This window comes from Dipteris shenzhenensis, chromosome 21 (assembly GCF_047967505.1).
Source record: "Dipteris shenzhenensis isolate YYH24624 ecotype China chromosome 21, Dip_SZ_1.0, whole genome shotgun sequence".
In the NCBI taxonomy this organism is placed as follows: domain Eukaryota; kingdom Viridiplantae; phylum Streptophyta; class Polypodiopsida; order Gleicheniales; family Dipteridaceae; genus Dipteris; species Dipteris shenzhenensis.
The window spans coordinates 33,469,146-33,541,234 of NC_141616.1; the positions used below are offsets into that span (position 1 = coordinate 33,469,146).

The following is a 72,089-nucleotide window of genomic DNA, read 5'->3' on the forward strand; positions in this document are numbered from 1 at the left end:
AGAGTGTGTGTGTGTGTGGGAGAGGCGCGCTATCAGGACAGTGCACGAGAGAGAGAGAGAGAGAGAGAGAGAGAGGAGAGAGTGGGGGGGAAGGGAGAGAGAGAGAGAGAGCAAAGAGAGGAAAGAGAGAGGGGTGCGAAACAAGGGGGGGGGGAGAGAGAGAGAGAGAGAGAGAGAGAGAGAGAGGGATGAAGCAAGAGAGAGAGAGAGAGAGAGAGAAGAGAGGAGAGTGTAGGAGAGGCATGCTGCCACCGCAACACGAGAGAGAGAGAGAGAGGAGAGAGTGGGGGGAGAGAGAGATAGAGAGTAGAGAGAAAGAGAGGGACGAGAGAGAGAGAGAGAGAGAGAGAGAGAGAGAGAGGAGAGAGTGGGAGAGAGAGAGAGAAGAGAAAGAGAGGTGAGAGAGGGAGAGAGAGAGAGAGAGAGAGAGGAGAGTGTGGGAGAGGTGCACTGTCACGGCAGCATTAGAGAGAGAGAGAGAGAGAGAGGAGAGAGAGAGAGAGAGAGAGAGTGGGAGAGAGACATGCGCTACCGCGGCAGCGACAGCATGAGAGAGAGGAGAGAGTCGAAGAGAGAGAGAGAGCAGATAGAGGAGAGAAAGAGAGGGGGGCGAGAGAGAGAGAGAGAGAGAGAGAGAGAGAGAGAGAGAGAGAGAGTGAGAGTGAGAGTGCTCTCAACGGAAGCAAGAACGGAAGAGGGAGAGAGACAGAGACAGAGAGCCACACAAGTTTTGGTGCGTGCAGAACCACCCTAATCTTCTTTTTCATTCATTTATATATGTGTTTGAGTATTGTACATAACCGGGGTGAAGGCACAGTGACCTATCCTAAACCATGACCTACAAGACTGGGAGCCAGAATGGTATCCCCTTTTTTAGGGATTGGAAAGCATGGAAAATGATGATATGATGCCATGTCTCCCCTCCCACCTAACCCACTATTTTGCCTCTATCCTTATCCTTCTACTCTCAATCTTTATCCTTTGTCTTCTCCTCAATCTATCTTCATCCTTATCCTTCTACTATAAATCTTTATCCTTTGTCTTCTCCTCAATCTATCTTCATCCTTTCTTGCTTGTTAAATTTCTTTAGTGCGAATGTCGATTACCTAATATTTCTACATTATACAAGTTCAAGTTTTTATTGAGCACAAAAGCTTCTAATGCTATGTGAAGAAATTTAATGGATAACAATATCTTGAATACGTCTATTACATATAATGGTTTTTAAATTAATTTTCTTATTAGATTTAACCTTTGCCATGTGCTTTGTAAGAATATATAAATTTTAGTTAAATGTAAACAATAAATCAATCAAAAGAGTAATCTGTTGTCAACATCACCCAGTAAAAGTCATGAAAAAATACCTGAGGACTTCATGAATTATGGAATTTGATCTAAATCAAATGTGTTGAGCATACCTAATTTTGAATTTTCAAGTGAAAAATCCTGACAAATTGACCCAAGAAGCCCCAATCCCATAGTCTAAATAACATGAGCAAAAATTGACTGACATGATTGCCTAATCACAAGTGAGCATACCAACAAGGACAACTCAAGCTAGAACAAAGAGCATACAACTTTAATCATGACTCTACAAAAGGCACGGCAATCAACAACAAGAAACAAAACACAATGGCACGATTGGCTGACTACAAGAGGTAAACAACCCAAAAGACATGTTAATGACAAAAAAGGCAACTAGATGCAAACAACATGTCAACAATTGAAAACACAAACTATGCACATGACCTTGACCCACAAGCAATTGAAGACCCGACGATGACTGCATACTTCGACACAACATCAACACACATAATACAATAGTAGTTTAAGGCTCTATGGATTCCCCAAGCAAGAATTATGAGGTAGAAACAGAGAAATCTATTGAATGAGTATATCATGGCCTACAAGTGAGGAACAAACTTGAATGGATACCTAACTAAAGTGATAAAATATGAAGCAGTCTCATCCAAAAAACATGTGATTATTCAAATGGTTCAATGTAAACATAAGACCAAAATAGCCAAGTCATATTCTAGAAGCCACGTGTTGTGAATCATTACTAATACTACAAATCACTTTGCCACCAAGAAGAAGGTAAGGAGAAGACCAAGATATGAAGATATTAGAATAAAAAGAGAAAGAAAGAGGATGAAAATGGCCTCCAATTAATTTAGGAGTGTCTAAGCTTTTGTAAAACAATCCAAAAAGGGGAAATCTATCATTAAATACACCACATATGTGCCATTGGCTTGCACAAATCTTTGTGGTGATACTCAAAGCAATACCCTTTCTTCTTGTCTAGTGGACAAAAAGACCGTTGGGAGGCTCATATCGAGCTAATGTAGATTATTGTGTTATGTAGTTATGTATTACAATTGTATTCAGTTATCTATTCATAGCTCAATGTTAGTTGTGATGTGCAAAGAGATTTCTCTCGAGGTTGGCTATATTACACAAAAGCGTACGTGATGCATAGGATGGGGCTTGAATAGAACATCTCTCACCTACTTTCTCTCTTCGATTAAGAGGCCTCTACAATGGGCATTTTGTCTGCCACGTATACAGCCTCAAATCACATTGTGTTCTTTCATAGACTACGAAAACAAAACGTATATGGAGATTAAAACTATAAATATGATAAGATCTTTAACTTCTAAAATCCAAGTACTTCTGACATGCAATTGCCAACAAATTGTATATACAAGACTTCAACCATGTATCTTATACTATTTTTTAATCTAACAGAGATGTTTCATAGAAGCAAAAAAAGATTTCAACCTTCCACAAACATATGTTTAAAAGCGTTTCTCTAGAATGTTCCTTGTGACATTGCCTAGATTGTGTATAACATTTATAGGATTGCTAGCGTTTGTACCTAGCTTGCATGCTCAAGCTTTTGTCGCTAGAAAGGTATTATACTATGCAATTGCTGCGTGTGTCTAAGGAAGCAGATATTGGAGAACGTGGAATTTGTCAGCACCCTCAGCGTAGCTAGAACAACGACTTGCAATGTCTTAATATGAGCCTTCAAAGACTTCCACAAAGAGCAATATATACCTAGATGAATCTAGGAACATTACCAAACTCATCCTCTAAAAACACAACATAGTGCAGTTTCAGTCTCATGATAGTCACTCACAAGGTTGAAAACCATAAACTCCATCATGCATAGCAGGGACTAGCTACTATGACATCCCCACTCACGTCATCAGTGCCCAACAGTGGGTGTAGACCATAGTATAAAAATACGCTTTCACACATACAAATCCACACACCCACACATACTTGAGCATCCATTTATACAAAGTCTTCGTACTGAGTTTCTGTCAGCACTCCGGAGGTGAAGGGCAGACTCAGCCATGATGAAGGCTAGCACTAAAGGAGAAGGCTAATCAAAAGGTAGTCCAAAATCTCTTCATTCAAGCTACAACTACTTTGTGAAGTCTAAACGTTTTCATTTGAGTCTCTCCCCAACGTGCATCTAGCTAATAGGGCAACGCACCATTTAAGATAGAAAGAATTATCACAATACCAGCAGACCGCAACTTGGACGAAAACTTCACAAGGTAAAATTCGCATGTCTGCTAATACGGCATAAGCATATACCTAGATGAATCCAGGAACATTCCCAAACTCATCCTCTAAAAACACAACATAGTGCAGATTCAATCTCTTGAGAGTCACTCACAAGGTTGAAAACCATAAACTCCATCATGCATAGCAGCGACTAGCTACTATGACATCCCCATTGACGTCATCAGCGCCCAACAGTGGGTGTAGACCATAGTATAAAAATATGCTCTCACACATAGAAATCCACACACCCACATATACTTGAGCATCCATTTATACAAAGTCTTCGTACTGAGTTTCTGTCAACACTCCGGAGGTGAAGGGCAAACTCAGCCATGACAAAGGCTAGCACTAAAGGAGAAGGCTAATCAAAAGGTAGTCCAAAATCTCTTCATTCAAGCTACAACTGCTTGTGAAGTCTGAACGTTTTCATTTTAGTCTCTCCCCAATGAGCATCTAAATCTAAATCTAGCTGATAGGGCAACGCACCATTTAAGATAGAAAGAATTATCACAATACCAGCAGACCGCAACTTGGACGAAAACTTCACAAGGTAAAATTCGCATGTCTGCTAATACGGCATAAGCATATACCTAGATGAATCCAGGAACATTCCCAAACTCATCCTCTAAAAACACAACATAGTGCAGATTCAATCTCTTGAGAGTCACTCACAAGGTTGAAAACCATAAACTCCATCATGCATAGCAGCGACTAGCTACTATGACATCCCCATTGACGTCATCAGCGCCCAACAGTGGGTGTAGACCATAGTATAAAAATATGCTCTCACACATACAAATCCACACACCCACATATACTTGAGCATCCATTTATACAAAGTCTTCGTACTGAGTTTCTGTCAACACTCCGGAGGTGAAGGGCAAACTCAGCCATGACAAAGGCTAGCACTAAAGGAGAAGGCTAATCAAAAGGTAGTCCAAAATCTCTTCATTCAAGCTACAACTGCTTGTGAAGTCTGAACGTTTTCATTTTAGTCTCTCCCCAATGAGCATCTAAATCTAAATCTAGCTGATAGGGCAACGCACCATTTAAGATAGAATTATCACAATACCAGCAGGCCGCAACTTGGACGAAAACTTCACAAGGTGAAATTTGCATGTCCACTAATATGGCAGAAGCACATACCTAGATGAATCCAGGAACATTCCCAAACTCATCCTCTAAAAACACAACATTGAAGTATCATTGTTTTATATACATATTTATCTAACTATTGAGAACAATATCACAGATCTAATAATGATATGTGTGATCAACTTGTAAGCTCCTCAAAACTTTCATTAAGAAAAGCATTAACGACATATTGAATTATGCCCTGGAAATAGAGCATTCTGTGCTGTCAATGGCTCCTACAAAGTTTGCTTTAAAAATATTTGACCATTGGAAGTCAAGGCAGTTAGTCAAACCTGGCCATTTTTTATTACAGGAATTCCTATGGAAATGTATTGCTTGATGTTATTTGGGCTTCATGCAGAATATTCAAAGCAAAGGCAGTGGCGAATGGATTTGGTGCTGCCAGCCTATGTTGGAGCTGGCTCATCTGATTGCTCTGCACAACAAATACAACCATCTATCACATCAGACAAACTTATAACACTTCAAACGACATAACTACATAAAATTGTGCATACGTTTGTACACTGAGAGTCTCATTCATCCCAAAAATTATTCCTCATCCCTGCAAGACAAAGTAACCATCTGGAATTGTTCGAGTTCCTTCATACAAGAGCAGAATAAGAAACATGGTTTCCACTATGAGACAGGTGCTAGAACTCTGTATGAAGGTGTAGTTAGGGAATTGTGAAAAGAGTATAGCATTTAGTGAAAGGAAAGGAAAAGGTGAAGGAAGACAAAGATCTTAGAACAGAGAAAAGAAGTGAGGTAGAGATGGGAGGCTTAGAACCTGAGGAAAGAAGACTAAGTTAGAGTGTACAACCATCGCAGGGTATGAGGCAGAGTAGAAAAATCGTAAAGGAAATGGGTTTGAGAAGGATGATTATGAAAAGGGCGTGTGAAAACACAATGCCAATCCAAGAACCAATTCGAAACTCTTTTAACGTATTCTAAATGGACATAATAACAGAATTTAGTGATACAGGAGTTTTGGCTTGGTGCAGGACCCAGATTTTGTTTTTTGTGCAGCCGAAACTCTCAAACTTGATCAGATGCTAAAAACATGACACTGATACTACTGTTGATTAGGCTGCATCCTTTTCATTTATCAAATGCCGATGTTGATTCAAGAATAGTGTTGTAACACAGTTTAGAACAAAAGCACACACATTTAAAAAGGATACGTGTGCCAACTGAGAAAAGGGATCCACATCTGCTAGTGAATCTTGTTTGCATTATTTCCATACCTTTCCCTTCCTTTGTTAATACACACAGGAAGCCAGAGATACACTTGCAACTTGAATAATTGGGTTTTCTCAATATCAAGTCATGAATGTTGCCAGAACAAGGAAAGAATAGTGAGTATACACTTGTAGCCTTCGAAGGTTTAATCCAACCAATAACACTCGACCAGTCAACACAACATTAACTTTATTTGACGAGGACAGATTTACATTTCAAAGCAGGGTAGCAATATTAGAATATGTAAAGCACCCTGGCTTGACTATAACCCACTGGACCAATTGCACCTCCAGACTGTCCTTATTTTCCACCGCATAAGCACAAATTTAAAGCGGTCTTAAGCAATCAATCATCTGCCCATCTGACACCATGCTTAGCACCAAGATAATAAGCTCCTACAGGTCCTCTACCTCCAAATTGATATAGCTCTGGTGCAGCTTTGTGCTTTTCGATTTCTGCAAGTAGAGGATCCAATAGGTCCCATGTTGCCTCCAGTTCGTCACTTCGGATGAACAGATGATTATCCCCATCAATAACATCCAAGATCAAATGCTCATAGGAGTCTGGAATGTCAACATCATGCCTGCAATGGCACATGCTCATGTTACCAAAAGAAAAGGTACATAGAGAGTGACTTTCTTTTTGTATTTTCTTGCTTTATATATATATATATAGAGATATAGATATAGATAGAGAGAGAGAGAGAGACCTGTCTCTGTAGAGCAGATTTAGTTCAGATGAATCCAACTGTAAGCCCAAGCCTGGAATCTTGTTGTTGATCTTTAAAATAATAGATTCATCAGGCTGTATTTGAAGGACGAGCTCGTTGGTAGCCTGATCGACATTATAACCAAAGCGCTCCCGATATAAGTTGCCTGGAACATGCCGGAATTGGATACGGATCTCCACTCTGGTAAAGATACGAGCCTTTATTGTCAATTACATGAGAACGAGAACATTAATCTCTTTAGGAGGGATGGCATCTTTAGAAAGCATGTGGCTTCGGATTTAAAAGACAAGAATTAATGGAAAATTGATTCTTTTACCATACAAAGACTAATTGTAAGAATTTCCATAAATATGACACAAAATTTACAGTTTCTGCAAATCTGGAGGGGTTTTGTACACCTTGTAAACACTTGCTTGCTTTGTAATTTCTAAAGAAAATGTTTAAAGTCCTTACCCTGACAAACTTTAATACTCTGTTCTTGTGTTCTGAATAATTTGTGCCTCGCTTTCTGCAGTGGCAACTCTCGATTTCCCTGGCCACAACTGTCATAGCATGTACTCACTAGAGTGGATCATACTCTTGACTTCATTTTTTGTCTCCACATATTGGAAATTTCTTCATCCTTGTGCTTGGATTGCATGTTTCATTTGCCTGCTTTTGCTAGGTCAATATAACTCATACAAAACCATGCAAATGAGGCTGTCATAACCAGTCTAGAGAGTGGAAATGCCATGAGGGCTTTGTTGATGAGTATGTACAAAAACAATCTCACTCTAGTCTCAAGTATAGCTCCAGGTTGCTTTGTGAGACGTCGTTTCTCATCAACGAGAACTGCTACCATGTCATCTGAGCCACCAGCCTTACTGCATGACACATTCAGGGATCTAAATGGTCGGAGACCCTAGGCAAGACCTAGATGTTTGCTTTCCACTAACTTTCAGTGATTTGATATTACTCTTCTCCAAAAAGAAAGAAAAAAGGAGTGGAAAACCATTCATATGTAACTTCTGCAGCATCATACAGAACAAGATTCTTCTAGCAGAAGAAGATGACGAGAATGAAGCTGAGCCTTCTACCACAAATGGAGAAAAAGATTTGTCTGCTGCATACTATAAGCTACCTCTTTAGGAGGAGATAGACACTGATTGGGATTTTCAATATGTGACTTAGTATTCCCCCAAAATGATTGTCTGCTTGTAGAGCAAGGGGGTGTTTTCTATCATATCCAATGATTGCATTCTTGGGACAAAATCACCATGGCTATTGAAGGTTTTCTCAAAACACTCCACCTTCACTCCGAAGGGGGGGATTGTTGGGATACGGAGTCATGAGTGTGCGTGTGTCTCCATTATGTGTATACTATGGTTTGACCATCCTTGTGTTGTATGTATGAGAGTGATCTTGTGTTTTTCCATTTGGTGAGTATAAAGGTCAAGGTAGGTGAGACGAGTGACATTATCAATTATGTATCTATGTGTGGAAGATGAAGATAAGGTTTAAACAGCCTATAAAAGAGGCATTGTGATCGATCTCAAATAACTCAATCATCAACGTTTCTCTCAATTCTCATGTCTACTTCTCCTTCGAGTGATCTTCTTTGCTGACCTCAATCCCCTCACCATGTTCTTCTATATATCCTACGATTAAAAATTAAACTAGCGTGTGAGTTTTGCATGTGAAAAATGTAAAAGAAAAAGAGCATGCACATGACAATCTTAATTTTGTTTGTGGTTCATTGCATAGACTAAAAGTGATGCTTCCAGAGAAGAAGCTCTATCAAACCTGTGTTTGATTAGCCCGATGCCCGCCTTGATTAAGAATGGCACACCATCCCATCGTGAGTTGTCGATGTACAATATTGCCGCAACAAATGTTGGGGTTATACTGTCTGGAGACACATCCGGTTCATCCAAGTAACCTGGAACTTTACATTTTCCATCTTTTGAAATACTTGTTTTGTACTGTCCAAGAACAACATCCTGGATTGTTGGCCTCCTCATTGATCTGAGAACTTTCACCTATTGTGCGCAATGCAAATATATGGAGGTAAGACACATGGAAACAACCAAACTCTAATAGTATCATATTTTCAATAGCATCAATATGGTGCCACAATGCTTGACACAAATATTTTAATAAAGAGAAAGGAGATGCAAAAGAGCACTATTATTTTGTCAAGAACAAAAGCAACATTCAGGAAATTCGGCTCATGATTGTAGTTGCAGCATTTAATTCAGCTGTTCTAATTTGGATGCGATCCTTTCTAGAAAGAGAACATAAAGGACTTACCGCGTAATCATTATTGGTAATGACTATACAATGTAAATATTATGGGGTGTAATATTGTATCATATTCAAAAGAGATTGAATTGGAGCGACTCGCAACAGCAATTGGGTACATGTGTATGGTTGGGGGAGGGGGGAGAAAGAAAGAAAGAAAGAAAGAAAGAAAGTCTATTAAAGTCTTCGGAAGACCAATGGGTCTATGAGACTGTGAAAATCCTGGTACAAGAACAAGCTGTGAGGGTGGAGCTACTGAACGAGCATCCACACCAATACAGAATGCAAAAAAAGTGCAAAATGGTAGTACTAAGTACAACATAGTCATGTCAGTGGTCGACTACATATCAATCTCATCATCATCATCATCATCAGGACATTAGGGTGGATGAGGCAATGGAGGCATGAAATTGGCGATAGAGTGTTGTCGGCTGCTCACGGGTGCAGCCCTGTGACATCTCCTGGTCATAGTTATATGCCTAACAAGGGCTACACTAACCCCTGTCGGCCGCCGACTCTGTACAGAGAGGGCATATCCCCAAGTGTAATCTGCGCATCCACGCAGCTAGCAAGTCACTGGCTCTGGGTCACAATCATGTCGAGGCCTCGTCTCGTGGGGGTCCATGTGATCTGGTAAGAAGAACTCCGTGATAGAGCTCTGAGATGGATCTGCCAAGGAAGAAGTCTGATCATGTCTGCGTGATCGAAGTATCCTCTCGCGGTGCCTGACTACCTCATGAATGAAGCCCGCCAAGCATCTCTGGTCTGGAAAGGAGAGGAATCGGGACAAAACCCTAGAGCTATCTCTGAAGGGGCAGTAGAAATGCCCTCGAATCTCATAGTAAACAGGACACCTGAAGATGAAGTGCTCCTCCATCTCAACCTCCTGCATGTCACATAATGTGCATATGTGCCTCTCCCTTTGTAGGCACTCTGATCTGCCTCTCTCGATACGAAGCCTATGTGAAGAGACCCGAAACTGCCCAATAGAGATCCTCTGTGAGTGGGGTAAATGAATCTGTGTGTATCCTGGTGGGATGGAGCGGGGGATAGGGAGATAGGGATAGGAATCCAATATTATTTGGATCGCAAAAGAAGATATAGACTTTAACTTATAAAGAGATTAGTGCCTTAGTGACCTTAATGTTTCCACCTTCTTATATATTGGCTTGCACAAAGTGGTTAATATAAAGTAGCACTATGTAACGATCCCTATGCCAATAGAAATCTATCTTCTTATGTGTCAAATCATAGCCACGGTTCTAGTTTGTACTCATGAGAGTCAACCTCTTCTCATTCATTGGGTAGCTTCACTAGTTAGTTTAGTTAGCAGCTAGAAGTTAGTAGTTAGTCTCTCTTGGATGTTCAGTGTAACTAGACCTTCATTATTCCATGGATACCATTTTTTTCTCTCTCAGTACTTATTATGTATTTATGCACACATGGGGGTGTTTCCTCTCTAATAGCCTAGCTACCATCCCCATGTAAACACTGCATTCTCACAACAATCCCAAGCGAGCACTTCAAATCCTCTATTCCGAATGACTAGTCCATACACCATGGGCAATTGTCTCTTTGTGATCATCAGTTGTGCAAGGGTAGCACGTACCATCGACGGTCCAATGGGGAAGTCACCATGCAAAACAAAACCAAAAGTAGACCTCCCATGGCTCGAGGCTGGTTCACAACCAGTGCCTTGTGCAACTACTACAAACAATGTCTCTAATGTGAGGGGTCCAAGAGGAGGCATTCAATTACAAAAATTGCCAATGCAAGTGCTATACGAGAAGAAAGCTATCTCAAGGAATGGTCCTCTCCAACAACATAGATTTTTTTTAAAGTGTGACAAAGCAGACTTGGAGAACAAAACACCACTAATGGTTGCAATATTTCATTCACGATTCCCCTCTTTTTTTTCTCAAATAGATAATCTTACAACTTGATTATGTACTCTCTTCTCTCTCAACACATATTAGCTTCAAATGAGCATAACTCTCTCTCTATATCTCAAAGCGATGAGATTTTTGACGAGAATTGAAGCTATATGAACAGCTTGAAGGTTGTTGAGGATGACTCAAGAAAAGGCTTGTGCCTTGCTAAATGCATAGGCTCTAATACCGTGTTCAAGGATCAAGGAATGAGAGAGAAGAGTGCATAAGTTATGCCTAATTGTACATGATGACCAGCCATAGCAATCGATACTTTGTTAGGAGCTGTAGCAAGAGAAGCATATGCTTTCAATTTCGGATATTGGGCGATGGTGCCATCTCCTCTTGGGAGAGATCTCGAGGTTTGGTCCCAAGCTGTAGGCAAGACCGGAGAGGTGTGCATTTTAGTAGTCCAGACCAAGCCCCAGAGGTGTGGGTGAGCTCATAGGAGGATGGCTGTATTAGATAGGCTTCAAGCTAGAAACTCCAAGATTGGGATCTTGAACATGTATGCCCCTACATGTCATTAGCAATGTGCACCTTTTTGGAAATGGCTTACTGAGAGCCTCTTGGATGCGGACCAACCTAGAGTTTGAGGAGGCCACATGGGGGAAGCATCCTCCTTGGCAATGCCTTTGACTAAGCGTAGTACTTGGGAGCAATTTATTTTCATGGTTAGCAGCCTTGACCCCTAATGAGAGGTAGAGTTCTCTAGACACCCGAGTAGGCTTCGCTCCTTCTTTAGCCAATGGCGTCATGATGGACATATCACTCATCATTTAGAGTAGCTCCGTTAAGAGGACTTCTTAGAAAGGAGTGTGCATCCATGATGTTTGCTGCAAGAGGAGGAGGTGATCCCCTACTAGGTTGGGTACTATTCAGAGTAGTAGTACTGAGCTATGGACATGGGTATTTTAGTCACTCATGCTCTTTAGAGGAGTAGTTTTGAGCTAGAAACACAAGTACTTTAGTGATGACAATCTCCAGGCGTAGGAGATAGCACTTTGAAATGGGATCTAACCTCCATAAAGAGTCTTAGAGAGAATGACCCTAGCTCGCAGTGGCTTCCACATAGATACGAGAGCACTCGGCTTGACCTCCAAGCCACGGAGATCTAGGGCAGAGTTCTCTTATCACTCCTTTAAGGCGCAATGCGTTCAACAAAGGGATAGGATGACCAGGTAGTTCTTTCAGGCCACTAGTCCACACTAGGCAGGGACCTAGATACAATGATTACAAGATGAGGGAGGCAATGTTCACTCAAGTCCCCAAGAGATGCTAAGATACTAGGGAGGTCATATTCACTCACATACCCAAGAGATACTAGAGATGACCGCCTCTTTTTACTCCCAGCTCTTCCTAATGCAGGAGTCCTCTCAGGTTCTTGCACGATGATGTTAGGTTTAGCCCCTAGTATGGCTTTGTGGACAAGTACTAGTTAGTTCTCCTATTGGTTCATTTTTAACTAGGTCAACTCTATAGTCTAGAGTTTAGGATAGCCTTCATAGGCTGGTACTTTTACTTATCTTGTACTCTTTCTGACCTTGAGTATTGTTGTAATACATTTCTTCAATTCGACTTGCTTGCTGTACTACTTCCTTGCTGTTGCACCTCAGCTCCTATCATCCTACACTAGTATCCGAGCCTAGGTTGTGACCCTGTGTTACGCTCTAGCTGAGGTAGCATGGCCTCGGAAGAATCAATCAACATTTCCCTTAAAGGATCTATCTCTATAATATATGTGTTTGCGCTTCATGTAAATGATTGGGAGGGATTTAATGTCAAGGTCCTAGGTGAGGGCTGATAGCACCAGACTAGGTAGATCTAAGGCCAAGGGCCTAATGCAAAGGTTGTGCCTAGGGGCAAAGAATTTAATGCATTCCAAGAGAGGGGTGAAATGTTGCATTAGGAAGGCCCTATATGGATGACATGTGGCATCTAGATCTATCTAGGGAATTGGGGCTTGTTGAGGCTAGAGAGAGAAGAGAAGGAAATTATTCACGTTGATGTTTGAATGAAGATCTCTGTCTGCTTGTCAGCCTCAGCAAGAATTGGCTGGGAGGTGATTCATGGTGCTGCTCCCGTGATATGAAGTAGAGAACTAGGAAAGAGTGCATTACAATTGGTATCAGAGCCACGTTACGAAGTGGAGGGAGATGGCTTCGTGCGTTTTGTCAAACGCATTGTAGAGTTACAACGTAGTGGAAAGGCGTGGAGCGTTGGTGGCGAGTCGCCCAACGGTGACCTTCACGTGAGGATAGAGTGGGATGGTCGAAGGACCTGAGCTCCAATCGACCGGCTGACCATGTGATGTTGCAACGTGATGACGTTGACGAAGGCTTCTGAATTGTGATTGGAGCTTAGGGGTCCCGTAAGGCGCTGACGGACAGCAGGCCTGGAGCCTAGGGGGAACGGCTCGTAATCTGTGACGTCCACGAACTAGGAAAGGGGGGCTATTGGCGCTCCCGCAACTACCCCGAAATCAGAGAGGGGTGTGCCCGTGACGGTGCCTGATCATCGCAGTGCGCTAGTCGTCCAATGGTGGCCTACGCAAACGGGTCATAGAACGTAGGAGTGGGACATACGCAAGCGTTTGTGCTATTGCTGGAGCGGAGGGTTCTTGTAAGGTAACTTGACAAAATGAGGTAGATGAAGAGCGCAGGAGGGTCCTGCTACTTGTGACCTCCATGCGACGGACTCATTCAACGAATTACAGACATGTGGTTTGGACGATGCGTGGTCGACGAACGACGTGCTCCAGTCAGAGCCATGCATGGTCACATAAATAGTTCGTAGGCAGAGGCGTGTTGATTGTTACATGGAACTAGGTGAAAGTGTTTGTCGTAGACAGTAGGTTTGGAGCGCAGCTGTGACAGAAGTAAAAGGAACCAAAAGGGAGCGTGGCTGTTCGTGGATGACCAGGGAGCTCTCTTCGACCTCCATTAGTTCATGTTGTTTTTTTTTCTCCTTGATTTAGTCGGGTGATGCTCTATTTTCATAGACAAGATCTCGTGAATGATGAGCCTGCACGAGGCTTTAATGTTGTAACAGGGATAGATTATGCCTGTGCATATGCCTGTGTGCTTCAGTCAGAGTCAGTTTGCAGGAATTTCCCTAGTATAGGGAAAAGCGCCATCTGAGATATATGCCTATGTTGAATGCCTGATCAGTGTGAATGTGGGATTGCAGGTGAAGGGTCTCAAGGGGGAAGAAGAGCAAGAGGGAGAGAGAGAGAGAGAGAGAAGACTCAAGGTGTGCGGGTGTGAAGTGATGAGCCACACCACAAACTCATTTGTTTTATTAGGATTAGGTTTACACTATGACTGTCTTAAGACAGTCATAGGTGTCCTATCTTTAATGAAGGGTTGGCAATGTGCCTTTACCCCAACAGCAGAAATTCCCTAGTATAGGGAATTGTGTCAAACTGTTAGTGCACTGGATTGTGTCAGCTGGTAAATACAGTTTGCTAGTAGTGTTTATTTATTATTTATTAAAAAAAAAAAAAAACCCAAATCAAAACAAAACAAAACAAACCAAAACACCCATTGAACAGAATGGAAGCAGAAGAAGTAGCTTCCAGGAGGGACCTTGGTGAATCAGGAGTCCGGCCGACCCAGCAGGGATCGCGCCCAGTAGCTCATACTTTAGCTGGCAAGATTGCATTGCTGGAGGATGCCTTGCAACAGTTGTTAGCGCAACAATTACAGGCCAATGCAGGGCAGTCCAAGAACTTAGGAGAGCGATACATAGTATGTCTGCCAGACCTTCTCGAGAGGAGAAGGGAAAGGCTCCAATGGAACCGGAGTCTAGTGTCCATACGGTCGAGCCAAGGAAGGCTAAAGTTCCAAATATTGCCAATTACAGACCAGAAAAGTATTCTCGTCGGATGAACGACCGTAGCTCCAATGTCATTGAGACCTGTTTACACAAATGGGACAAGGCGTTCGCCATTTGTGAAATCAAAAATGACATCAAGAAGATCCGCGAGGCCACCCACATGTTTAGTGAGGTAGCGGATCGGTGGTGGATTAAACAACAAAAAGATGGTATAGCATCCACTACCTAGGAGGGTTTTAAAAGAGAGTTCAGGAAACACTTCTTACCTCCTGACGAAGCATCCCGAGCTTGGAATCAATATAGAAATCTTCGTCAGAGAAATTTATCAGTGGCAGAATACACTGATAAGTTTCGAGAGAGTGGAATGAAGGTTGACGAACCCCTGCCTCAATCAATCCAAGTGAAAGATTTCATATTTGGATTGAATGATCAAATAAAAATGGAAGTTCGGGCTAAGTACGCGAACACATTAGATGATGCAATAGCTATAGCCCTGAACTATGAGGATGCCAAGGGCAGCAAGCCAAGTGGGTTTGCACAGGTCGGAACTCAATATGGGTATCCGAAGAAATCTGGGTTTAAGAAGAAGTGGGCTAGTAGAGGGAGTGGTTCGCAGCCGAGTGGTCAAGCCAAGCAGGCGAGACCAGCTGAAACTCCTAAACCAAGTACCACCATTGGAGTGAAGAGGAAAATAACCCAAATGGCAGCCCGGGCTTGGTCTAAGTCTCCCTTAAACCCAGAACAAAGGGAAAAAGCGAGGAGAGAAGGCTTATGTTTTGGTTGCCTTCAGCCTCATCAGTGGAAGGATTGTCCACGTAACAAAGATCATCAGATGGCTGAGATGGTGATCTCAGAGTGCGACGTGGAGATGGAGGGAAGTCCCAGAGCGGAAGAGATGCAGATTCAGCTAGCAGGATCTTCTCAGAGGTTAGTACCTTGTTTGTTATGTGTGTCTGTTGCTAAGCTAGTGACGAGTGCACCTGATAACATCCTATCTAAGCCCGCAGCAACGGGGTATACAGCCTTTAATGATACGGAGTTAATTAAATTGAAAGGGCAAGTGGCCAATCATGATGTCATTGTGTTGTTTGACTCGGCGTCAACTCACAATGTGATTAACTCCAAGCTCGTGAAGAGGCTGAAATTAAAGACAAGTCCATCTGACTATGCGTATACAGTCAGGATGGCAGATGGAAGTTCAACTAAAGTATGGGACCAAAGGGTTACCCAGTTGGAGCTTCGGATTCAGGACTATGCTGAGAAGCTTGATTTTGAGATGACCAAGCTTGCTCATGCAGAAATAGCCCTGGGTATGGCGTGGCATTCCAGGAAGAATCCAGCCATTGATTGGAAAAAGCATGTATATCAATTCAAGATGAATGATGTGCTTTATGTCTTGCGAGGTGAAAAAGATATCCCTCAGGGACCATTGGTTTCCGTGATGGAATCCGAAAAGCTCAAGTAGAGTTTTTATTCCTTTGCACAACATCGGTAGAGCCGGTTGATAATTCTTCGGCTAGCACTGATATTACGCAAAGTGGTGAGATGGCCAAGCTGGCTAATCTTATAACAGAGGAGTTCTCGGAATGTTTTAGGGATGAACTACCTTATGGGTTACCTCCAGAGCGGAAAGTTCAACATAAGATTGAACTGATCCCGAGGGCAGATCCTGTAAATAGACCTCCCTATAGAATGAGTTTTACTGAAGAGGCGGAGGTGCGTAGACAACTGAAAGAATACCTCAAGTTGGGGCAGATTCAACCAAGTTTCTCACCTTTTGCTTCGCCAGTGATTTTTAAGAAGAAAAAGGATGATACGTTTCGCCTCTGTATAGATTACAGAGCATTGAATAATATCACTGTTAAGCACAGATATCCGATGGCTCGGATTGATGATTTGCTAGATCCGTGATTTTCAGTAAGATAGATCTTAAGTGTGGCTACCATCAAATCCGGATTAGAGCCGGATTAGAGCCGAGGATGTGCATAAAACTGCTTTCAGAAGCAGATTTGGTCATTATGAGTTTTTGGTAATGCCCTTCGGACTTACCAATGCTCCAGCGACATTCGTCATGCTTATGAACGATTTACTACGCCCGTATATCGAAAAGTTCGTAGTACATTTTATTGATGATATCCTGATATTCAGTAAAAGTATTACTGAGCATCGTGAACACTTAAGAGTAGTGTTCAGTACTTTGAGGAAAGCCAGTCTTTATGTAAATAAAAAGAAAACTATACTGTGTATGGTTAGGCTTGAATATTTAGGATTCATAATTACTCCACAGGGGGTAGAAATGGATCCGAAGAAAGTGGCTGCGATACTAACTTGGCCAATCCCTCAGAGTTTGACCACGTGTTGCGATCATTTTTGGGATTTGTCCAGTTTTATAGAAGGCAGATCAAAGGATATTCCGGAATAGTATCGCCATTGACTGATCTGACCTCAGATAAAGTACCTTTTATAAAGGAACAGAATCAACAAGAAAGTTTTAACACCATAAAACAAGCGGTGGTCACAGGACCGGTGTTAAAAATAGTTGATCCCCAGAAACCGTTGTTCCTAGAAACCGATGCAAGTGGCATTGCGGTAGGAGCAGTTCTCCTTCAAGAGGGAAGGCCAGTAGCCTTTGAAAGCAAGAAGCTTTCTCCCTCTCAAAGGAATTGGCCAACTCATGAATTCGAGTTGTATGCTGTTATCCATGCTCTGAAAACATGGAGGCATTATTTGTATGGTTCAGAGTTTTATGTGGATGTGGATCATGATACTCTGAAACATTTTTGTAAATAGCCTGACTTGAGGCGCCGCCAAGCTAGGTGGGCAGAGCTCATGCAGGAGTTTAATCTAACGATTCGGTACTGAAGAGGAAAAGACAATAAGGTTGATGATGTGTTGTCTCGCATTATGCACAACTTGAGTTACACGGTATTAGAGAGTGCTCTAATGACCGAGATTAGAGAAACTCAAAAAGTGGACGAGTTTGTCCAGAGCTTATGGCCTAAGGCTCATGTGTTAAAACCCGGGGAAAATGAAAAGGATGACCTGGCGTCCAGAAAAGGCCAAACTTATGCAAGATATGCCATAAGGGATGGTATGCTGAAAAGGAATGGCAAGGTAGTAGTACCTAGTCAGAATGATCTCAGGCAGAGAGTCATTCGACAGTGCCATGATAGCCCATGTGCGGGATAGCTAGGGGTAGAAAAGACATATGATCTCGTGAAGCGAGATTTCTTTTGGCCAAAGATGAAAAAGCATATTCATGAATATGTGACACGGTGTTTCTCGTGTCAAGTAAGCAAGGCCGAGCGGGTGAAGCCACCCAGACTTTTACAGCCCTTGGAAATACCACTAAGTAAGTGGGAGAGCATTTCCATGGACTTTATTGTAGGACTGCCTACGACACAAGAAGGGTATGATTCTATCCTTATGGCGGTTGATCGTCTAACCAAGATGGCTCACTTCATTCCGACTAGAGAGCCTGTTAGTGCCCCACAAGTGGCGGATTTGTTTATTAGACATATATTTCGTCTGCATGGATTGCCTAGATCCATAGTGTCAGACAGGGATGTCAGATTTACCGGTCATTTTTGGACAGTGGTATTTGAGACACTAAGGACTGAGTTGGGAATGAGTAGTGGGGATCATCTTGAGGTGGATGGTCAAACGGAGAGAGTCAACCAAACTTTAGAGGATATGTTGAGAGCATATGTGTCATTGAGGCAACATACGTGGGACAAGTGGTTGCCATTGTTGGAGTTTGCCTACAATGATAGAAAACATTCCTCTACCGGGTTCAGTCCGTTTGAGCTGAACTATGGTTATAGACCAGCCAATACAACTATACTTGGAGTACCTCAGAAAGTGCCTAGTGCCGCGAACTTTGTAGTTCAGATGCGGGAGATGCTAGCATTTGCGAGAGCTAATATCCGCCAGGCTATGGATAGAGCCAAGGTGTATGCGGATGAAAACCGGTCTATAAGAGTATTTAAGGAGGGAGAAAAAGTTATTCTCAGAGTTCCTTCGCACTCGAAGTCGTTGACTTCAGGAGAGCGTGCTAAGTTATCACCTCAATACTGTGGGCCGTGGTTAATTCTAAAGAGAATAGGTAGTGTAGCCTATAAATTAGAATTGCCACAAGGGTGTAAGGTGCACCCGGTTTTTCATGTTTCGCGCTTATAGAAATTTTTACATACAGGTGACTCACTAATCGAAGGTGTGGTTTTGTCTCAGGAGATAGAGGATATTGCAAGGCGCAAACCAACAAGGATCCTGGACGGAGGAACAATGCAAATACGAAATCGGAAGATACCCACGGTGTTGGTTGCAAGGCATGGTCAGCCTCTATCCGAAGCTACCTGGGAATCCGTATATCAGATGCGGAGAGTGTTCCCAGATTTTATCATCGAGGACGCTGATGTCTGAAGAGGGAAGGATTGTTACGCTCTAGCTGAGGTAGCATGACCTCGGAAGAATCAGTCGACATTTCCCTTAAAGGATCTATCTCTGTAATATATGTGTTTGCGCTTCATGTAAATGATCGGGAGGGATTTAATGTCAAGGTCCTAGGTGAGGGCTGATAGCACCAGACTAGGTAGATCTAAGGCCAAGGGCCTAATGCAAAGGTTGTGCCTAGGGGCAAAGAATTTAATGCATTCCAAGAGAGGGGTGAAATGTTGCATTAGGAAGGCCCTATATGGATGACATGTGGCATCTAGATCTATCTAGGGAATTGGGCTTGTTGAGGCTAGAGAGAGAAGAGAAGGAAATTATTCACGTTGATGTTTGAATGAAGATCTCTGTCTGCTTGTCAGCCTCAGCAAGAATTGGCTGGGAGGTGATTCATGGTGCTGCTCCCGTGATATGAAGTAGAGAACTAGGAAAGAGTGCATTACACCCTGCCTATGCCCCCACTACTTCTATTGCCCCTTCTTGCCTTTCCACAAGTCGTTGTCTCTCAAAGGTTGCCAACTGCTGTGCAGCTAGCCCGTTCTTCTGCTATTACTCGTTGACTAGGTTGATGCCACTCTTGTGGACATTTTCTACTACTGCTGGTCAACAGCTCGCAGTCATTTTCTGTCTGCTGCTCAGGTTGACAGCTGGCCAAGAAGCCTCAAATCTGCTCACAGTTCCGTTTGCCTCCTGCTGGTCCTCGTTTTCTGCTAGAGCTACTTCCCTTTGCTAAAATCCACCAGCATAGCTCTCCTTCTACAGCAAAGGATCTGAGTGCATCTCTGCAAGCTGTTATGTCCTTGCTGTAGCTCTTACTGTCAGCTTCTCCAGCCTGGTCGACACCCTCTTGCTGCCAGTTTATCACTAGTCAAGTCTTCTTTAGAGTGCTCAGACTCAGACCAGGTTGTTGCCTTCAGTTAGGGCTTCTGCACATCATTTCAATTCAGCTGCAGAAGTTCAGTCAGCAGTCCGTATAAGAGTCACTTAGTCGGGAGCATTCAATTGGTCAGCAGTATGTACGAGCAGTCACCTAGTCAGGAGCTGCAGTTGATTTTCTGCAAGAAAAGGCTTGCATTTGCTGCACTTGCTGTGTAGGTTTTCTTTGACGAGTTTGGGCCTGCTTTGTTCCATTTATTGGCACGTTTGACCTTTGCAAATTGGGGCTTTTGCTCCCTCTATTTTGCAGTAAGCCCACATACCTTGGGGTAGTTTGTGTAGGCAGCACATTTCTTTTGGCATTCAATTACGTGCAGGATATCGACCTTGAGTGGTCAGAATCAGACATTTGCACTTGGCTTTAGTGCAATCATTTGATTCAATCTGATTGCTTTGGGTTCTTCACATTTGCGCCTTAGCAGCAATGGCAAACCACCTCTTTGGCATGTTTGCTCTGAAGACAATGGCAGATAAGTTTCCCTCCTTGCATGAGATATGCAATGAAGCAAGGTTGCATATTTGTGGAAGCAGTTGGATGCCTTGGATGAAAGGGAAAGCGTGGATGCTATCTGAAGACTGTCAAAGACTTTAAAGAGAAATTGGCCAACATTGATGAAGTTGTGCTAAATAGTCAGATTGTGTCCACGACACTTAGACATTGACTCATATCAATGATTTTCAACCATGTTGAGGTTGGTGGCCATGGGCTTTCACAACCATTACAGCTTTGAATCAGCTAGTCAATTTATTGTTGCAATAAGAGCAAAGCCATGCTAATTGGAATGCCTCTATCTTGGTGATCAGGCATTTGCTACCAATCATAAGGGTAATGCAAAAATAGCAAGCCATGTGGGAAACCCAAACATAGCTGTGGTAACACTTTGGATGCCAACAAGAATACAAATAAGAAAAAGATACGATGCATGACATTTTTGAATGTTGAAAGCGCATAGAAGAAGAAGAAGCAAGAGTCTGGCCTTGCAGTTATTGATGCTTCATTTTTAAATGAGAAGAATTAGCCAATGTTTGCTTATCACGTCAGCCAAAGCTGCTCATCATGATTGGGATTTTGTTGTTACATGCCAGTACAATCCTTCTATTCATGATTCATTCACAGCTGTTTCTGATTCATGATGGCCTTCATCCTATGCAATATGGTTTTTTTCCTCGATGGCATATTACAGATAATATTGCTAATGCATACTTGATGTTTTCTTATAAGCACATTACTCCTTGCAATAAGTTTTTCCTTTCTTTGCATGATGCACCGAACGAGGGCACTGCCCAACAATAGATTTTCTATCTACAGCAAGAAGTACGAGAACTAAGGTTACAAATGGCGGGTTGGGCCAGGGGGTTAAACACGTCTCCTAGGTGTTGGACACATTTTGTGAGAGGTTATTCATAAGGTTGCATATCCCCTTGGATAGGGAGTGTGTTGGATTCTTGTGAGAATATTGATTGACATAGAATAATGTTGGTACATGCAACAATGTTGATAATGTTGGTCTACGATAGTGGGTTAGAGTGAAGGTGTTTACATCTCAATGGGGCAGGGCATGACCTCAGAGGTGCTTGATCAAGGTGAGCTCATTGCGGGACATGCGGGGTATAGAACCATAGCATAGTTTTGGGATGCAGGATATCCCTCGGTAGGATGGATGGGCCAGTTGGATGGTTGAGAGTGCAATAGAGAGCTCCAATCTCTAGCACTATAGCTTAGGCAAGCCCGAGAGAGAGAGAGAGAGAGTTTATTAAAGCCTTCAAAAGACCGAAGGGGCTATGACACTAGAAAAGTAGATACAATGAGCTAAATGGGTGGAGCCACTAAGTTGGCATCTGCACCCAAGACAAATACTAATACTAATACTATATGGACACCATGGGAAGCAAGATAGATATGAAATGTGGTATAAATGTGACGGTCCTCTATCTGATATATGATGAACCAGATCCACTGGGCGACTAAGAATGGATAGGGGTCTCAATCAAGAGAGGCTCTGATGGGAATCAGTGCTGCAAAGGGATAAATCCTATTATAGATTGCTGATGTCGATCAACTTGCATCGTCCACTGCCCGCCTCCTCCGATGCCTACAGAATCTAGAGTATGACCAGGAGATCATTTGGGCTGTCATGGCACTTTACGAGAGAGTCTCAGGCAGAGTCCGGGCAGGGTCGGGGTGGACAAAAGAGATCATGAGCACTATTGGGGTCAAACCAGGGTGTCCTTTATCACCAACCTTGTTGGGCCTCTACATTGACGAGCTTGAGACAGTTATGCAGACATTGGGGGGGGATGGGTGCTCTCTAGCTGGCACATTAATCCATATATTGCTATATGCAAATGACATGGCACTTCTGTCTTGATCAGCAAAGGGACTCCAGAGACACCTTGATGCACTACAGTCCTTTTGTGAGTCCCATGATTTTAAGGTCACTCTTGGTAAAACCAAGGTCATGATCTTCACTACATCTCGAGCCGTTATGCACCGAGAGCAGTTCACGTTTGACGGGCCGCCCGTTAAGATTGTTTCATCATATACATACCTTGGGGTTATCTTCTCTGGACCTATCTTCACTATGAGACCCGTGATGCAAGCCCGCCTGAGCAGGGGATACGCTTCATTGGTCAAATTAGGGAGGTAGTGCTTCCGCTCACACTTTCAGGATCCGTGGACCAGGGATTGCTATTTGACTCCTTGGTCTGTCCAACGGGGATGTGTGGCAGCCCTTGTTGGGGGTCGGGTCTCTTAGATATAGAGTGGGCCTGTGTGGAGCGGCTACATGTTCTCATGCTATCATGGATGATCCGCGGGAAGCCATTCGTCCCTTACCAAATTATTCAGGTTGAGTTTGGGCCATCCCCACTACAGCTGGATGCAATATTTCAGGTTATCACCTACCTATATGGGGTCAAGGGGTATAGGGATTGCACTTCTGGGCACAGCCGATTACCATGGCTAAGATTGTCCTCTTCTATGGCACTATCAGCATCAGGTGACCAGAGATGCTAGTATGCACGCACAAAGAGATGGTTTGAGCGATTGGGTCCACATGGAAAGACTCCCTCCCTTCCAGTATAGCATGTGTTGGAAACACGGTGAAGGGAGAGAGAGAGAGAGAGAGAGAAGGTTAGGGTATGAGGAAATGATGCTCAAATGAAGACATGACAAAGGCTCTCATTCATTCATCAAGTGTGACAAGACAAGTGAAGTACAAGCCTTACGTAGGCTACTCACACACACTCTAGCACCTAGTGCATATGGGATAAGTCCCATGATGACACGTGGCACTCACACAAGACTCACACACATAAACTAGTACTAGATCACCTACACACTAACACACTCTTTGACTATGATATCTCCAACACCCCCCTTCAGAGCAAAGAGGTGTGAGGCCCAACACGCAAGAGTAGACCATCACCCCTCCACCGCAATACTGCAAAGAGCAAGTCCAACTTTCCAACACCTCCCGTGTGATAGTGACTTCTCAGTCAGCTTGCGACCGGCAAGGGCAAACCATCACTCGTCATCCCCCCTTACTTTGAACTGGGTGGTCGATACCATCAACCAAAGAAAAACACAATACAATCATTTTTGGGAGACAACCCAGGGCAAAGGACCTCTGATTGACTCCAAAGACATTCAATTTAGAGGGACAACTCAAGGCTGAGAACCTTTATCTCGACATAGAAATATTTTCATTCATTTTATGCATAGCAAGGGTAGAGAACCCATGATCCCGAAGTAGCTACCGCACGAGAATGTGCACATCCTGATGCGAAGAGGTATGTCGGTGAAGAACCAGGCGAGGATGCCCTCGAATGATGTACCGATGAAGGCCATAGGAGTAGCTATCAAGGGACATCATGTCATGACTCTCAATGTGCCGATCGGAGAGTCACCGAATGCAAAGAAGAGCCTCGGAGGCTCCAAAATGTAAACCCTGATCGAAACGCAGCAAGGGGGTATCCAGAAAGGCAAACCCTAATGAAAAAGCACCAAGAATACCCTCAAAATGCAGCAAGACAGCTCCGAATGCTGTAGCAGATCACGAGGTGAGGGAGACCTTCACAAGTCGGTGCTGTAGGTGCCTTGAACAGACGCTAAGTGCCAAAGTCAGCTGAAATATCCTCCAAACAGCAAGAAAATCTTTGAAATATTGAGGCGGTTCTGCAGCAGCAACCCTAAAACGACTCGAAAGTGCGATAGGAGCTCCAAAACAGGTCGAAAAAGCCTTCAAAAGCCTCGAAATTCTGCAACCAATGTCCATTGGTGGCCGACTTCTGCTGTAGCAGCCTGGAAACCCTGATTTTTGGCAACAGAATGCTCTGAAATGACCTCGAGGGGCCACACGTGTGAAAAACGCCTTGAAAACTGAGCCGACCAGCAGATAAAAGGCTACGGAGGTCCAAAGGCAGTCGAATATGCAGCAGCAGCAAGGCGGCAGGCAGCAGGGGCTAAAAGCAGATGCAAATGGCAGGAAGAAGGAGGCGAAATGAGGCAGAAACCCTAGGAGGCAGCAAAGGAGAGGCTGGAGTAGAGGAAACCCTAGGCGGTAAACTGTGGAGAGGCTATGCAGAGGCTGGAGCAGAACTGAGGGCTTCCAGGAGGGACCCTGGTGAATCAGGAGTCCGGCCGACCCAGCAGGGATCGCGCCCAGTAGGCTTGGGGTCTCAATTGCATCATCTCTGCTGGTCCATGCTATCTAATGGAAAAAATCAATAATCTTCCTCTGAGTGGAGTCAAACTGGGCCTCATAATCTCATCTCTGTGTCCTGTGCAATTGGTCTCAACGTTGTATAGCCTCGTGAATGAAGATCACGAATTGTCTTTGATCCGGGTGAACCAAGAGATTGGAGAGGGGTCCGAATCCATGTTTGAAAAGACACCTCAATTCTCACAGTACACAAGATATCTAAAAGCAAAGTGCTCCTTTGACTCAACCTGTAGATCACGGAGTGCAAATGCGGTCCTCCCTAGGTATGCCCTCATGTGGATAAGGCCAGCCATGGTAACTTGCGTCGGCTTGAGGTCATGGAATCAAAATCTTTGACTTGGTGGAGGTCTGTGATCACCTAGAATGCTACAAAGTTGGAGGGGGGGGGGACTTCTAATCCAAGATGATCTGGTGTGGGGTTGTTGGCTCTGTCCATCCTGATCCTATCTGAACTCTGCCTGAGACTCTCTCGTAAAGCGCCATGACCGCCTAGAAAATCTCTTGATCATAGCCCAAGTCCTGCAAGCGCCTAATGAAGCGGGCTCTAGGAATTGTATCAAAGGCTTTGCAGAAATCACAAAGCAACAATACACTCTGTGTCTCCATGCCCTCGCCTCCTCAATAATCCATTAGAGTGTGAGAATGTGATCCATAGTCTCATGATCATGTCGGAATCCTGCTGGTCCGTATGCTCTAAGCCCCCGCATCTCTGCGAATCGACTGACCTCAAAATCAAGCACTGGTGCATAAATCTTGAATATGACATGCCCAATCATAATGGTCCTGTAGTTCCCTAGGCTCATGGGATTCGCTACCTTGTGGATGGGCGAGATAGTGTTAAGGGTCCATGGGAAGCCAAGGCAAATCATTTCATTAAAGAGCTTTGCTAGGGTGATTTGATTCTTATTTAAGAGAGGAGAAGAAGACTCTGGGACAGGGACATCCTAGCTTGGATGGGTGGTAGACTTCCACGAATTTAGGTGGGCAGGGAGAAGTTAGATCCTACTAGTACCAATGTGTGTGAGTTATATAATACTCCAACTAGACACCGGTGCTAGTGGGCGTTCTATAGGTGGTGTCAAAAGATGGAAGGGGCATCTTGCTTTGAGAGCAAAAACTCAGTCTTGCATAGCCATAAATTAACAATTTTGTCAGAAAGGGTAGCACATTTAATTCGAATTTAAAAGAACATAGCATACCTTGCTTGTACTATGATGCAGAGCCTTATGTCGATTAAAGCCATGATAAGTTGAATTTCTACAAGCAGGCTAATCTAAAATATGTGAGGTGAAGTGGACAGGGTCACTCCCCAATCAAACCGATCTTCAACAGGCAAGCAAACATTGCAACCAGCCTGTAAATATCTCCCCAAATAGTGTCAAGCAAGTTGGATGGATTTTGAATCAGCAATTAACTAGGTTGAACCAGTGTATATTTTGTGTTCATTCTTCATTTTTCTCACTTTTGGCTCTCTTTCTTTGAGCATTGACTCTGATGTGCCCTTACTATGTAGATGCCAGCCCCAAATAAGAATTGTGTACATGCTAAACACTAGCCACATGTGATCACTTCAATACCCTTTTGTAGTTGTCCAGTTCTTGTCTTTAACATATGCTTTTCAGGAATACCATGAGTCCAGCATGCCTGTGTTTTTCCTTTTTAATCAAATAGCAGAAAGAATACAAGCAGTACTTTAATTATTAATCCTGAATAAATGATGTTATCAAGGAAAATTAAGAAACAACCACCCCTTTTTTCCCCTTTCAGGAGAATGTACAGGTATCTTTACCTTCTCATTTCTGATGTCATCTCCAGCAAGGCTGACAGGAGGCTCCATGGCAAACAGTGCGATGGTTTGCAGAATGTGTGATTGAACTATATCCCGGATGACACCATGCTTGTCAAAATATCTGGTAAAAAAATACCACATGATTAACCATCAAAAGTAGACCTCTTTTTTGAATTCAAAGTCTCAAATTCAAACACTTTCTCATGGAACACTACTATTATGTCAAGATTACTAGATCTTGTGGATCACATGCCTGAATTCATAACTGTATGCAAAACAAGGATCTCCCTCTGCTTAGTGATACCGGCATTCAACAATGTATACCTACTGGAGCTACTTATAAATGGTTATCATCAGCAGAGGGGTCGATGTAATCATTCGATGACCATGTCTCATTAGAGAAAAACTGTCACCAGTTTGCACAGGAATCAGTCCCAATATAAATGCCAATCATAAAACACCTAGTTCTCACACATGATGATGTGGGCAAGGTACATACGGATCTCAAGAAATCTGCAAATGCTCCCTTAGGGGAAGATCATATGCAAAATATTACCTATCGCACATAGATTTCAGCCATGAAGCTGCTTTGGAAAACTAGTGAGCACTAATCATGTGTAGTTATTTTCAAAGAAAGGGACCCTACTCTTCTCTATTGTACCCTACATATCATTTTACTATATTTTAGCAAGTTTCAAAATGAAGAGCTCTATTGTAGCCCTAGAGCAATGTTGTTGGTTCTCTTGTGCATATTTGAGAAAATGCCAGGGCTTGGAAAAATACCTAAGTCAACTTGTGCAGTCCTTTAGAAAACTACAAATGCTCTCTTGTGTTATTCCTGATACAAGAGCCAACACCCTGCTCCGTGCATTTACAACTTAAGCCAATGACAATCATGTAGCTGATCAAAACAACCAAGCCACCACCACAACCTGAATTAGCCAAGCTCACTCCCATAAGCTCTACTGTGCTTCTAAGATATCTAAATCCGCCTCCTCCCAACAAGTGTACTCAATTGCGAGGTAAATTTAGGGAGGACGCCTTTGTAATGAGGGGCAATCATAGGCTAAATTAGTAAGGGTTAGCACTAGAGTTTTTAAAAAGGAGGATCGTCAAAGGGACTGCATAACTCCATCCCCCACTCTTGTCACCTTACATTGGATGTGACCTCTACGCACCTAATAGCTTTGAGCTGTATACTCCATGCTTCCTCTCGAATTATGCAAACTCTCTACGCTAAAATACGCAAGGGCAAATGGTTGAGCCAAAAGACCACTTGGAGAAATAGACGTCCAAAGAGAAGTATGAGCTAGAGAAAAGGCATCTTTGACACAGAGAGAGAAATGCCCATGAGAGACCAACTAGATTTATGGGACCAATAAGTAGCTTGTACATTAGATCACCAAAATGAGAATGCACGAAGCATCTCCATGGGCGGGCATGAAGCATATCTATTTTAAAGCATATCTATTTTCTGATGCTAACATAACATGGCTTTCATTACATCGGTTTAAGATTGAGAGTCACGTGCTCAAAGATTTTGTAGAAACAAGTTAGCAAAGACAGGGATTCTAAGACAAACTGACAGACTAAGATTTGGATATCAAAAGAGCTTACCAGCTTAAATAAACAGCAATGGAACTCACCAGATTAAAGGAAGCCAAGAAGGAGGGCACTTGGGCTTTTTATAGAGAAGGGAAAGCTTCAAAAGTATGCCTGAAGACCCTTCTTGTAGATCCACATATGTCATAAGTTTTTATTTTAACTTTTGGGTACTTTTCCTTCATTATACCGTCCATATGACAGCTCCCCAAGATGTAGAGCCAAACCTTAGCTGCAATCAATGTCATCTAGGGAGTGGTTGAAGCTATAGTGATAATATATGTATGGGGTCATTGCGGGCAGTGGCTAGATGGGGTGAGGCATAGCAAGGTGCATAGCAAAGATCGAATGATACGTGTGAGTAGTGGACTCCTTGCATCAGTAAGTGGACAATGAGTTCACATATCTGTGAAGTGAAAACAGGACACCATATGACGTAATCCACAAAGCTGTGGCCTCGTCCATGAGGGATGCATGTATAAGGTTTGTATCTTGGTCATCTACAGAAAACATTGTATGGTACCATCTCATGGGCTGCACACATGCTAAGTAGGTATGTCTGTAACGTGTAACATGGGCCTGAGCATGTGTGTCCTCAGACTTGTGATGAAAGAGTGCATACTCTCCTAAGTCTTTAATGGGGAGTAAATTTACATAGGTATGAAAAATCATATCTTGAACAAGATGAATGATTTATATCATTCAAGAGTTTGCCAAAAAGAAATGGCTATTAGACTCAATCTTCAACCAGCAGCTTGGCCTGACTTGCACTACAACTGTCTACAACAGCAGATGACACACAGAAGTAAAATCTACAGAGGCAGGCACAACAAGCAACACAAAGCGCAGTTGGAACATCATCGACACTCTTGATCACTTAACTCATTAAATCCATTGCGTCTTTGGCTTTTAGATAGCCCTTTCCTGAAGCATGGCCATGATAGGCGCTCGTGGCTGCTGTGGGTTTGGAGGGGAGAAGCTTCAGTAGGCCTGCTGGGGGGGAGGGTATACAAGAGAACGGTGTAAAATGGTAGTATATACAAGAGCATGATGCAAAAACACATCTGAAATCGATGGATTGCATGAGAGGTTAAATAGAGAGGCCTTGACACGAAACCACGTGGACCAATAGATGCAGTTTCCTTTCAAGCCGAACATGGACACTAATCCCTTCCCCTCCTGGGCAGGCCAAAAATGATATTATTAATAGGTCTATGAATGACTCTGCCATATGAAGTGCATGCAATCCTTATCCACTACATCCAGATGCCATCACGACCTTTGTTTTACTGCAGTCCTCATACTGCTTTGTGTTGATGCGTGTTATATCTCGAAGTTCTCGTGTTCAAGAGTATGGATGTGGTCAACTCTGGTCTTGTGAAAAATTTCGGAGTGTTTGATCCATTTTTCTTTCAATTCTGAAAATTGCTTGTATTTCAGCCTTGGATCAACGCTTAGGGATTATCTCAATTTTGGCTTCCATTCTATGCTTCTATAAACATTGTCCTCCTTTCTTGCTTATTGCTAGTTTGGCCACCACTTGTTGGGCTGTGGTAGGGTGTGTGCTAGTCCAGCCAGTTGCACAACAGCATGTCAAACGTTCAGGAGAAACTGATTCTATACATGCACCAATTGCATTAGAATGATCATTGGTTCCTCAGTTCTCCAAGTCTTCAAACAGTTTTGGTTATTCAAATTCTGCAGCTTATTCTATGGCAATTTCAGCAATGGTGCTTTTTATCCGCAGAGGTTATTTCAGTTTAGATATAGTTCATTATTCATGAGGCCATCCTTTTCCAGGTATGCAACCTGGGATATTTATTCTGAATGTCCAGAGGACAATCCTTTTACGCTAAGGGCATTAGCTCAAGGCTCATATTTCAAAGTCCGTTATTTAAATATGGCAGCTTTCAACTGCAGTTTCAGTAGGAGTGCCTTGTTATCTGCAGAGGCCACTGCAGTTTTAATATTTGTGGTTATTCATGAGTTCATCCCCTCCAGGTATGCAACCTGGGATATTCATTCTACTACACAAACGAAATTCAGTCTGGACTCTCAAATAGGACGACCTTTTAGCCAAGTGCATTAACTCAAGGCATTAAACATGAAAATTGTAACCAAGACCATGATTCCTTCCCATCTGGGAGGAATACTTGTCAGTGCATCTCCTTTAATATTGGGGACACCCAGTTCAAGGTTCCATATGGCTTATTACTCGGACATGTGAGCACCATTGCATACATTTGAAAGCGGTCCTAGTTCTTGTGCATTTTACTTGATAATCACCTACAATGTTTAGACACACCAACTCCATCATGCATAATGACAGCACAATATACTTCCTTAACAGCTAAAAGTTGCATAAAACAAAACTACTATGGTGGTCTTACTTTTTGTATTATTCTTTGTGATACGTCAAAGATTATGGATACCTCAAAAATGTCAACATATCACATGATTTGAGATGCCTAAAGCTCTATTCCACATCGCACCATTTCCCATTCCCCTGATATCAATGTTCATGCTTGAACAACACCATCTGCAGGTTTTGTGACTCTCAGAAACAGTTTTCTGGCTTCGACTTAGATAAAAGCTGTGGTTTTCACTTGGACAATTCCTCTCCTATCAATATTCAAGTCTCTTGAAAGTTTATCGCACAGTTAGGACATCAAGGTTGTCCAAGCTAGGGTGACAAACACGATGAAGTACCTGATCCCTAGTTTTTGCAAATAGATATCTTGATGTCATTTTGGAAACAAAGAGACAAAGCTCCTGATACAACATGCATTTTAGGATGCACAGACAGTTACTTTTAGCCACTTAGATATTGGTTTTGCTGGCATGCGAATAGAAACCACTAGAATAATTAATGACTAAAAGAAACCAATTTATGGACATAGCCTCCAATTTAAAAACTAATTGTACATTTTGGATCCAAAAAGAACAAGCCAGGGTTCCTGCGTAGGCATTTCTAAGATGTGAAGCAATCCATCGAATTAACGAGCAAAAGACACAAATCGACCAGTTAGATTCCTGGCAGAACAATTTCTCTTGGCAATACTTCATTTAGGACATGTACTCACTTATTTAACATGAACTTATATATCCCTCCTTCCTTAGAAAATCATGCCTACACCTTTCATCACAATCAGACTCTTCATCATTTTCAAGGACTATATCTTTGTCATCACCTCAAACTTCATTTCTTAAGTGTTTTTACTCTTCTGAAGCATAAATGATTTATACCTTCCTCGTCCTTCAAGCCCCCAATCTTCAGATAAAATAATCTGGAGAACAAATGCCAAAGGGTCATAGGGAATGGTATAAAATCAAATGTAAGCAATTGGTCAGATGCAAATATATATTCAATTTAACATTCTTCCTTTTGTATAAAGTGTATTTGACCAAAAAGCACAACAAAGCATTCACCTGCACATTACGAATGTATGTCCGGCTCCAAAGAGGCACAAATACAATGTTTGAGAAACGCAGTACAGTTAGATTCTCAATTAGATCTTTCCCAAGGCGATGGTCAATCCTGAGACATTAAAACCAGTCAGGTGTTTGCAGAGCAGCTGCTGCTTGCAACAAAACTTACTCAAAATGAAGAAAGATACCATTCCAGTCCCAACCTGTAGATTTGTTCTTCTTTTAAGTGTGCAAGAAGACCTTTTGTAAGCAAAGCGGATGAATGACCATCATAACCAAATGGCTTCTCTATAATCACTCGAGTCCATCCTTTCTTACTTTGCGCATTTGCTGCCACACAACTTGCAACCTCCAACAGCACATCTTGTGGTACTGAGAGGTAAAACACCCTGTTCCCTATACCATGATCCTATGCAACAGGACAAGAAATTTGAAAGAGAAAGAGTTTAGTATAAAGGTAAGTAAGAGAAAATCCAACTAGACAAATTAAACTTGAAAAGTGCACTTCTTATATACCCTTCGACGATAGATTTTAAAGTCAAGACAATGCACAGGTGTTCCCACAGGCAAAAAATACCAGCTATGCACATAAATACAAAGCAATCATAAACAAGTGCAGAAGTGCTGTCAGAGAGCCAAAGTCTTCCCCGTGAAATAGGCTTCTATTAAGCATGAAAAAAATGGCAAAGAGCAAAACACTCAAGGCACAAATACATCATGCAAAGCAGCTTGAGAAACCAGTGGTGAAGTACCCCTCAAAATATCTAAGCGGATCAAAATCTTGAAAGAAACCAGGACGGAGGCTGAAAACACCACACCACGCCAACAAGAAACTTGGAGAAGAAGGGACTGCATCTCCACTCTCTGAGAAAATTTTCCTCTTGGGTGATGCAGGTCTCAAGGTCCCCTGCACCATAGACCAAATGGCCATCAAGGTGTGTACAACATCTGTCCAGATGCTGGACATGGTATGAGCTAGGTGGACCTGGGTGGCTGTCTATAGTCTCTGTACATCTGGATCTCCAGGTGTGCCAGGCAATGATACGAGCAATAATCCCCCAACTCATGTCCACCGATGCATATAGAGAGGTCTGTACTGAGAGGCAAGAGCAGTGTCAAGTCGACATTGGATGCTGCATCTCCTCCCCCAAACCTCTCAGCGCATCTATCAAACATTTGTCTTCTATACACGGGTTTCTTTCACGTGGTCCTTGATTCTCTCGACTACTTTGGCAGTGTTAGGGGCAAGCTCTCTCAATTTTATCTCTCAAAAGATGTTTTTTTCTCCTTTCTCTTTGGGATTTGACCCTGTGCAAAAAGACCAACAGGTAACCTCCTTCTTCATCCACTTTTCAGGTCTCCCACAGGTTTATCATCCCCTTTCCCACCATTAGAGTTATATTTGGGGTCGTCATTGAGACCCACCCCCCCCTCCCAAGCTTTCCCACTTAACAGTAGAGGCAATAAAGATGGACAGTATGCCTCGTGTTAGCGCTGTTGTCTCTGACCCTAACATTATGGATGAACATATCAGGTTCCCTTTTCATCAAAGGATTTAGACTGGGGGTGTTAGGACCAATGTAATATTTGCATACTCTTCGGGCATTTTGCTGGCGATTTCCCAAGCAAACTCAAATGTCCCAAAAGGAAAAAAAGCTGACATCCTCATCTTCATTTCGACAAGATGCTAGGACTAGCTAGCTCCTTCTGCCTCTTCATGTGCTCAGCATGTTTTTCCTCCTATGGGAGATGCTTTGTTTGTCACTCCCTCATATGTACCCTAGGGTCATGCATTCCACTTGGATTTACTTGATCGTTGCACCCTTCCATGTTATGCATGTACTTTGGGAGGACGGACTCTTCATTTCCGTTTCTGCAACGTAATGCTCTTACAAGCTAGACGATTGTGGAGGCTTTTCAGAGTTTGTTCCTTCCCCTTTCGCAAACAAAATATCCCAGAAGCCACTGGACTTCAACAACAAGTCGATCTCTAATCTCCGATGGACATTCCAACCCTTATGCCAGGAGATCTAAGGCACATGGAGCAAGTGCTTCCACTACTTACTTTAGGGAAGCATTTCCAAGATACCTCATCTAATCAATGAGGATTGTTAGATGGAACATTCAAGGTCTAGGCTGCATGCACATCGCGTCGCATACAACTAATACGTAGCCAGCTTTATCTAGGTGTTTCAGAAGGATCCATTGATATTCTTTTTATCCAAGACTGGATGATAGGGATTGCAAGAAGTCAAGCAAGTTGCTTTCTGGTCACACTTTTTGGTCTGCTATATAGTTGGCACAAGAGAAGGGACATGCATCTTGGTTTCAGCCACTATCCCCCTAGACAATCAAAGGCCACTAAGACCCCAATCCATATTGATAGACAATTTCCTACCATCTGAGCTCTTTATGTGAAATCTGATAGACTTTGCATTTCTCTCTTGTGATTGGCTTGGTACTATTGCTCCATCTACAGCATAATGGATTATCATTTTGATAGATGGGGTTAAGATTTGTTTTCTTAATATCTATGTTCCCAACAATAGAGGAGAACAATTCTATCTTGGAAAGAGTTGCTCTCTTGGGCCCCAATAGCTTCTTCTTGATCATTGGAGGTGACTTCAAAATGGTAGAGTTGCCTACATAGTAAAAGAAGGAAGGGAGCATTCACTCTCTTCAAAGAGCTTCCTCAGATGCCTTTTGCCATCTCCCAACAGTTAGCAACCTTTTTAAAGAAAGACCAAAAGAGACCATCAAATGCCCACGTCCATGAGCGCCTTACTTCGGCAAGGGCTCACCAAAAACTACTTAGATTGAGGGTTTGGTAGACTATTTCCTTGGTGGTGACTCTAAATATAAGGATTTCACTTAATGCATCTTTTGCCAACATGGAATGCAAGACTGCATTATCTGCCTCACATAAGGTAAATGCCTTGATTTTGATGGATTGAACCCATATTTCTTCAATGCCTTATGGGAGGGCATTGGTGATCATGTTACTTCAGCTCTTTAGAGCAGATCATATAGGATTCTGCATTTATGCCTTCTTCACTAAGGGTCTCGTTCATCTTATCCCTAAAGGGGGGTGCAAATTTTCATCACACAGTGAAGGCCGATTATACTTTTGGTTGGGTGAAGGCAATCACCTTAAGATTGCAACCTCTACTTCTTGCTCAATCCACAATACACAAGCAGACTTTGTTCATGGACAGTTTTTTTGTATAATCTCTTTGATTCTAGGAGGCCTCAGAGTGGGCCAGACACAATGATCAAGGCTTTTCTATTCTCCTTTTAGATTTTGAAACGCTGATGATAAAGTAGACTGGGGATTCTTTCCAAAATGTCGTAATTTGTTCCATTCAAAACAGATTTACAAGGACAGTAAGAACTATGTCCTTAACCTATACAATATGACAGAAAAGCCAAGGGGATGGTCTATAGTGTCACACAACCTCTCTTGTTGCGCTCTGCAGCTCTGATAATACTAGACCTGCGCTACGCTAGTTAGTTCTCACGGGCGATGGCTATAATTCTTTCCTCCCAGCCAACTCTCAAGGACTTGATGCGTGATTCTACATTCCTCAACGTTAATTCCTTCATCCTTATCCCTGAGACCCACAATTCCCTAGATAGTTCCTGGCCACATGTCTACATTTTAGGCCCTTACTTAGATGCATCCTTTTTCACCCCTCTCTTGGAGTTCCTTTAAAAACAATTGCCCCTTGGCAATTTGCACATTTAGATGCACCTAGGCCCTAGCCCTATTAGAACTATCTAGTCAATGCCATTACGCCCTCACCTAGGACCTTGGCAGTTACTTCTCTTGACCATTTAATTACGCACATTAATTATTACAAAAGTTGGTCATCTAAGAGAAAATGCCCACCGATCTATCCGAGGTCATGCTATCTCGGCTAGAGCATAACATATAGTGCCACGACATCCAAAGTGGTGTCAAATGAAAAAAACGGGAACAATCCTAGGTCCTCATGAATGGACTTGGTATTCTTGGAGGTAAATTATTGCATTTTGGGTTTAGATAAGAGAGGTATCCACTCTTTATAGATCAGCCCATAGTCATGTTATTAACAGGAGTGCCAAAGGAGATGAATACCAAATTTTCAGTTAATCCAACAGGGATGCCTGCTTGCTCATCTACTGTATTTATTTATGGCAGAGGTCATGAGTCTCTATCTCAGATCCTAGTCTAACATCCTTGGTTTAAGACTCCCCCTTAGAGCCTTACTACTTTTAAGATAGCCTTGGATTTGTTTTGCTAATTTAAGTTCATTGAAGTCCATCCAATATCCGGTGGGCATTGGCATTTCTCTTAACAGCAATTTGCTCTTGTGTTGGAGAGTATCAAGAGGAAACTCTATTTTGTTGGAGTTCATCCAAGTTGATGATCTTGAGTCTAGCAAGGTAGTCCTCAAGTAAGTGGCATTTGCCACTGCCTTGTTGTTTGCTCATGTTGGCACAGCTCAAGGGGCCTATCACAGACTTTCACAAGAGCAAACTTTATGAGTCCACAAATGGTAGAGCTAGAGTGGCTTGGGAGACTTTCATTCTTCCGACCCCAGGAGGGAAGTCTTAATATCATTGACCTTGATATTCATCATGGAGCTTTGTTTTGCAAGCTAACTCACACAAAGTCAGGACCCGTGGAAGGATTTCTTCTTACAATGTATTTGACCTTGTATTCCTTACTTGGTGGTGAGAGTGATTGGACAGCAATAGGTTGATATTTACTTCATTTTGCACCTACATTTGAGCATGTACTTGAAGACCTTAAGGACCAGAAATGCAAAAGCCTGTGGCATAAGTCCCCTCTACCACTTCTAAGATAGTAATATTTAGAATTAGGTTTAAAATTTTTAAATAGCAATACCAATCCAAAAGATCACTTTTTAACTTGCTACCACAAAATTATAGTCAAGCAATGAAAAAGGCTATCTTATGAAGTTGAAATAAAGCACGTAAAAGATACCTCCAACCTCTGCATTTGAGCATCAAGCGTAGACATCCCATCACATGAGTCGTATCCGCCAGATTCATAGAACACTCTGCTCAGAAAATTATCGGCCGTCCGTCCACAATCTTTTCTGAGAATACACAAGGCCATCATTAACAACTATCATTTAAGATGTAAGAAAGAAAAGTTGTCCGATATTATAGAACTTTAAAAATGGCATAAAAGAAAAAGAATGCTGCTAGAAATTGTAGATATTTTGCCCCAAAAAGAAAGGGATTAGAAAATAACCTTCATGCAAAGGTCACTACATTGCAATACCGCAGTTGCTAAAATGTGACTAAGCCTTGATAAGAGGAAAATCAACGAAAAAATATGCAACTCCACTTGCCTTCATAGAAGCCCGCAATGCTTACACTTGGTGCCATGTCTCACATAAGATTAGTTCCAAATGGTAAACTGCAAAATATGAACAAACTTCCTTGGCTTTCATTGGATTCTGAGAGGGCACACAGTGAGATATCTAGGCTGCAAGTGGGCATCGATATTTCAGCAGCACAGCAGATCGCCCGGTGCTAGAGAGTGTGAGGCGCAAGCTTTTGTATTGGAGCTCGGCCAAGCTGGCCAATTAGATCCTTTTAGTGATGGCTTGATATATCACCTCGTGCTGGTATGTTCACAAAGGTTGCATGGGGCAGCTCAGGGACCTAGTGTCCAACTTTTAGTGGGCAAAGTTCGATGGCGCAAGGAACACTAGAGCTAGGGTCATGTGGCAAACGATGATCTTTCCACAGCCACAAAGAGCACTTGGTATTATTGACCCTAAGATGCAGAGTAGAGCCCTTATGGGCAAGCTAGTTGTAGGAGGTCTCACCCCAAGCTCTGCGCCTTGGAAGCCCTTGCTTCAGTAGCGAGGGCTTCTCAGGAACACCCCCTGTACAAGAGGATAGTGGCAGTAGTCTCACAGGTGGATTTTGTTTAAGGCTGCCCTTATAGGGAAGCGCTTCCCCTTAATGTGGAGCCTCCACAAGGTTTGGCAACGTTTGTTGAGTGGACTCATGCGGGCCAGTCTCACATGCTCGGAGAAGTTTTACTCATGCGGCACCTAGAAGGTAGCTTGGGTACTGGATGTATATTGGTTGGGCTAGGTGGGATAGTGGCCCAGCTAGGACTTTTGGGACTTGGAGCCACCTTCCCGCACAAGCAGAGTCATGAGAACAAGCGCTCTCTCATTTGAGGGGGACAGGCATCCTGATGACAGAAGTATCATATATTTTGGATGGTGGCACATGGAGGCTTGCTAGGAAGTGATGCTGGACATTGTCTCCCAAACACACTATCCTCCGGCGGGGGCAAAGGGCACAGGCGGGAAGGAGGTGTCATATCATGTGCCTCTATCTTCAGTACTTGTCGGCCCTAAATCCTGTAGGCTGGTGAAACTGGATCAACGGAGAAGCCATGACCCCAAAACATTTGGGTTGCCCATTATTACAGTTTGTGATGGGGGACAATCAGATTCCCTTGGTGGCCATCTTTGTCACCATTTGGCACGATATTATCTACACCAGAGGCCATGCACAGTGCAGAGGTTGTGATCAAAGCACACATGATAGAGGTCCAACTTGCTCTACTCAAAGGAGACCGTTCGAGTCGGGGTGTCACTCTTGACATGGTGCCAGCAAGAGACAACTCAACAAACATAGATACGAGATATCTTCGTATCCCATCCGAGAGCCACCATGGCACTTGGATGTATCTTTGGAGCACTTCTTTGAACGTTTGACTTTATAATTTTTTAAGTTTTGAGCTATGAGCTTAGCACCCTTAATGAGCCCTTTGCTTCAGCCCATAGTGGCTTGTATGAGTTACTTTCTTGTTTGTACTTTGTCTCATAGGTCCGTGAGGCCTCCAAAGACGTTCTGCCTCTACATAGATGAGCTTGAGACCTTTATTGGGACTCTAGGAGGGGCTGTTTTCTCTCAAGCTGGATTCTTGCGCCAGATTCTGCTATATGTAGATGACATGATCTTACTCTCTTCCTTAGTAGAGGGCCTCCAACAACAATTAGATGCACTTCATGCCTTCTGTGAAACGCACGACTTGAAGGTCAACCTTGGTAAAACCAAGGTCATAATCTTCAACACATCCTGGACAGCCATGCGTAGAGAGCGTTTCACCTTGGATGGGTTGCCCGTGGGGGTGGTTGCATCCTACACATACCTGGGGGTCCTTTTCTTAGCCCTGAGCTTCACAATGCCACCAATATTATAGGCCCGATTGAGCAGGGGGGGGTAAGCCGCATGTGGCCGAAGTCAAGCGCCAGTTCTTTCACTCTCACTTCCAGAACCCTCGAACCAATTCTCTTCTCTTTGACTCTTTAATTCGACCAGCATGTATGTATGGCAGCCCTTGTTGGGGCTAGATCTATTAGAGACAGATTGGGCTTGAGTGAGAGGCCTTAGGTTCTCATTTTCACTAATGATTCATAGCAAGCCTTCAATGCCACATCAAATAATCTTGGCTGACTTCAGGGCATCCCCACTACAGCTCGATGCAACATTTCAGGTCATCACAGGGTCTTGCACCATAGGGCGACGTATGCTTCCTTGGTTGGCTTTATTCCCCTCCATGCCACTGGCAGTAGAGGTGACCAGAGGTGTTGGTATGCATGTACATGCAGATGGTTTGAGAGTATGGGGCTCCACATAGACATGCTATCTCCCTTTGAGTGCAGGCTTGAGGCCCCTCCATCCTGCTCACACGTCATGAGGTGAACTAGGTCATCCAAGAGGATCTCTTACAATTACACGCATTCAAGACTTGGTTGGCACCTCGTGAGCTCCCTATGAAGCTCAGCTTCTACAGACACCACTGCCTAGGATTTCAGCATAGGGCTTCATCTATCTACAAGGATATAGACGGCCACCTTCCCCACTCCTTAAAATATCGATTGGGTAGTTTTGTGTCTCATCACACCGACTCCATATTGAGAGCGGTCGGGCAAAGGGCATATCCAGAGAGGGTCGCATCTGCACCCTATGCGATCACCACGGGATAAAGTCAGCATAGCACTTCGTTTTCAGATGCCTTGTGTACTATGAGATCAGAGATCACTATCACTACTTCTTCAGGGATGGTTTCAGACCCCTGTCCAATCTACGGTCCTACCAAGATCAGAGATGTTGGCGGCCTTCATCTACCATGAAGCTGTTCAACACAAGGAACAGCTGCTCTGGGCACGTAGGCAAGATCAGGATACATAGCCAAACTCCTCTCAAAGCATGATCACTGATTTTTTCCAACTAGACAACACCGAACAACCGGACTTACCAAGATAATGGCTGCGAGGACCTGAGTCAGAGATACGTCAGACTCGCCAGTAGTACAAAGGCGCAGATCACATTAGGGGATCTTCCCTCCATGCTAATCAGCTCGGAGACATGACCTACAGGAGTGATAGTGGCACTTGTTCGCCGCAAGGTACAGCCAAGAGACCACAACAGGCCACACATGTCGACAGCTGCTAGCGTTCCATCACAAGTTTTATGCCACCACAGTAGCCTCACACATCGATGACCCCCTCTTAGGGTTGACACCCCTGCCAGCCCCCATCCTCTCCATGAGCTTGGAGTTTTCTCCCTATGTATCGATGCCGTTATGATCATGATTATGGTTTTTCTTTTGTATTTGTCACGGGTGTTGAGCCGCGCTTAGTGGCTCCACCCCTCAGCTCATTGTATCAATTTCTTTTAGTCTCATAAACCTCTTGGTCTTCAGCATACTTTTAATAAACTCTCTCTCTCTCTCTCTCTCTCTCTCCCTTCTTTGTATACCACTCTCTTTTGTTTTTTTTATTTGATTCTCTCTCCGTCTGCTCCATCGCCCATTGCTCTGCCTCCTCTGCCCGCTGTCCTGCCTGTCCATCCGTCGCCCGTTGCTCCGCCTCCTCTACCTGCCGCCTTAGCTGCAACTAGCATTGTAGCTAGCTAGCCAATTAACTAGCTAACTAGCTAGCTGCGTTGCTAGCAGCCAGCCAACAGCCAACAGCGCCACCAGCAACGTCACCGCCAACAGCAGCTCCTCCTTCACTTCACATCTCCGACAGTCCTTGATCACTTGTTCTCTGCTCCCTGCACACTTCGTCGCAAGCTCCTAGGTTCTCTAACGCCGAGTTGGGCTCAAAACCTGGGGGTTAGGTTTAGCTAGGGGGTTCTATAGAAATAGCCAAGATGGAATGGCCTACCCTCTCCTCCAAATCCCCCTCAACTCCATCAGCCTCAACTATCAGGACTCGGTACTCTACAGTTGCAGCCATGACACCCTCTCCGTATGCACGCAATTACCAACAAGAAGGGTCCAAACAACCCATCATTGGGAAACATGAACAGATTTATTATTTGCAGCAAGCAGTCAGAGAGTTAAGGCTTGAGCTGGCAGAAGTAAGAACCCAACTTCAAGTTCTAGAGGGACCTGGCAAGCAGGCAGTAATTGCTGAGGTTGTGAACTCATGTAAGAATTCTCCTCCTACTCCTCAACTAGTCTCTACAGTTAAAGATATGGTTCATACTGAAGTACAATCAATCAAGAAAGAACTGATTGAGGAGTTCAACAGAAAGGCAAACAAGACTGATATCCGAGAAGAGATCAAAGAACACGACAGATGTGATAATGCATTGGAGATTAGAGTGGGGGGGTTCCCTGACGGATGGTTCAAAGATGATGACTCTTTCAGTGAGACTTTAGCACACGTCAAAGCAATCATGCCTAATATTGAATGGAAAGTTGATGATGATAACGATGATGATGATGATGATGATGATGATGACGGAGCAACTAATATCCAGCACTCCAGAGGAAATGCTATCCTTACACGGATCAAGCTTCTTCGACAATATTACAAGTTGAAAGGGACCAAGATATGGATACCTGAGGAACTTACACGAGCTCAATTGAAGAATAAGGCAACGGAATTAGCTTTCTTTCTTTTCTTTCTTTCTACTTCTTAAAAAGTGCTGTTGCACCTTCCCTAAACGTAGAGTGATATCTCTACATCTATCACTGCATTTTCATGATTTAGTTCACTATGGTGTTTTAGCTTGTTTTGCAATTTGTAGATTGGTGAGTTCTTGCAAGGACTTGGGGCCGCTGTTAGTAATACAAATGTCTACTCATTAAGCATGCAAGTCTAGTAAAAGCTCATTCTTAAAAGCACTCACTCGTGGTCCACCCTGCATGTCAAGTTTTCAGAGATAATGTTCCTCCATTCATCATTTGACAGCTCAGTCCTTGCATAGCCAAAGAAGTAAACATTCTGCATACAGTCGGAAAAAAAAGTCACATGGTGTTCTTTTGTTGTATCCCAAATGGAAAAGAAACTATTGAAGAAAACTATGCTGATGCGATGCACATGATAAAGCATCCAAGAAATACGGTATCAACAATGGCTGATAAACAAGACAACACACCCTTAATTTGTGTACAATGTCAAGCAAAACAAAAGAGGAGTATATGTAGAAAATGACCTCAGGCAGGCAGCCATTGTAGTATAGTGCAAATAAAGCAGGAAATATTTTGTGTCGAGCTAGGTCTCCTGTGGCCCCTACCACCACAATACATAATGAAGGGTCTACATTTGACCTTTCTTTTTCCACCGTACTGCTTATATCATGTAGTGGATCTTCCGCTGCGGAATTATGTGACCCTTTCCCAGTGGAAGTAGAATCAGCAAGATCAGCTGTTTCTGTTGACAGGGAATTTGCACTAGTTGCTACACTTGGCATATCTGCACCATGAGCCTAAGCAAAGAAATATTAGAATCTGCCTTTTTCGTGAACCCATAAAGAGTCTCCATCAGTTAACCTAGGTGTAGCCTTCTTGCAACCAAAAATAGTAATCTCATTGCAGTAGTAGATCTGCCTGAAAGAACAAATAGGATATGGAGCAAACTTGGAATTAACAAGGATTATTAAACGCATGGTATCTTTGAATTTCCTCACATGGGCTCTATCAGCTAAGGTCAATATCATAACAGCTCCTTGGAATTAACGATGATTATTAGACACATGGTATATTCAAAATCTCCTCTGATGCGCTCTTAATCAGTTAAGGTCAATATCATATAGACCCATTTGTCAAGACTACATGTGTGTACATGCTTGCTACCATTTCTCTCTTTAACAGCAGCTGTGTCCTCAAGTACACTTACAGCAGGGAGGGTATTAGAAATTGAGCCTCCAGATTTAAATGGGAAAGGTTTCACATGTTGTGTTCTTTTTGTGACAGACTATCATAGGGATTAAGAAATGAAATCGTCATGTAAATCAATTTTCACAATGCCCGTAAGAAAACATACATATCTACATGAAATCGAGCATTTCAATGAAAAATAATTGCAGTTTTCAAGCTCATCATCACGCACAAGCTTACAAAACATCAACTTTATCCATGCGTAGGATATGACCTTCAAATTCACAACGCCCAGCAACGGGTGAACATACTAAAAAATTACACAAGCAAACAAACATGGTCTCTCACATAGCGCATAGAACTGACTTCATCACACACTTGGACTAGCTTAATGATTAATCAGCACCCCGACAATAGGTGATCATTGTAATACTCACTGAGCACTCAACAATGAGCAATCTATGCACAAACATTTGCACTCACATATCAGCACCGCACAAAGGGCGATCATTGGAAAAAATATATTATGCACATGGACTCAAATATTCACACATGAGCATACATTCATAATGACTCTGCCAAAGGGATGACTGAGTCACAATATGGCCTCGCACACTCCCCCAAATAGGCGGTTGATAGGGCATAGGACCACAAAAAGATAGAATCAGCTGGCCACAATTCGATTAAAATTTCACAAGTTGGGTTCAAACGTCACAATGTGAAACCTGTACGCCTGCTAATGTACATAGAGACAAACCGTTATCAGGTATAGTCTTAACAAATACCCCTCTTCACGATAGTCATCCATCCACATAAAAACATGAGTCCTACTTTCAAATACAAATAGAACAACGTACTGTACTAAGCCAACTTGCTCCGAGCGTTTGAACGCTACTATTTATAATCACATCCTTAAACTTTTGAACAAGCACGAAGAGCGCCACAATGACCTTCAGATTCACTTTTGATAGCTTGTTTTCCTTGACAACATCTTCAAATTCGGTTCGTGGATGTGAATTTGATACATATTGTTATTCAAAGCTAGACTTGACACTGACAGCCATTGACCAAAGGACGCCCTGGTCGCTCACTTTTTAGTCCTGAAGGTAAAGTTGACTACGCATATATACACGGGACGGCTTTGATCGCTAGATATCATATCTAGATCAAAGTTTCTAAGGTTACATCAGAGGGGTTTCCATCTCCCATATCTCGAAGCTCAGCAAAATTACGCGAAGGTTAAAAAGGAAATTTGCATTTATGTAGTTTGCATCGAATTTTGCAAGCCAAAATGCTGACAATTTTCATCGATAGGGGCATACTCTTGCATGAAGTTGCGCTTGCATGGCACGTCCTGTGTGCTTCGTAATAATAGAGCACACATTATCTTTGCTGATTCCGTTCCTGAGCGAGATACGAGCACTAGCTGAAACTTGTGATTCTCGAAAGATCAGCCATCTATGAACCTGGTATACGGAGCTTGACACCGTTTCCTTGACCAAGGTAGAATGCAAAGCCATGTGCAAAGCAGAACGTTGTGAAGCTGTTACAAAGCTTATGATGAAAGATCAACACATGTTACACTGAATCCTCAAAGAACAGAGTGTAAGTTGAGCATGACGCCGTTTCCTTGACCCAGGCAGACTGCAAAGCCATGGGCAAAGCAGAACGTGGTGAACCTGTTACAAAGCCTATGGTGAAAGATCAACCCACGTAACCTCAATCCTCAAAGAACATAATGTAAGTTGCGCTGCATGCTTGAAGCCTTACGCTTTGGAAGGACAGAGGTATTCCAAAGGCTGCCTTATACCAAAACTCAGCTCAATTGTGTGTGTTGAATTGCACAAACTTCTGTAGCACTTTCTGATGAGCATGCCACGCTCGATTGAGCCCAAATTTGAAGGGATAACTAGAGAGATGAAGCAGGGACGAAATGCGAGGAATTCAAACTGTTTTCTCGGGCACCCGAGTGAATCAGCTGTTCCAAAAGCTACAATCGAGACGATGCCTTTGCCAACTGAGTTCCGTTGGGATCAACAAATCGAGGGGATTAGCCCAACAACTTTGTACGTCGCCTTTGATTAATTTCTCCTCCTGTGTGGCTCGTCCACCTCCTCACTCCTCGTATGATCAATGCTTTGTTCTGATCGTCTCCTCCTTCCTGGCCTACAATGCCGGCTGGAGGATCAACTGAGCAGGGAAAAACTAAACAGATAATAGGCCATGTGCAAGCACAATTTGGGTTGACTGAGCGATGGTGTTGCTGCTGATTTTGGGTGCAAGGTGAGATGAAAGTAGAAATGATAAGCTGATGGGTAGTTGTGTGGGAGTTTGCAAAAAATGGGCGACTTTGCCAAAGAGGTGGATGATGATCAACAGTACCGAGGATAAGCAAGGACGGCAGGTGCAGATCCATAGTGGGGGCCCAACTTGCAGAGGATAAGAAAAGGATCCCTAGAAATAGAGGAAGTAACGTATAGCATTCATCTCCCATACTAGCATAGAAAGAGATGAAAGTAGAAATGATAAGCTGATGGGTAGTTGTGTGGGAGTTTGCAAAAAAATGGGCGACTTTGCCAAAGAGGTGGATGATGATCAACAGTACCGAGGATAAGCAAGGACGGCAGGTGCAGATCCATAGTGGGGGCCCAACTTGCAGAGGATAAGAAAAGGATCCCTAGAAATAGAGGAAGTAACGTATAGCATTCATCTCCCATACTAGCATAGAAAGAGAAACATGTTCCTAGTGTGAACACTCCACATTCCATTCCGGGCTAACCATTAGGGTCCCACAAGTTCGCGTGGGAGACCATGCCCCCAGTTGGCATGACCACAACTAAAGGAGTCCCGAAAACCAGGGAAGTAGGCATGAAGATGCCTTTGCTGGCCGGGTTTTTCGTGACTAGGAGATGCGCCGCCAATCCAATCGATTAATCGAACCGGCTGGACTTAAGGTCTCCTATCTAGAACCTCTCTCGAGCTCCATCTACATAGTTTGCAGCCATGTTGCCTTTGTCTCTGCTCACAACACTTTCTCTTGTCCATCTACAAGTTTGCCTCGTCGCATGGACCTGAACTCACGAAGCCATTCTGAAATGAACGATGGTGTCGACGTTGTGCCTAATTCACAGATCCTGCAAGAGTTCTACTAGACACCGGTGTTGGACATCCATCCATGGGATGTGGTGGAAAAGGTCTTGGCCTCAAGTGACCCTACTCGGACCCAAATGCTCCCAGTTATGGCTCCCCTTACCCAATGCAATTCATCCTTGATGCACAAAAGTTCAAATCCAAAACCTGCTCCAAACCATCCCACGAAGTCGACCAAGAAGGGGAGGGTGAAAAAGACCGCGGGAAAAGAAAATTGTGCTTCTCATATGTCATCGGGGTCTAGGGATCATCTTCGCTTGAATAATTGATCCACTATTCTGTTGATCAAGAGCAAGAAGGCATATAACACCACTCATCAACCAGGAGGCCTAATGAAAGATTCGCACTCGAGAGGAGCAATGGGAGGATATGCTCGGAGAAGGTGTTGCATGTCACGGGTGAGCAAGCATGCCTCAAGTGGACTCGGCTTTAGCCAAACTATTAGCAAATAGTTGATTGGAAAGGAATACTCTCAGTGGCAAAACAAGTTATTGGTTGATAACTACTGAGGAGTGGAGGCAAGATTACGAAAGGGATCTATTCGACACTTTTGAATGACACTATGCCAAGGAGAAAAATGTGAACCCCATAGCTGATGTCATCGATTCAACAGATGGTGTTACTTAAGGTCGCTACCTCCATGTAATTCCTGATTTCAATCCACAATGATGTCACACTACTAATTGCGCTCTACTGTTGCACAAGCCCTCAACCAAGTTGTGGCACACCTATTGGGTCTTTGGTTGGCTAGGCTGTATCGCCGGCATCAATTGACTTCTCCTTTGGAGATGTGCCTAAGAAGACACACAAAAGAACGCAGCTGACATCAAAGAGTGATTTGCTTCGACGAATGGCCCAAGTTGAGGAGGGGAGAAACAATTGTCACAAAGATACAGTCAAGGTCAGGAGCTTCTCAATTAGTTTTTCTTGGCTTGGATCCTTGGATCAACTATTCATGTTGATTCTGCTTCAACCCTTGGATCTATTTCATCTGCTTTGTAAACACCAACCAAGTGGAAAGGACTTTTGTGGGATAAGTGGAAATGACTTTTTACCTTTTCAGAATGTACTAATGTTGACATCATGCCGTGCGATTATTTGAATGTGTTGATTGAGTTTTTCAAGCATATTTTTATTCTCATGAAACTATTTTAATGTTAGTTTTCTACCTATTGTGTGTGATGAAATCTTTCCATTGGAAAGACAAAAATAGATTGCTGCATAGATCACATAAGTCTCCTTTCAACACTTATTGGAGGAGATAAGAGGTTCAACGCATTCAGCCCTTGACAGCTTGAGATCAAGGCATTCAACCCAACAAGGGGATTTCAATTACCTGATGCATTTAGCCCACCACAGTAGCATTCAGCAAACTTTTGTGCATTAGCCAATGCATATGGCCCAACATGTGGGCAAGGCATTTAGCCCAATAGACAGCCCTTCAATCCACCTGATGCATTCTGATTCAACCCACAATAGGAGCATGTGGCCAACATTTGGTCTTGCAAGTGGAGGATTTATGGCACACCCCAACCAATCATTAGTGTTTCTTGATTCTATCACTTGCTCTTTGTTGAGTTTAATAAGATCACATGTTTTTTTATGTGTTGTAGCACAAGAGATCGATTGTGTATGGAAAAGAGAGAAAAAATCATTAACAGTTGGGGGGGGGAGGAAGACAAGCTGAATGTGAAATAGAAATAGGGGAAGACAAGATCACCTATGGTCTAAAATGGGGTCTTTTGTTCAACTCAAAGAGCTAGTTTAAATTCAAATCTTGCTATTTTGCATTTCTAGCAATCCCTACTTGGCATTTTGAGTGACTTGGCATTGTGCTATGATTTAACTTTAACACCTATTTCATTAATTTTGGACTTTTTGTGTTGTTTTTGGACGAAGCCCAAAAATCCTTCCCAAATGAAAACTTTACTTTATGAAAATATCCTTTCCAAATCAAAATTTTACTTTCTAAAAAGTTTCTTCCCAAATCAAAAGTTCACTTTGTGGCACTGTCATATTCACATAAAAATATTGTTTTTTCAATCTATACTTTTGCACCAACATGCAAGAATTTGAAATAATCCTATATTAGAAATTCTAGCTATATCTAAGTTATTTGTTAATTTAATTATTTTTAATATTTTTCCTTGACGTTTTTCCTTCCCAAATCAAAAGTTCACTTTGTGGCTCTATCATATTCACATACAAATATTGTTTTTTCAATCTATACTTTTACACCAACATGCAAGAATTTGAAATAATCCTATATTAGAAATTCTAGCTATATCTAAGTTATTTGTTAATTTAATTATTTTAAATATTTTTCCTTGACGTTTTTCGTTGACGTGATAAATTTATAAATCCATGAAAGGAGACTTAAATATTTCATGAAAATAACATTGTCACTCGGCAATATGCACAAAATTTAACAAAACTTTTAATAAATAGAAAGAAGACATGATGCCATAAGACCAAAGAGGGATAATAGCAATTGTAGCTTTATGTATATGATTACATTGAGAGACGTTGCTCTTAGCTACAGTCTTTATATCCAAAATGATATAGATTGAACATATGTTTACAATTTAAATTGTTGCTCTTAAAGAGCCTCAATTCGTGCCATCTGCATAATTTGACACCCCATTGTCTTATTGCTCAATGTCACGACAGTCCCTTGCCAGTTGCCATCTGCATAATTTGACCTAGGCTTGTCTTGCCAAGCCTTGCCCCTTGGGTGCATTGACTCCCCATTGTCTTATTGCTCAATGCGATAGTCCCTTGCCAGGTGCCATCTGCATTAACTCCCTGTTGTCTTGCCAAGCCTTGACCCTTGGGTGACATCCAGTGCAAAATACAGGTGCCATCTGCATTAACTCCCACAAGTTATCTTGCCAAGCCTTGCCCCTTGGGTGCATTGACTCCCCATTGTCTTATTGCTCAATGTGATAGTCCCTTGCCAGGTGCCATCTGCATTAACTCCCTATTGTCTTGGCAAGCCTTGACCCTTGGGTGACATCCAGTGCATATTTTGACTCTCATTTGACATATGAGGTGATGACTCTGATTATAATTGTCTTGGATTGGCTCCTTGCCTAGTACCCAAATAAAATCCTTCTGAATCAATGGACTTCAATACAAAGCTTTAATCATGGACATTCTTCATTTGCGCTATCTCCTTCTACTTCCTCCATGGCGAGCATCCTTAAAAATTCGTGTATATGCAAAATAGTTTGCTGTGGTATTTTTATTTTTCCTTCTACCTCATATCCCATGTGCTTCTTTGATTTCTTTGCCCTTGAATGCCAAGACACTATGATTGTCTCCGTCGAAACTTGAGAGACTGCTTCATCATTTGGGACCCACTCCTTCATTATACAATTAGTATATAATGTGTTGTTATCCATATTCTCCTTCCTGCCCTTTGGCTCATACCATACCGCTGTAAATGTTGTAGCTCTCCCTTGGTCATCTCTTTGCACATCAACTACTTTTGCAACCCAAAACTTCACATTCTCATATTCATCATCCGATGGCCGAACCACAACAAAACAATCAACCTCTATATCTACTTGTGGCATAAACTCTCTCTTCTTCGGTCCACAATATGGACGTGGGAGTAATGATACAAAATCATTTTCAAAGACATATGAACATTATGAACATTATGAACATTTGGCCAAAACATATTGCATTCTTCCTTGACATCCTTTGAGCCTCGCATTCTCTCAAGGTCCTTTATTAAATTTCGTGTCTTGTTAATTACAGTGGTAGTGTGTTCTCTCCAAGCAGGCTTCGAATCAGGATATCTCTGGAGCATTTCCTCTTTGTATGTAATAAATGCTTTTAATCCATCTATTTCACAATTAGACCTCTCATTAAATTCTTGTATAGGAGCCCATGTTGGATACCTTTCCTTGCTGGGAATTGAAGTTAAGAGACTGTAAGGTTCTTCAGGTTCCCATTTTGTATCATGAGAATACTGTTGCCATTGCATTACGGGTTTTTCATCTTTAAAAAAAAAACGAAAGTAGTGTGGATTGGTATGACCTGTCAATGCATCACCACCCGTTTGTATGAAAGGTAGAATGAAGCTCTTCCAATCATACATTCTTTCGAGCCTCTCACATACTGTACTTTCCTTACGACCACCAACTTGCCTGCCACATCTTCTTACCAAGTCATCTATTGTCTCCACATCCTTGCATTTAAGCTCCCTTGAGACTGTGCTAAAAACCTGATCGATATCCTCATGTGTATGCCCAACATACAAAAATCCACATTCGACCTCATTGAAGATTCGATGAGCAACTAGCATGGAGCAGAAGGCAAACATAAGTACATTCTTATTTTCTCGCCAGCAATTGTCAGCTTGTATTCTCAAAGTCGGTGGCAGGCGACCTTTTTCTGCATGTCCATTGCCTAGGTTAAGGCGTAAGAAACGTTTTGTGTCCATCGGATATGCTTTGCATGGTCGATCGAGCATTAAATACTATTTTTGCTCTAGTGTCATGCACATCCGTCAAAAAACAAGTTGCTAGGTATGTAATCCAATCAAGCACTTATGGGATGCGCGTGCCGCTTTGCATATAAGTCTATTCCACCTAGTTGAAGGTGTGTGCAAAGTATCGTGCCCATCGGATATGCTTTGCATGGTGGATCGAGCATTAAATACCATTTTTGCCTTAGTGCCATGCACATCCGTAAAAAAACACGCTACTAGGTGTGTTATCTGACCAATTACTTATCGGATGGGTGTGCCTCATTGCGAACATTTCAATACCACCTAGGTTGAGGCGTACGAAAAGTTTTGTGCCCATCGGATATGCTTTGCATGGTCGATCGAGCATTAAATACTATTTTTGCTCTAGTGTCATGCACATCCGTCAAAAAACACGCTTCTCGGTATGTTATCCGATCAAGAACTTATGGGATGGGCGTGCCACTTTGCATGTAAGTGGATTCCACCTAGTTGAAGGTGTGTGCAAAGTATTGTGCCCATCGGATATGCTTTGCATTGTCGATCAAGCATAAAACACCGTTTTTATCTTAGTGTCATGCACATTCTTAAAAAAACGTAGTCCTAGATGTGTTATTCAAACTAGTACTTATCGGATAAGGGCTCCAATTTGCATGCAAGTCCGTTTCCACTAGGTTGAGGTGTGTGCAAAGTATTGTCACCATCGGATATGATTTGCATGGTTGATCACGCATTATACACCGTTTTTTTCCTAGTGGTATGCACATCCGCAAAAAAACACGCCCTTAGGTATGTTATCTGACCAAGTACTTATCGGATGGGTGTGCCTCTTTGACAACATTTTAATACCACCTAGGTTGAGGTATGAGAAAAGTATTATGCCCATTGGATATGCTTTGCATGGTCGATCGAACAGTAAATACCATTTTTGCCTTAGTGCCATGCACATCCGTAAAAAAACACGCTCCTAGGTGTGTTATCCGATCAAGCACTTATGCGATGGGAATGCCACTTTGCATGTAAGTCAATTCCACCTAGTCGAAAGTGTGTGCAAAGTATTGTGCCCATCAGATATCCTTTGCATGGTCAATCGAGTATTAAATACTATTTTTACTCTAGTGTCATGCACTTCCATCAAAAAACACGCTGCTAGGTATGTTATCCAATCAAGCACTTATGGGATGGGTGTGCCACTTTGCATGTAAGTCGATTCCACCTAGTTGAAGGTGTGTGCAAAGTATTGTGCCCATCGGATATGCTTTGCATTGTCGATCAAGCATAAGACACCGTTTTTGCCTTGGTGTCATGCACAACCATGAAAAAACACAGTCCTAGGTGTATTATTCAAACTAGTACTTATTGGATAAGGGCTCCAATTTGCATGCAAGTCCGTTTCCACTAGGTTGAGGTGTAAAGTATTGTCACCATCGGATATGATTTGCATGGTTGATCACGCATTATACACTGTTTTTTCCCTAGTGGTATGCACATCCGCAAAAAAACACGCCCTTAGGTATGTTATCTGACCAAGTACTTATCGGATGGGTGTGCCTCTTTGACAACATTTTAATACGACCTAAGTTGAAGTATAGGAAAAGTATTATACCCATTGGATATGCTTTGCATGGTCGATCGAGCATTAAATACCATTTTTGCCTTAGTGCCATGCACATCCGTAAAAAAACACGCTGCTAGGTGTGTTATCCGATCAAGCACTTATGCGATGGGAATGCCACTTTGCATGTAAGTCAATTCCACCTAGATGAAGGTGTGTGCAAAGTATCGTGCCAATCGGATATGCTTTGCATGGTCGATCGAGCATTAAATACCATTTTTGCCTTAGTGCCATGCACATCCGTTAAAAAACACACTTCTATGTTTGTTATCTGATCAAGCACTTATGCGATGGGCGTGCCACTTTTCATGTAAGTCAATTCCACCTAGTTGAAGGTGTGTGCAAAGTATTGTGCCCATCGGATATGCTTTGCATGGTCGATCGACCATTAAATACTATTTTTGCTCTAGTTTCATGCACCATGCACATTCGTAAAAAAACACACTGCTAGGTGTGTTATCTGATCAAGCACTTATGCGATGGGCGTGCCACTTTGCATGTAGGTCAATTACACCTAGTTGAAGGTGTGTGCAAAGTATCGTGCCCATCGGATATGCTTTGCATTGTCGATCAAGCATAACACACCGTTTTTGCCTTAGTGTCATGCACAACCATATAAAAACACGGCCATAGGTGTGTTATTCAAATAAATATTTATCATATGGGGGCTCCACTTTGCACGCAAGTCCGTTTTAACTACGTTGAGGTGCGTGCAAAGTATTGTCACCATCGGATATGATTTGCATGGTCGATCACGCATTATACATCATTTTTTTCCTAATGACATGCACATTCACAAAAAAACACGCCATTAGGTGTGTTATCTGACCAAGTACTTATCGGATGGGTGTGCCTCATTGAGAACATTTCAATACCACCTAGGTTGAGGCGTACGAAAAGTTTTGTGTCCATCGGATATCCTTTGCATGGTCTATCGAGCATTAAATACTATTTTTACTCTAGTGTCATGCACATCCGTCAAAAAACACGTTTCTAGGTATGTTATAGGATCAAGCACTTATGGGATGGGCATGCCACTTTGCATGTAAGTCGATTCTACCTAGTTGAAGGTGTGTGCAAAGTACTGTGCCCATCGGATATGCTTTGCATTGTCGATCAAGCATAAAACACCATTATTGCCTTAGTGTCATGCACAATCGTCAAAAAACACGATCGTAGGTGTATTTTTCAAACAAGTCGGATGGGGATGCCACTTTGCACACAAGTCAATACTGCCTAGGTTGAGGAACGTGTAAAGTCTTGTGTCCATTGGATATGCTTTGCATAGTCTGTCTCACATGATACACCATTTTGTTCCTAGTGTTATGCACAATCGTCATAAAATACATAGGAGGTGTGTTATCCGAACAAGTACTTATGAGATGGGTGCACCACTTTGTATGCAAGTCAATAAGACCTAGGTTGAGGAGTGTACAAAGTTTTGTGCCCATTGGAGAAATGTAGATGCGATAATATTAGAAAATTCTCGGTATATGTATATGTGTGTGTGTGTGTGGCAAACAATTTTGGCACAAAGTAAACACCTAGTGCACAAATTATGCACTTCATACCTTGAGTAAATAAGCTTGTTGATGAGGATAAATATACCCTTGAATAAAAGCACAGTTGTTGTATGACCACAATAGGATCGCTTTGACACCTGTGATTTTGCCCATATGTAAGTTTACAAATAGTATAAAAAATCATGTAATAATATATTAATAGTTTGCAAATGTGTATAGCAAGTGAGTAATGGGAAGTGGAAGTGGGAATGAGGAGGGAGGAGTGGAATAGGATAGGGAAGTAATAAGGGTGTATGATAATAAGTATAAAAAATAGTATAATAATATATTAATAGTTTTTAAATGGCAAGTGAGTAATGGGAAGTGGAAGTGAGAGTGGGGAGGGAAGAATGGAATGGGAGAGGGGAAGGTAATAGGGGAGTAGGCTAATAAGGGAGTGAAATGAGTGAGGAAGTTAATAGGGGATGAAAAAGAGGAGGGTGAGATGGGGAAATATGGGATTTTGGAAAATGGGAGGAGTATGGGACGTGGTGGAAATGTGGGATGGGAGTGGTGGCAATGGGGAGGAAGAAGAAATGGATGGATGGGAGGAGGGCTAATGGATGAGGGATGGGGGTTCAATAGGAGAGGGGGAGTAATGGGAGCCAATGGGAGAGGAGATAAATGAAAAGCCAATAGGAGAGGGGAGGAATGGAAAGCCAATAGGAGAGGAGGAGGAAAACCTAATTTTTCTTATATATAGTATTCCTTCATTCATTCATTCTCCCCTCATTTCATTCAAGCAAGAAAGCAAGGACGATCAAGAGAGCAAGGAAGGAAGAGCAAGAAAGCAAGAAAGAGCAAACTTACAAACTGTTTCCAGGTACTTGCAAACTTTTTTTTCTAGTTTCTTTTTTAAAATTTGAAGAGAGAGAAACTAGAGAGAGAAAGGTTCAGGGGAGGGGAGGGAGGGGAGGGAGGAGGAAGGGAGGGGAGGAAGAGGGTGGGACGGGAGGGAGGAGGAAGGGAGGGGAAGAAGGGGCGAAGAGGGAGGTGGGTGTGAGGGAAGGGGGTGGGAGGGGAGGCTGGCGCGGCGGGTGGGAGGGAAGCGGGTGGGTGCGGAGGGGGGCTGAGAGGAGGAGGGGGGAGCGGCTGAGAGGGGGAGGGAGGCGGGGTGGGGTGCGGCTGAGAGAGGGAGGGGGGGGGGGCGCGGCTGAGGGGGGGAGGGGGGGGGAGGGTGAAGAGGGGGGGCTGGCGGCCGCGGCCGCCAGCCCGGGAGGGTGGGGGAGCAGCTGAGGGGGGGGAGGAGGGAGGGGGGGCGCGGCTGAGAGGGGGAGGGGGGGGGCGCGGCTGAGAGGGGGAGGGGGGGGGAGGGTGAAGAGGGCGGGCTGGCGGCCGCGGCCGCCAGCCCGGGAGGGTGGGGGAGCGGCTGAGGGGGGGAAGGGGGGGTGGGGGAGGGGTTGCGATGGGGGAGGGGTTGCGAAAGGGGGGGGGGGTGAAGAGGGGGGGGCTGGGTGAGAGGGGGGGGAGGGGGGCTGGCGGCCGCGGCCGCCAGCCAGGGAGGGTGGGTTGCGAAGGGGAGGGGAGCGTGGGTTGCGAAAGGGGGGGGGGGAGAGTGAAGAGAGGGGGGCTGGGTGAGAGGAGGGGGAGGGGGGGGCTGGCGGCCGCGGCAGCCAGCCAGGGAGGGTGGGTTGCGAAGGGGGGGGGAGCGTGGGTTGCGAAAGGGGGGGGGGGAGAGTGAAGAGAGGGGGGCTGGGTGAGAGGAGGGGGCGGGGGGGGCTGGCGGCCGCGGCCGCCAGTCAGGGGAGAGAGGAGAGGGGGTTGCGAAGGGGTTGGTGGGTGAGAGGAGAGGGGGGGGGTTGGGTGAGAGGAGGGGGGGGGCTGGCGGCCGCGGCCGCCAGCCAGGGAGGGTGGTGAAGGGGGGGATGGGTGGGTCGCGAAGGGGGGGGGGGGGGGAGGGTGAAGACCCCCCTGGGTGAGAGGAGGGGGGGGGGGCTGGCGGCCGCGGCCGCTAGCCAGGGAGGGTGAAGGGGGGGGATGGGTGGGTTGCGAAGGGGGGGCGGGAGTGTGAAGGGGGGGGGGCTGGGTGAGAGGAGGGGGGGGGCTGGCGGCTGCGGCCGCCAACCCAGGGAGAGAGGAAGGAGAGGGGGGGGGGCTAGGTGAGAGGAGGGGGGGCTGGCAGCCGCGGCCGCCAGCCAGGGAGCGTGAAGGGGGGGGATGGGTGGGTTGCGAAGGGGGGGGAGGTTGAAGAGGGGGGGGGCTGGGTGAGAGGAGGGGGGGGGGCTGGCAGCCGCGGCCGCCAGCCCAGGGAGAGAGGAGGGGTGAAGAGGGGGGGGGCTGGGTGAGAGGAGGGGGGGGGCTGGCGGCCACGGCTGCCAGCCCAGGGAGAGAGGAGAGGGGGGGGGGCTGGGTGAGAGGAGGGGGGAGAGAGGAGAGGGGGGGGGCTGGCGGCCGCGGCCGCCAGCCAGGGAGGGTGAAGGGGGGGGGGGATGGGTGGTTTGCGAAGGGGGGGCGGGAGGGTGAAGAGGGGGGGTGGGTGAGAGGAGGGGGGGGGCTGGCGGCCGCGGCCGCCAGCCCAGGGAGAGAGGAGAGGGGGTTGCGAAGGGGCTGGGTGAGAGGAGAGGGGGGGGGCTGGGTGAGAGGAGAGGGGGGGGGCTGGCGGCCGCGGCCGCCAGCCAGGGAGGGTGAAGGGGAGGATGGGTTGCGAAGGGGGGGGGAAGGTGAAGAGGGGGGGGTTGGGTGGTGAGAGGAGGGGGGGGGGGCTGGCGGCTGCGGCCGCCAGCCCAGGGAGGGTGAAGGGGGGGGGGATGGGTGAGAGGAGGGAGGGGGGGGGTTGGCGGCCACGGCCGCCAGCCCAGGGAGAGAGGGAGGGTGAAGGGGGGGGGGATGGGTGGATTACGAAGGGGGGGTGGATTGCGGAGGGGGGGGCTGGGTGAGAGGAGGGGGGTGTCGCCAAGGAGGGAGGGAGGGGGGGCCAAAGGGAGAGTGGGGAAGAGGGTGGAAGGGTTGGGGGGATCGCCAAGGGGGGTGGGGAAAAGGGAGGAAGGTTAAAAGGGGGTAGGGGGAAAAAGGGGTAGGGGAGGAAGAGGTTAGGCGACGGGAGAGGGGAAGGGTAGCAGGAGGAGAGAGAGAGAATGAGAGAGAGAGAGGAATGAAAAGGACTTACGAGAATGAAAAGGACTTACATGAAAAGGACTTACGAGAATGAAAAGGACTTATGAGAATCGAGAAGAATGTTGAAAAAAGTATCAAGAAGAATGTTGAACATAAATTTGAATTCAAAAGGAACGTATAAGAAGAAAGTATAAGAAGAATGTTGAACACAAATTTGAATTCAAATTTATAATGAATTCAAATTTCCCTCTCTTTTTTGAAAATTCAAATTTATGTGTAGGAGTGGACTAGTTTTAACTCTCTCCTCGTTTCATTGAAGCAACCAAGAGCGGAAGAGAAAGGATAAGCCGAGCCTTACTTTTTTCACTTTTTCCAGGTACTTGCATTCTTTTTTATTGTCTTGTAATTCTATTTCTTTACTTACAATTCTTTTCAATTAGTTTCTTGTTAAGGTTTTTGAGTTCTATTTCTTAAAATTCGTATTGTAATTCTTTTTCTTTACTTATAATTCTTTTTCAATTAGTTTATTCTTAAAGTTTTTGAGGAGGGTGGTCTTTTAGAAGGCATTACAATTCTTTTTAAATTAGTTTCTTATTTGAGTTTTTGAGTTCTATTTTAATTAGTTTTTTATTTATATTTGAGTTTGTAAATTTGAGAAATGGGAGAATAGGGAGGGAGGGAAAGAGAGAAATTAAGAGAGAGAAGAGGGGCTCCTTAAGAGAGGGAGAGAGAGAGAGAGATTCACACAGAGAAGAGGGGCTCCTTAAATGAGAGAGAAGAGTAGGGAGGGAAAGAAAGAGAGAGGAGAGAGGCGGAGAGAGATTAAGAGAGAGAAGCTGGTAAAGAGAGAGGAGAGAGGGGGAGAGAGATTAAGAGAGAGAAGCGGGTCTCTTGGAGGCCGTGGCTACTTGAGGGAGGGAGAGAGTAGGGAGAGAGAGGGAGAGAGAAAGAGAGAGAGGGAGAGAGAGAAAGAGAGAGAGGGAGAGAGAGAGAAAGTTTATGGGAATGAAACGTGGCGAGAGGAGAGAGGAAAAGAGAGAGAGAGAGAAGAGAAGAGGGAAACGTAGGGAGAGAGAGGGAGAGAGAGAGAGAGAGAGAGAGAGAGGGAGAGAGAGAGAGAGAGAGAGAGAGAGGAGAGAGAGAGAGAGAGAGAGAGAGAGAGAGAGGAATGAAACTTCTGTGCTAGAGGGAGGGAGAGGGAGAGAGAGAATAAGTGGGGTGAGGATAGAGAGAAAAATACTTAAGAGTTGTCAAAGAGAGAGAGAGAGAGAGATTAAGAGAGAGAATGAGGTGTCTTGACTATGGCTACAAGGAGATTTAGGAGGAGAGAGAGAGAGAGAGAGAAAGTAAAGAGAGTTTTATATATTTACATCTTTTATATTATATTTTTAAATGAGAGAGAAGAGTAGGGAGGGAAAGAAAGAGAGAGGAGAGAGAGGGAGAGAGAGAGGAGAGAGTAGGGAGAGAGAGGGAGAGAGAGGAGAGAGTAGGGAGAGAGAGGAGAGAGAGGAGAGAGTAGGGAGAGAGAGGGAGAGAGAGAGAAAGAGAGAGAGGGAGAGAGAAAGAGAGAGAGGGAGAGAGAGGGAGAGAGAGAGAGGAATGAAAAATACTTAAGAGTTATAGAGAGAGAGAGAGAGAGAGATTAAGAGAGAGAATGAGGTGTCTTGACTATGGCTACAAAGAGATTTAGGAGTAGAGAGAGAGAGAGAGAGAGAGAGAGAGAAAGTAAAGAGAGTTTTATATATTTACATATTTTATATTATACTTTTAAAAAATTATAAAAGAGTGAATTTATGGTTTGTTTTGAAGGTGAGATAATGTTTTTATATATATTCATCTTTTAAATTGAAAAATGTTAACTTTTCTTTAGATACTTGTTCTTTATTTATATCACATGCAGGTTTAGCCTCTACATCACAACCCCTTCTTTTGCATATTTAAGCCTCTTAAACCCCAGCACATTAAAATGAACACAGAAAAAGAAATTATTTATTGCTTTTCTTCGCTTCGACGGTTGGTTTAGCATAGTTTAGCATAGATTAGATTGCCTTAGAGGAGAGACAATTCTCCAAGTTGCCAATCGAAGCCATGCTCAAATTTTTCTAACTAGTTCCTAATCGTTGTCAGTCCCTTCGCTCACATGCGGTTTAACACTCATAACATGCTATTAAATAAGACCTTTTACCATTTACCAAGAAGTTTATCAGTGGGCAGATTGCATGAGCAGATATCAGTGGACAGATTGCATGAGCAGATATCAGTGGATAGATTGCATATATCAATGGACAGATTACATGTCATGGGACATATTGGAGCTTGATGATTATTGGTTATTTTTATTGCATTTGTATAAATATTTAAGCTCATTTATTGTCATAAAAATCCTTGTAAAGCCTTTTATGCTATTTTTTACATTTATTGTCATATGAAGCGCCTTGTAATAAACCCGACCATCCCGACCATTCACTAATTAACGAGTATCAGTGGGATGCATAAGTGGATATCATGTGGGCTGCATAAGTGGATATCAGTGGAACAGTTTTTAGTGGATAGATTGCACCAGTTGGGTATCAGTGCTCAGATATCAATGGATGGACAGATTACATGAATTTTCACGAAGATTGAAGCTTTATTACTAGACGACATTTTATATTACTTGTAAAGCTTTATTGGCTAATTCTTTTACATTTGTACAAATATTTAAGCCTTGTAAAGCCTTTTAGGCTATTTCCCACATTTATTGCCATATGAAGCCTTGTAAAGCCTTTTGGGCTATTTTCCACATTTATTGTATCAAGGGTTGTATATTGTACTTTACTTGTATGTATCTAAATTCTTCATTATCTTTTCTTGTAGGATTATGGAGCAATCAGCTAATGTGATGGCTATGCTAGATGACTCTGAGATCAGAGAATGGGTTTCTGATGTCACTTTGAATTTCAAAGGAAAGGAATATAGCCCCAATGGCTTTGGTAGGTGGACTCGATATCACATGGGTAGAAGAGCCTGGTTTCTTCATCAAAAGGAAAAGAGACTCTTTCTACTTATGTCAAAAAGGGAGTTCAATGGTGTTGAAGATCCATGGGATGCTACTTTCTTCAAAAAAGATATGACTTCAAGCCTTGTAGTAGGCATAATAATTCAGCGAAAAGACACCTTTGTGGATATTTTAACAAAGAGTTCAGATCCTGAAGTTGGCGGTATGCATTTTATTGTGTCAAGGAGAGACGCAAAGACCTTTGTGATGCCTCCTCCTCAACCATCAAAGTTTCCAGAGTTGCAAAGGGCATTGGAGACTCTTTCATATACTTGGGAGCAATTTCCTAGTGTGGTGGCAAAAAGGATGCATGCAAAGATAATGTTTGAATACTTTCAGGATGCAGAATATGCTCTCCATATGCAAGAATCATCACATGAAGGAGATCAAAAAGCTCAGACTTCAATGCAGGGACAAGAAGAACAGGCACACTGTCACAAACCTGTAGAACATGAGCGCAAACTTCTAGAGCCAGAAATGGTGAATGTAACTAAGGATGATGAAAAACAAGCCTTGAGTGCACGGGAATTAGCAAAAATTGAAGAAGATCAAGGTCGATCCACTGCAGTTATGCTAGAAGCTCTTGCTAGCAAACCACGACGTGAAATGCAAAAGGCTAGTACTGCAAGAGCCACGGTTCCAAGCAGTAAGAAAAGACATCGTCCCACTGTAGAGAAAGATAATGTGGATGAAAAACGGTCAAAAAAAGAGAATGATGAAGAAGACTCAGAATCCGAGGCTGAAGATGATCAAGATGAACTCACATCAATTAAAAATCTTAATCTGCGTCTTAATGAAGCAGTTACAGATGATGATGTGGGATATATCTGGGGTCAAAGGACGTGGTTTGTGAATGCCAAAGATGTGGAAGCTGCAGCTCTGTTTACTAATAGCCGAAGCCTTGATATATCCTATGCAATGCAAATATACGAGGCTTTGAGAGATGGTAAGAAACCTGTGGCAAGTAATGTGGTCTTGCGCCCAATAATGTTTTGTCCAACCAAAAATAGTTTTCTGGATCAAATAACATTTACAGGGCCTACACATTTCGAGGAGATCTTCAGTCAATTCTTTAAAAACACTCTAAAAAATATTCCACATGAACAAGGCGAAGAGGCACAAGGAGAGAATATGCTAAAGGAAGTCAAGAAGGAATTTCTCCTTCATTGCAGATTCCAGCCCATTGATGGTCAACATTGGGCTTATGCTTGTAATCAGATCGCAAGGGAAGCAAAGGAGGGCAAAAGACTCACTCCAGAACAATTTGTAAAGATAAGCTCATTCCATTATTATCCTGCAACGATCTGTATATTCAAGCATGAGATTAAGTATTTGATTGAGTCCGAAAGACTTAATCATTATGTCCATGGAAAGCGTAAGATATCCTCAACATCAGAGGTCTTACAGAAGGCAAGGGTGATATGGACAACATTTGGTTCCCCAAATCCTGATTTGAAGCGAAAGGTCACAAAAGCAGACGCCGACACACTCACAAACTTTTATACTTCTTTGAGTGCAGTTGTGCCTGGGGGAACCCAAGAGCGGGAAGAAAGTATGACAAGCCTCAAGGTGGTGAGGGATAGATATGCCGACTATACTTCTATCATATTTCGTCCTGTTGAAGTGTTCAATGAGATGCTTGAAACGTGCATTGCTTGTGAGCGTGGACAGCTGACCTATGAAGCTCCTTTGTTTATCTCCGGCAAGTCAAAGGTAATGGATAAAAAGGAGTTGATGGCAAGGATGTGGAGGCCTGTAAAGTACTTACCTGATAAGTATGCATCCATGGCAGCACAAAGAATTTTAAAAAAAGAATGGTTTTTTGGAAAAAAAGACAAAGACCACTGCATGGAAGAATGCATCAATGTACAGGTGAGGCGTGATGCAGTGCATAGTGCCATCAAGTATTTGCTGTCAGAGAAACCAATTCCACTTACTCATTGCAACATTGACTATAATGTGGTGAAGCATATAGCTTCTTTGTCAACACCCAAGGTAAAGCTATGGGCCAACAGGTGGATTAAAAAGGATGAAGATGGGTCGGAAATAGTAACCTCTTATATGAGAAAAGAGATCCCACAACAGGTGGTTGCATATGTGGAAAGATTAATCAGCGAGATAAGAATGCCGACAGATATGCACCAAAGCTTTCAATTCAATGTAGAGGTTACGGCAGAGTCTGGAAAGCTTGTCAACTTCAGGGGAGTCTCAGAAGATGACTTCTTTAAGAATGAGTCAGCATGGGATAAGCCACAACTATTCTTTATCAATGAAGTTTCTAGCGATGATATCCATAACTTCATTGATAGAATAGTATATACCACCATTAGCAAAGTGGCGATTTGTAACATTGTCATATTTGTTGATAAAAAAGACAAAGAAGCCATGCAGGTTACTCTAGAGCGAGCATATTCATCAGATTTGAAGATCTATAGTGGTGTTTATGCAGCAAAGAGAGGCAAGAGAGAATGTGGCATAGCGATTCAAACTCTTGAATCATTCTTTCTATGTATGCGGAGTCCCAACCCTGATCACTCTTTACAAAAGAACATAAGAGGGAATTCAAATAATTTGAGATTGATGCTAGAAGAGCAAGATATTCCCAGGTCCATACATTATCAAAAAAACAACTACGGAAGTCCTGCAAAAAGTGGGAGTCTCTTGCTTACCATGATGGAGAATTTGCTGCCGGCAGGTTGGGAGGTCACCTTGTGCAGGATGGGATATTTATTTGAGGATCTCCTAAGAAAAGGCAACTCCACCAATATTATTGAAAATAAGCATTTCATGGCCTATTTCCAGCTTCAAGCAGATCTAACCACAGGCTATGAAAAAGAGATAGACCACAAGGACACCGATGACATGGATGATTACCTTGAAGATCATAATGTCCCAGTTGTTGATGATGAAAAGATGGACTTACATGACCCATTCACAGAGAGGTTGGTGGATGAAGACAAATATGATGATGCCCTCTTTGATAATTATGGCTCGCAGGGTTATGAAAAAAGGCCACTACGACAATACTTAGCGGTATGAACTCTCTATTTCTCAACTAAATACAATTTTTTAAATAAGATTTAAATTTAAAGATAATGAATCTAATCTCTCATATTTGTTTACAGGCAATAGAGGGAGAAGAAATGAATGAAGTCAATACGGAGGCACTCCCTTCTACTTCAACAATGCAACCACCTCTAAATTTGATTGAAAAATCAAATTTAGCTGCATTAGATAAAATGGAGAGCTCATTTCAAGTTAAGATCGTTTTGAAACGAGAACCTCAGTATTTAAGCTTTGGTAGAGAGGAGGTTTCAATCCTCTCCAATCCTTTAAAAGAGGTTAATGACAATGTTATCTTGGCCATTCTCAGGTAATGTTTATTTATTTATTGCTACTTCAATAAGCTAACATTTGTTTATTTATTCACAGTTCAGTTATATATCAGTTTCCTAGTGCAGAATGCAAATCAATTCTATGAGCTAATGTTTGTTTATTTCTTGGTGCAGTGTAGTTATTTCTCAACTTCCTAGTACAGTGCAGCATCGTGTCTACATGCTCGATGCTCTCCTTTCTTCTATTCTTAGCTCTCCTCAAAAGACTATAGAAGATGTTTGTACCTGGTTAAGCCCTTTGAATTTAGATGGGGTGCGAGTCATCTTAATGCCTTATCATGAGGCGTAAGTATCAACTCTAACCTTATTTTTACTATTTCTTTGGCAAGTTTGTGTAAAACAATAATCATTTTTATTCTGGTCGTGTAGCTCACATTGGAGTCTGATCTTCTGGGACCTTGAACTCAACCATTTATGGTTTGTGAATTCAATAGAAGGCTATCATGCCAACTCCCCAAGGTAATTATTCTCTTAATATTTTTGATACTTTCTTCTTTTGTATCTTATGATCATGACATATTAATATATTTCATATGTCATGCTGGACAGTGCTGCATATCGGCTAGTATCTGCTGTCAGAACAACCACGGAGCAACAAGATCAAGTAGAATTCAAAAGACGTCTGCCAGTGGAGCAAAAAGATGGACACAGCTGTGGGTGGAGAGTCGCCTACAACTGCATGTTGTTTCTTAGAGAGATTTTTGATCTGGAGTTACCAGTCAAAATGGAACCATATACAGAAGCTGATCTGCTAGCATTTCGGGCTGAGAGTATTCAACATCTAATTACTACCATTGGGAAACAACATGAAAATATGACTACATTGCAGCATGTATAAAACCTTATCTTTATACTTGTATACTTGTTCCAGCCTTTAATTGGGATGTATAAATCTCATAACTTTTTTATATTTTCTTCCAAAAGGAGAAGAGAATGAGTTTAATGAAAGCATGCTATCTTTATACTTTTATAATTATTTAAACCATTAATTTTATTTGGGATGTATAAATCTCATAACTTGTCTAATGAAAGCATGCTATCTTTATACTTCTATGATTATTTAAACCCTTATTTTTATTTGGGATGTGTAAATCTCATAACTTTTTAAATTTTTCATCCAAGAGAAGGAGAGACTCACTCTAATGAAAGCGTGTATGAAACCTTTTTAAATTTTTGCTCCAAGCAGAGGAGAGACTTACACTAATGAAAGCATGTATGAAACCTTATCTGCTTGTTTAAGCCTTTATTTGGGATGTGTACATCGCATAACTTTTTTATATTTTTATGGCAGAAGGAGGATGTGGAGGACATAGCAAGTGAAGAAGAATATGATGTAGACTACTCCCTCAATAAGATGAGTCATAAAAATATGAATCTATTGGAGCAGATTGGAAGTTCATTCACTGCTATGTTGTTAATTCGACAACAACCTCATTTTTTTGAATTTGGTGAAGAAGAGATTCAATCCTCTTGAATCCTAAGAATGAGGTTAATGTCAAAGTCATTACAACCATCCTCAGGTTTGATGCAGCCTTTTCCTTGGCTTTATACTTTGCTTATTTTGATTAAACCCAAGAAGCTAATACTTTTTTTTTAAATATAGCAATGTTATAGCAAATTTTCTGCAAAATATACAAAGCGTTTCATATATGCTCGATCCTCGTATTTCGGAAGTGCTTAGCAACAAAGAAGAAACCATAGAGAATGTTTGCAAGTGGTTGAAGCACATTCCTATGAATGACGCACGAGTTATTTTTACAGCATATTATGAGAAGTAAGCATCAAACCCTACTTGTTTTTTCTATTGCATTGCTAGAATTATCTCAAACACAGTAATTATTCTTTATTGATAATGCAGCTCACATTGGAGTCTGGTAGTCGTGGACATCCTTGCGAAGAAGTGCTTCTTTGCAAACTCAATGACATCCGTCCATGGCAATGTGTTAGAGTAAGTATAGACTACACTTGTTGTCACTTCTTGACATGTAGATTGATATGCAATGCACATATTCACTGTTGTTATATGTTTTGATATGCAGATCAGCTCGAAAATTAGTAGATGCTATCGACATAGTAATGCGGCAATGTGACTTGGCACAACAAATAGAGTATATAACATGTCAAGTATCACATCAAGATAATAGCCACATCTATAATTGTGGATGGAGGGTGGGCTACAATTGCTTTTTGGTACTTGGTCAAATTTTTGAGATGCAAAATGACACCACACTATCAACATATACGGATTTGCATCTCTATGCATTTATAACATGTACCATTCGAGCAATCATTGATTGCGAAATGAATGCCATCAAAGAGTCAAAGAGGATAGATGACCTCAACTCTACAAACATGGCCTCATTAAAAGAATTGGGAAGCTCTTTTAATGTTAGGGTTATGATTCAACATAGACCTCAGTATCTTGAATTTGGGGGAGAAGAGATTTCAATTCTCTCTAGAGCTTCAAATGAGGTCAATAACAACGTTATGATGGCCATTCTCAGGTTTGATACAAACTTTTTCTCTACTTGATAATTCAATATTTTGATTTAATCTAATAAGCTAATAAGCTAATATTCATTTATTTTGATTAAATCTAATAAGCTAATATTCATTTATTTGTTGGTGCAGTATAGTTATCTCACGATTTGGTAGAGTCGTACAAAATCGTGCGTATATGTTGGATTCCCTCCTTTCTCCTATACTTAGCGATAGCAGAAAGACAATAGCCGATGTTTGTAAATTATTACAGCCTTTACATTTACATGGCGTGCGAGTCCTATTTATGGCATATCATGAGATGTAAGTATCATGGCAACCTTTATTTTCATCTTGTACTGGCAACATTGTGTTAAATAATAATGGTTCTTAATTATTCGTGTAGGGAACATTGGAGTCTGGTGGTTTGGAACCTTGAAGACAACTATTGTTGGTTTGTTAACTCCATTGCAGGCTTTCATGGCTCAGTGCAAACGTAAGTATTCTATTAATCTCTTGGATGTTTTTTGGTATCAAAAAGCTCCGACTACTACATCCCACTTCTCATAGGTTGTTCCCCAATTATCCTTAAATGTTTCCTCAACCTTGTGCTTAGGTTTTGTGCATTGCAATAGAAAGTATGGGCCATCTTCCTCGTTCTTCCTAGAATCTATGACAACTACAAAGTTATCCCCCTCTTCCAGACAGTCAGTGAGGTCATTGAAACTCTCCCCAAACTATGGTGAGTTGTCTGTCTCTCCATTGTTTGTCACTCCATCTGAACGTAGAGGGAAAACTTGAACACTCTCCCATGTCTTCACAGTTGCAAGGTTCTCACAATCGTCATGATCCCCTATGATGCACACATTGCAGAAACAAGAAATTTTTTCTTGTTTTAATCAGTTGGTTGTTTGAAAAGCCCCATATGCTATGCAGACCATGATTTTCTTTAATTTTCTCGCAATCGTGCCAGCTTCTCCTTTGCACTTCATCCACTTTCACTTCATGGAGCACTTTGCGTACTACAATATTCTTAAGGCTTTGTTTACTATATGTTGAATGCATGCCTGTGAAGAGGTTGGCTATAAGCCATGTTACAGCATCATGGGCATCATTGATTTTTTCTTGAGGGCATGCTAATTGGTGTTTAAATAGATCTTTCTTGACAGCAGCACCACATCCATCATGTTCACCCTTGCCATGGCTAGACCCAAAGAAATTCCACATCATGTCTAGACCGGTTAGGGATCTGAACCTTGAGACGAAGTAGAATCCATCAGTTGATTTAAATTGAGAGGCAGCACCATCTGACCACACCCAATGTTGTTTTATATTTTCTACATGGGGATTTTCCTTTTTCAGCCATTCCCAATCCAGTAGAAAAGCATGCTGCATAAATAAGGTGTCATGTTCCCTATCATTTGAAATGTAGAAATGGTACATGCATTGCAATGACCTGGACTCTTGTGAGTCAACAAGCAGATCGACATCAGGCATGGAAGAATCAAGCAAATGACTATACATGATATGCACAATAATTTTTTTTTGCTTGTTGTACCAGTGAGCACCTTGTATCTCATCTTTTTCTTGAAATGAATAATTTTCTGCAACATCTATGACAGATACAATAGTGTCACAGGGAAAATTGGCAAGGCATGTCCTAAACTGCTTATCCTGCTAGCTGGTGGTGAAATTCTGAAGCACGTATTTTGGGATGGATTAAACCACGTGACCTACAAGCTCCCTTGGCTGGGTGCTCTTATATGACAATAGCCATCTCTTTTTATCGGATCCTTCAACATTGACATTTTTAAATCTCCTCCATTTTAGAGCAACATGGTTGTCTTCCCTCATTTCATCTGGATAGACATTGAATGTCTTCTTCTTCAGCTTTAAACTACAATTCTTGCATGTGCCTCGAATGCATTCAATCATGTGCCACTCACAGTCTCCCTTTGGACAAACCACTGGCTCCCACCGAGACCTTAGGCTACAAAACTTTCCCTCCCTTGCAACACACGATGAGGATCCAGGTGGCCTATAGACTACGCATTCATCGGGGAGGCATGGGCATCGATCCCCATGGAGCAATGCTCCAACATGACCAGATCTCAAGTCATTCATAGCTTGCTGAGCCAGGTCAAAGTCTATGTGTGTTTTGCAACAACAAACATTCCTATCTTTAAGTTTCTTGATGTACCAGGGCTTACAATGCTCAAAGATCCTCTACCCAATTGAAATGTTTGGATTCTTATCCATAAACTTGAGATACAACTCCGTCTGCTGACCCAACATGCGGGAACAACAAAACAATGAGACCCCTTTTTGCTACTACTAAAAGAAGACAAAACACAGTCTAATTAAAGTATATAATGAAGCAAAAAAATTTTCAACCACCGTGCTAGTTTAGGATAGTCACAATTTCAATCACCGGGATGGTTTAGGACACGTTTAGGATAGTCACAATTTCAACCACCGGGTTTAGGACACAATCACAATTTCAACCACCGGGATGGTTTAGCCTGACGGTCTCAACTTCACATATTAGACAATAAGAAGTATATTGCTTTTCATTTCTAAATTTCACCATTAGAAAATAAAAATATATTGCTTTTCATTTCTGAATTTCACAATTTAATAGTGGTATATGACCTGAATAGCAGAAAATGAAATTTAACAAATTTAAGTACTAAGAAACACAATAATTTCAACCACTGGGCTGGTCAATAACTAATGTCTATTCAACCACGCTTGTTCAAGACAATCACACAACTAGTGATTAAGCTGAAGCAGCAACGGTTGCATGATGTTCCACCCACCGAGCTAGTTTAGTAAAATAAGAATATATTGCAAAATATATTGCCGTTAATTTTTGCTCAACCATGCCATCGAACTGGATAACAACTAATGTCTATTCAACCACGCTGGTTTAGGACAATCACATAGCTAGCGATGATTGAGATGAGCCAGCCTACGGTTGCATGATGTTCCAACCACCGGGATGGTTTAAAACAATCACATTTAGTCCAAGCATGTTTTAAGAAATGAAACAAGTAAACTATCCCAAAGCTCAATCACAAACAACCACCAGGCTAGTTTAGGCACCTGACCTGCATTGTATCTAGCATGTGTATGATATGCTCCTCAAACACCTTGCATCCCGTCTGCTTCTTATAGATGTCCTTTCTATTTGGAGAAACTCTTGTATTTTTGTGCCAAAATGTCGTCACCGTAGCAATGACTTTCACACTTAGGCTGTCTCTCCTTTTCTTGCATTCTGTTGAAGCCCACAAACTTCTTGATTGGTTGTGAAGATAGTGGGAGAGAGGGAAGGAGTCTCACTTGCAGCTTTCTCACATGCACAATGGGGGAATACACACAAAGGTGGAGGCTGAAAACAGTTTTCCTCTTCTTAGTTGTGAAAGCGAAAAGAACTCTAGTACAAAGAAAATAGAAGAACCCTATATGTGGGTCTCAAACCAAACTCAACTAACTAAGGTGGCATACTAACTGAGCCACAAACTAGAGTAGATAAGGATAGCTGTCATCCAACTATTATTCGTGGGTGGTGTACCAACCGCAACTCCAGCTAACAAGTCATTGACATAAATGCACAATAGTCACCCTGGCATATCGCAAGTAGAGCTCGATATCTCAACACTCCCCCTCGAGCTCAATCCCAATTCCTGCACACCAAGCAGGTCTCTGAACTTGCGCAGCTTCTCTGCGCCCAATGTTTTCATGAATATGTCAGCTACCTGATCCTCTGTGCTGACATAAAATAGATCAATAAGACCTAGTAACACTTTCTCCCGCATATAGTGATAATGCACCTCAATGTGCTTTGTTCTAGCATGAAAGACTGGGTTCTTTACTAAGTGTATATTGCTCATGTTGTCACAATAGATGACAATTGGCCCATCTATAGACTGATGCATATCATAAAGTAGCTTATGCAACCAAGCTACCTCACATGCAGCCATTGCTGCACCCCTGTACTCAGCCTCTGTGCTCGACAAGGCAACTGTAGGCTATTTCTTGCTGCTCCAAGTGACTGCAGCACTCCCAAAAGAGAACACATACCCACTGGTAGATCGTCTATCAGAAATACTACCAGCCCAATCAGCATCAGTGTATCCATGCAACTGTATCTGAACCCCAGCCTCATAAAATAGTCCATACTGCAATGTGGACTTCACATACCTGAGTATGCGTCTAGCCGCATCCAAATGCGGTTTCCTTGGAGCCTGTATAAACTGACTTACCAATCCAACAGCATAGCTTAGATCTGGCTTGGTAATAGTCATATAAATCAAACTTCCTACTATGCGTCTGTACATAGTAGGGTCTTCCAAAAGCTCACCTGCATCTGTGCTCAGCTTCACATTCTGCTCCAAAGGAACTGAAATAGGCTTACAGCCTGTCATCCCATATTTGGATAGCATGTCCAATCCATACTGTCTCTGCAAGAGCTGTATCCCACTTGGTGATCTAATCACCTCAATGCCCAAGAAATAACGCAGCTCTCCCAAATCCTTCATCTCAAACTTCTGCCTCAATAGCATTTTCACATGAAGGATATCTTCATCACTATCACCTGTGATGATCAAATCATCAACATAAATGACAAGTAGCATAATCCCTTTCTCTGTTTTTCTCACATAGAGTGAGAAATCTGCCTTGGAAATCTGAAAGCCAATAGTGACAAGATATTGTCCTATCTTGTCAGACCATGCTCTAGGTGCTTGCTTCAAGCCATACAAGGCTTTCTTCAACCTGCAAACAATCTCAGGATGAATAGCATGAACATAACCTGCTGGCTGCTCCATAAAGACCTCTTCTTGCAAATCACCATGCAAGAAGGCATTCTTTACATCCATCTGATGTAAAGACCATCCCTTTGATGCAGCCATAGCAATGGCTGCTCTTACGGTTGCCATCCTTGCAACCGGGCTGAAAGTTTCTTCATAATCAATGCCATATGTCTGTGCATACCCCTTGACAACTAATCTTGCCTTGTATCTATTCACAGAACCGTCTGCATTGTGCTTGATCTTATAAACCCACTTATAGCCAATTGCATTCTTGTCTTTAGGCAAAGGCACCAATTCCCATCTAGCATTAGCATCCAAGGCATCCATTTCTTCATCCATGGCTTTCTCCCATTTTTCATTTACCATGGCTTGCTCAAAAGAAGTGGGTTCTGGTTCCTGTATCACTTTGACCATATAGGCATAGTGAATGGCTGTAAATCCATCATATTTCAGCCTATCCACAAGATACCTAACCCTGGTAGACCTGCGCAAAATAGGCTCACTTCCAGGTGCTCTCAAAACATCCCTGGTCTTCCTTACTCCAGGTGTAACAATAGAAGGAATACCAAACTCATCATCAATGCTCTGTTCTGAGCTACTGGATTCACCATCCACATAAGAGTGACCTGCATTCACATCAAACATGGGCTGATCTACCTTCTCTTTTCCTTTTCGTGATACCTACATACCACTCTCTGCATTGCTTTAAGGAGATTCTCTTGATCTCAATCTGCCTGTCCATGGCGAAGTATGTGAACCACTGCTAGAGGACACTCCAGGTCCACTAATATTTTGTGATTGCTGCTGTGAATTCTGTGCAGCATTACCATTTTGTGCATCTACATCAATCATTACATTTACTCGTTTATACCAGTTGCTCATCTCATCAAAAACAACATCTCTACTCACTGTGAACTTTCGTGTAGAAGGGTTATAGCATCTATACCCTTTCTGTTGTAGAGAATAACCAGTAAAGACGCACTTCTTAGCTTTTGGATCCAACTTGGACCTCAACTCATCTGGCACATGGACATAGGCAATGCAACCAAAAATTTTCAAATGAGAAATATCTGGTTTCCTACCAGTATACATCTCCTCTGGCGTCATGCCATGTATTGCTGCAGTGGGAGTCCTGTTCATTATATAAACTACTGTAGCAACTGCTTCAGCCCAATAATAATCTGGTAGATCTTTTTCATTTAGCATAGCCCGAGATATCTCTCCAATATGCCTATTTTTCCTTTCTGCAATTCCATTTTGCTGTGGGGTATGACTGCATGAATATTGCTGCTTTATACCATGCTCTTGCAAGAACCTTGCAAACTCATTTGAGAGGTACTCTCCCCCTCCATCTGACCTTAGGCATTTTATTTGCAGGCCTGTTTCTTTTTCAACCATAGCTTTGAAAGCTTTGAAGTGCCCAAACACTTCACTTTTTTTTTTCATAAAATACACCCAAAGTTTTCTATTGAAGTCATCAATAAATGTGACAAAATAGTGACAGCCTCCAATAGATGCAGCTTTAGTAGTCCACACATCAGAGTGGATTAATTCCAATGGCTTTTTACTCTCTTGAACATGCCTAGGAAAAGGTTTCCTTGCCTGTTTCCCAAATTGACAGGCTTCACAAACCTTGTGCATTTCTGCAACCTTGAATTTAGGCAATCCTACAACAATATTTTGGGCTTGC

At 42.8% G+C, this 72,089-nt stretch overlaps 1 protein-coding gene across 1 annotated transcript; it reads right to left on the reverse strand.

Moving 5' to 3' along the window:
- Positions 1-6,011: 6,011 nt before the first annotated feature.
- LOC147888765 (glucose-6-phosphate 1-dehydrogenase, chloroplastic-like) lies at positions 6,012-45,222 on the reverse strand. Its single transcript, XM_087392976.1, has 11 exons — positions 44,140-45,222; positions 42,154-42,426; positions 41,848-41,942; positions 36,650-36,764; positions 31,863-32,068; positions 31,660-31,768; positions 31,477-31,517; positions 26,629-26,749; positions 8,468-8,703; positions 6,665-6,865; positions 6,012-6,538 (listed from the first exon to the last, which is right to left on the reverse strand). Exons 1-11 carry the CDS (start codon positions 44,335-44,337, stop codon positions 6,301-6,303), a joined length of 1,833 nt encoding a protein of 610 aa, XP_087249102.1. The 5' UTR covers positions 44,338-45,222; the 3' UTR covers positions 6,012-6,300.
- Between the last annotated feature and the right edge of the window lie 26,867 nt (positions 45,223-72,089).

Coding starts and splice junctions, on each gene's coding strand:
- LOC147888765 (XM_087392976.1), bottom strand. CDS start 44,337: ATGGCTTTGCATTCTACCTTGGTCAAGGAAACGGTGTCAAGCTCCGTA. Junction 36,765..41,847: donor ACATGCAGGGTGGACCACGA/GTGAGTGCTTTT, acceptor GTGTATTCTCAG/AAAAGATTGTGGACGGACGG. Junction 31,518..31,659: donor CATACATTCGTAATGTGCAG/GTGAATGCTTTG, acceptor TTTGTTCTCCAG/ATTATTTTATCTGAAGATTG.